We start from the raw sequence: 72,089 nt of genomic DNA, 5'->3' as shown, positions 1-72,089 counted from the left end.
ATGGAAAGGGTGAGCAGCACCAAATTTATGGATGTGCATAACACAGATGACCTTTCCTGGACAAACAAAAATGCATTTATGGTCAAAAAAGACAGTACACACAGTAAACTTCCTCTGCAGATTGAGGAGAGCGAGAGCCCCGGTGCTGATTTTGTGCTCCTTCTACTGAGGCAGAATTGAAAGCATCTTGACTACCTACATCACTGTGTGGTTCAAAAAATATACTTCCTCGAACCGCAGCAGCGCCATTTACTGCAGTGCACAGTAAATAGCGCAGGAAAGCTCACTGCTGTCCCCCTGGTCTTCTTCATGGACCACTTCGTGGGCTCAAACCTTTACTGTACATGCATAATTCATATTCTTCTAACTTTGAATTATTCTTATTTTGTTTGTGGACTGGGTGAAACAATATTTTACTCCTGTGTATGACTGGCAAATATGGCAGAATTGACTTGTATTAGCTATGTATTAGGTTATTGCAGACAAAGGTGTGATGAGTTGATTACCTTGTTTCACTGAGTTATATGGAAATTAGAGCTGATGGAAGATCAGTTAGAATCCAGCAGTGATGGTGGCATCACAGTGGCAGTGGCACCATTAAATGATGTCTGAAATCATACTTCTCTAGATCAAACAGACAATTAACAAAACAACTGAGTTTGAACAGGGAATTTATTTCATATAACATTGCTTGCACAGATGGAAATGACTCAGGCGGCACTTATGTAAATGTATATAAAACTTCTTTAAATACATTTAATCTAATATTAAAGTATTAAAATGAATTTATTGATCTTTTGGTCTACTGTGGCTTTCACTGTGAGCACCATTACATACTTTATCTTACTTATCCCAGTGATTACCAGCCATTTATCTGTCACATGTGCCATTTTCAGTCTGTTTGATGTAGTCAGTTTTTTTTTTTTAAAGTGGTTCTAAAGGTATTAGATCAAAAACAAGTGAGACACATTTGTATTTACTTTTACTTGATTACATTCCTGATGTACAGTTTTTAAAATGTGGGCTAAAACACAGTTTGGATTTTAATAATAATAATAATAATGGATTGCATTTATATAGTGCTTTTCGGGGCCCTCAAAGCGCCTTACAATTCCACTATTCATTCACTCTCACATTCACACACTGGTGGAGGCAGCTACAGTTGTAGCCACAGCTGCCCTGGGGCAGACTGACAGAAGCAAGGCTGCCATATCGCGCCATCGGCCCCTCTGGCCAACACCAGTAGGCGGTAGGTGAAGTGTCTTGCCCAAGGACACAACAAGTTCCCTTTAACCACAGTTAGCAGTTATCAGTTGTGACAATTAGGAGTTATTTAACAAAGATCATCAGTTAAGGAATTGAGATCTCTTCTGTCTCAGTTTGTCGATGAAATTGAAAAGTTGTGTTATATCACCCTGGAGGTCACTTTCATATATGTTTCTGTCTTAACAAGTGCCCAGCCAAGCTGAACTATCCAGTGGGTATTCTGGGCAGCATGAACCCAGAGACTCATGTACAGTAAAACCTTTGGTAATCACAGAGGTTAGACGTGTCTTGTAGATGGCCACTAGTTTTGCAAATGCTCTCCAAGCCGTTAATGTTTCATGGCTGATGTTTGGCAACTCAAACCTTCAGCTCCCTCCACAGATTTTCTGTGGGATTAAGGCCTGGAGACTGACTAGGCCACTCCAAGACCTTAATATGCTTTTTTCTTGAGCTAATATTTTGTTGCTTTGACTGTGTGTTTTGGATCATTGTCATGCTAGAATATCCACACATGATTCATTTTCAATGCCCTGGGTGAGGGAAGGAGATTCTCATCTACATTTTGTCCCCATCCACCCTCCCTGTGATGTGGTGCAGTTGTCCTCTTTTTCTTTGCATAAAAACACCCGAAAGCACAATGTTTCCAGCTCCATGTTTGACGGTGGGCACAATGTTCTTGGAGTCTTTGGTAGCGTTCTTCCTCCTCCAAAAGTTAAGTTGATGCCAAACAGCTCGATTTTGGTCTCATCTGACCACCTAACTTTCCCCCAGTCCTCCTCTGAATCATTGAGATGTTCAATGGCATACTTCTAACGGGCCTATGCATGTCCTTTTCTGAGCAGGGAGACCCGTGAAGCATTTCAGTCCTTCACGGCGTAATATGTTACCAACTGTTTTCTTGGTGACTATGATCCCATGAGATCACTGTGCCATTATGGCACCGGATACCGGTACCCATCCCTACACCCGATGAAGCCAACAGAACCACATCATCAGCAAAAAGCAGAGATGAGATTCTGAGGCCACCGAAGTGAAAGCCCTCCGCCACTTGGCTGCTCCTAGAAATCCTGTCCATAAAAATTATGAACAGAGTCGGTGACAAAGGGCAGCCCTGGCGGAGCCCATCACCCACCGGGAATGACCCCGACTTATTGCCGGCAATGCGAACCAAGCTCTTGCAACGGTTGTATAGGGATCGAATGGCCCGTAGCAATGGGCCAGACACCCCATACTCCCGTAGCACCTCCCACAGGACACCCCGAGGGACACGGTCGAATGCCTTCTCCAAGTCCACAAAACACATGTAGACTGGTTGTCAGTCTATTTAATTTAAAAGTCTGAATATTTAGAAGCTTAATCTTTAGGCCTAATCTTTATTTTCCTGTTATGCTCTGTAAACTTTGTAAGTAGGAGAAACCCAGAAACCAGTTAAATTATTATTCATCCAAGAACTCAAATCTAGCATATATTTGCATCTTTTTAACTAATTAAAGCATCTGCTTTTTAAATGCATCCCATTCACACTAATCATCTCACAGCTGATAAAACTGAATATATATATATTTATAATGTATTTGAGTTCATTTACAGTTCAGCTGTGCTTCACAGCCAGATTAAAAAAATCTAGCTTTTCAGTGCAACAAAATAATAAGTAAGTAAATAAGTTCAAACTGAGCATCAGAATGAGGCAGAACGATGATTTAAGTGACTGATAGGAAGGATAAAAGTAATTCACATGCAACTTGTTACAACCAAGGTATGCAAAACAGCATCTTTGAACAGCAGCAGAAGACCACACCGGGTGCCACTCCTGTCAGCTAGGAAAAGGAAACTAAAAATATCCATCCATCCATTCACTTCTGCTTCTCCTTTTCAGGGGGCGCTGAAGCCTATCCCAACTGTCTTAGGGCGAGAGTTTTGAGCTTGTTAAAAATATTATGAAAATTAAGTTCTATAGTTTTTAAAAACATCAGATTTAAACCGAAGATTTTTAATATAATAGGATATAAGTGTCTTCAAAGTGCAGGTTACTTTTAATTAAACTTCAACCACCTTTTTCTTCACCAATACCAATATTAAGACAGACAGTGCTATTGAGAAGTTGATGAACTTCAGACGGATGTCCAGCTGACAGGATGTGAATGATCACAATCATGTGAAAAATCTGCACTTTTTTTTTAGTTTCATTCAGAAAACAGTGAGCTTTGTTAACATTGCACTAAAACATCAAACCTCCTCACATTGCTTCTGTTGTATGTTGTATGTTTTTTCAAGAACTGCACAGCGAGACTTTACAATGTAAGAAATGATTTAGATATATAGTTTTTTTTTATGTAAATGCAAATACTAACTGCTGTGTGTTTGTCACTCAGGAGACAGCGACTGCGGCATCTTGTTCATACCCTCTATTATAATTTGCTTTCATCACCCTACTGGCTGCTTTTCTGGAAGCAGTATAATTATGTTTTACGCTAGATACACCTGGAGGATGTTGTGCCTGAATGTAGTAAATGGTTGACATGCTTTACTCAGGGATTCTTTTTTCTTTTTTTTAGCATGGATCATTTGCATTACTATGTTGTCCAGTTAGTCCTGTGTTTCATCCTTAATTCATTAAAAAAGAGGTTTGGATGGGCATATGAATTCAAAATTCACATTTTGGTTCTTTTTAAATTATTCAAGCAGTGTTTCACCGAGTGGTGAAACCCTTCACATATTTAATTCTTTAAAATAATCATAAAAAAAATCAAATACTGGATTTAAAAGACTGGCGAATCTTTTTTTTTTCATTGATATTTTATAGACACTTGATTTTGGGAGGAAACAGTGATCTTATTTTGACTTAAAAACGACTTCCTGAGTTTAATTCAATTATGTTTGTGAACAGTTGTTAAAGATTTATATTCTCAGTAGGAGGGAAGGGCTTAGAGCTGAGAGCCACACTAGGGGAGGCTGGAAAGTGGTGAGGAAGCTCTAACAAGCAACTTGTTTTTCTTTTAGTCTTTGAATGGGATTTGCTGAGAACAGCAGCCCAGAAGAAGCGTTGCTTATTATGTCCTGTTTAAAATAGTCTCAACCACCACTTACTGGACATCACGGTGTGGGTTTTAAAGCTGTATCACAGGAACCAGCTGTGCCTTTGTCTTTGTCACAGGTATTAATATTCAATTCAATTCAATTTTATTGATATAGCGCCAAATCACAACAACAGTCGCCTCAAGGCGATTTATATTGCACAGTAGATCGTACAATAATAAATACAGAGAAAAACCCAACAATCATATGACCCCTTGGAGCAAGCACTTCTATTAATACTATACTAATACTAATAATGCTTAAAACTTGGCCCTTTATTGGTGAAAACTGCTGCCATTTATCACATGACGTGATTCAATGACCAGGTCATTGAATAAAACACCACAGACACATTTTCTATTATTTAAAAAAAAATAATGGACTGGTCAGCGTTCCTCACAGTTTATGTTTGGATGTGTTATTTAAACCTTTCACTTTTAGTTTGCCTATTCCCAAAAGCATACGCAGTGATTAAGCAGGTCTATTGATTTTTCAGAGTAAACACTTTTCTCTTGAGCCTTAATTGCTTTTCCGGCTTAAAGCCAGCAGATGCACCTAAATACCTGCCCCTCAGAAATGATTTCAAACTACTTTGGCTCAAATCAGGTAAGGACAAACATGTGGAAATAAATAAATCAATAAATGGGGACTGAATGAAGTTGGAGGGAATGTTCATTAAATCTTGACTTAAAATCCTGTTTACATTTTTCCTTTCATGTCTTTATAAACTTTTTTTCTGGCTCTATGATACTTCATTAAAAATGATGATTGTTGGAGGTGCTTGGTAAGGTTTACATTTAGAACAACATAATAGCATCAATTTAAGTGCATCAATAAATCAAACCGGGAGAGGGAAGAAAACAAAAACGGGAGTTTGAAAGAGGAGGAGGACATATCCACAAGAAGTCTTAAAATACTGTTCGATGTAGCTCAGATTTGTGTCGTCTTTTTATACGCTGCCATATCCTCTGCATAGTTTAATCTGACAACCTGTAATTATCATTGTGGCTGACAATGATAATCAAACTCCCTCTCAGTAGCTATATTTATAAATTAGCCATAATTACTGGATTGCAGGATTTGCATGAACACAGTCGATGCAGTGGTCACCATAAGTTCCACCCAACTATTAAGAATTGGTTGTTAATATAATTAGGCGAAAATAATTATTGGTGGCAGTTTGTGTGTTTTTTTTTTGTGCACACTTTGTGAACACTCTGGGTTTCAGCTTTTTTTTCTTGGCTTTTTTCATTCCCTACATGCACTTTATAATCTTCTTATTGATTATACATTTCACTCAGTGATGCAGCGTGTTATACACATTGTCTGCTTGTATCAGATTTTTATACTTTCCACAGAGTAATTGTGTTTTTATTGCTGTTATTTACTTTGCTGTTTATGAGCAGCTTCGATGCGCCGCTGTTACTGTAGGAGAATATTGGCTGCAGTCACTCATCAAGGTTTCTGGTGAAAATGATTTTTCTTTGAGTTGCTTTATGTTTGGACTTTGAACAATCCTGACCTGCTTTGAAACCAAAAAACACAAACAAACAAAACAAAGACCAGCCACCTTTTTTTCTGCTCTGTATCTACTTCGTTCTCAATTACAGAATAAGTACAGAAATATAACCAAAGCTCATGTCCAACAACAGAGCCGTCTTTCTGACACCTTAAGCTACAGGATGATAATCAGGGTCAATCTTAAAATGTACTAAGCTTATCAGATTGCAAAAGAAAAAAACACACAGTGTACTGTACATATAAATACAGGCAAATATATTTCCAACACGAGTCCTTTCTTTCTAAAACCTCTGATTAATCAGCTAGTGTGAGTCTTAATGGGACTTTGAAGTGTTGTGAAGTGGCTTGCATGTTTCTTTGGTGTTCTTGTTTACTGTCATAGCTCTGTTTCACAGCCTCCACACTCTTTTTGTTTTATATATTAAAATTATGATTCTGTTAATGATTTATTTTATTTTAATACAGTGTTTTCTGAATAAACAATGACACTGCTAGGCTTAAATTGTACTAATGCAACAGAAACTTTGTCAGTTGTGGTTACAAATAAATGAACAGTTAATGCAGTTAATATAATTACATTGCTGTCATTGCATATGATCTTAAAGATAATCTGGTGTAAGGAGTGAAATAAGCATTTTTGCTCTCTCTCTCTCTCTCTCGGCCTTTAATCAGGAGGTGATGGTTAATCAATTTTGCTTTATAATTATGCATTCAAGGTGAAATTGCTTTTCTCTTAAAAACTAGATGAAAGGGATAATTACACAAAACAGCAGGTAACAATTTTAAAACGAGTACATGCTGTGTCCTGTCCTTCTGTATAACTGTGATATTAGTTCATTGTTAGGTGGTTTTGTCAACCAATGTGAAGACCTCAATAATTATAATAATAATACGATATATTAGTTAGCTTTTTTGGGTATGAATTAGATTTTTTTTGTTGTGAAGTAAAAACAATATAATACTTTTATATCATTTTATTATTGCAATAATGCTGAAAATGGGTCATTTTAGCCCACTGGTAATACGGTGACATTAGAGTATGAGTTAAACAGTACCTTTAGTAACCTTCAGGAGCACGACGCTTGATTTAGAATTTTGCAGGAAATCTACGTCCTACCTTATGTAGTAATCATTCCATCCTTACACTGCAGCCTTCCACACCATTCAAGTGGAAGGCCATTCAACCCGGCGTGTAGCTACATATCTCAGGAGGTGCAGCTTCTGTAGAAGGTTTAGGTGAATGTTTACAAAGGGATTCCAGTCTGCGACATAGATCTGACACACATGTACATTTACAGATGTAGCTCAACTGTGTAGGAGTTTGTGGGTGGATGAATAGGCGAACAGATGAAAGCGGTGGCTGTGCCTCAGGAAGTAAATCAGTGGGTATTTTAATTGGAAGGTTGGTGGTTTCATCCATGGCTGCTCCAGTCTGCATGCCAAACTATCTTTGGGTAAGACACTGCATAGAATAGAAAGCTCTTACAGTAGAAAGATAAGGAAAAAAAAGACATAGACATAGAAAAAGTGTTTGGATGAATGTGTGAGGGAATGATGTGACAAATACTATACAAGAACCAATCCATTTATGACTACAGAGGGACACAGATGTACAGTTTATATCAAATAAAAAAAATCATATTATAAGTATATTTATTTAGGGGCGATCGTGGCTCAAGAGTTGGGAGTTCGCCTTGTAATCGGAAGGTTGCTGGTTCGAGCCCCGGCTTGGACAGTCTCGGTCGTTGTGTCCTTGGGCAAGACACTTCACCCGTTGCCTACTGGTGGTGGTCAGAGGGCCCGGTGGCGCCAGTGTCCGGCAGCCTCGCCTCTGTCAGTGCGCCCCAGGGTGGCTGTGGCTACATTGTAGCTTGCCATCACCAGTGTGTGAATGTGTGTGTGAATGGGTGGATGACAGGTTGTGTAAAGCGCTTTGGGGTCCTTAGGGACTAGAAAAGCGCTATACAAATACAGGCCATTTACCATTTAGTAATGAAGAGTTATTGAGGAATCCTCTCCATATTTTGTCTGTTACATTAAAGCCTTCAAAAAAAAAAAAGGGGGGGGGGGAGTTGCTAAAGGGCTTTAGTAGATGCTTGTAACTTAATAGCAGATTAATTATGAGAGATTGTTCCTGGTGATATCAGGAAACACTCAACTCTAAGCTCTGTCTTTAACTTGCAATGGCTGGTGGTGGTTAAATGGTTGGTAGCCCCAGTTGCAATGCAGGTGAATGCAATGTGCATGTAAATTCAATGAAGCTGAGTGCTTTTTTCATTTATTTGCTTACTTTGTCTCCTGATTGACAGACGTTATTACAAAGAACAGCACCAAATTCTCCAAACAAAAGGAAGGTCAGAGCACAACCTTGAAGTGGTTTTGTCAGGCTTCATTTTTCCAATTTTCGATACATACAGGACATCAGTGATGGCCTTTGAATTGAAAGATTAGATGCCAATTTACAAAACATTACATTCCCAGAGGGCAACGTAAGGAGGAAGCATTACCACAGAGAGCAATTTACTCTTTTTTGTTATAGATGGCTGTTTGTAGGGCACAGGGAACAGGTGCATTTTTCCTTCACCTTAGAGTTTATTGAAATATTGTCTGGTTTCTACAGCAACCATGATCTCTACCATTATCTGTTAGCCAGAGACAAGGCTGTGTAAATTGGTAATCTTTGAGTGTGTTAAAGAGAGGTATCTAGGGAAACACTTATGAGGATTAGGAGCTTCTTTACAGAGATGCTTTTGGCACGACTCATAATCATATCAGTCAAGACAAATCCATACACAGTATGAGTATTGTGTAAGTCTTGAGCCATCCCGTCAGCTCTTTAATACTTTAATACACATCCTGAACTTTCTCAGACAAGTTTCCTTTAGGTAGTGTTCAGGAATAGTTCTCCAGCGTTATTGAAGGACATTCAAAGCTCTTCTTGTTTTTCTTTTTTGCGCCTCTCTGCATTCAGTTATTTACATTCTCTTCCAAACCATGTTTTTTGACCTGTCTTCATCCCCTAACCCCAACCGGTCGCAGTAGATGGCCGCCCCTCCCTTAGCATGGATCTGCTGGAGGTTTCTTCCTGTTAAACGGGAGTTTTTCTTTCCCACTGTCGCCACAGCTTTGCTCATATGGGGCCATGTTTTCTTTGCAATATTGTAGAATCTTTACCTTACAATGTAAAGCACCTCAAGGCAACTGTTGTTGTGATTTGGCACTGTATAAATAAAACTGAATTGAATTAAAATATAATTCTTTGGATGTCGACTGCTTTTTGTTCTGTTCTCTCAAGATGATCCCACACTGCTTCAATAATGTTGTAGGCTCTGGGGGAGGATAGTGTTCCAGGTATGATTTTACTGCATTGGCAGTGTGTTTGGGATCATTTTCATACTAAAAAAATAAAGCTGTTGTCAAACAGATGTTGTACTAAAGGTTGGATGAAAATCTGACATTAGTTTTCTGCTTTCATAAATCCATCAATTTTGACAAGATCCCAACACAAAGTGTAACGAAGTGTCTAAAAGTTCAATTTAAAACTTCTTTGCCAAGTTGTCTGTTGTGAACAACACACCAGATGTAACAGCGGTTCATGCCTTGTGTTAGATGCCTTGTGTGGCTTAACAAAGAAACAAAGGAACGAACAAAACTTTATGGTGAAAAGCCGACAAGAAAACTCACCACTGCACTAGTGCCTTGTTTTACTGGTAACCTTGGTAACGAGACATTTAACCTCTTAAGCCCCAAGCCTACCTGATCTCCTGCTTTTAGCCCCCATATTTGTACCATGGTTTGATTTTTATAGCAGCAAGAGTGTTTTTTATGCAATCCTGTTTTGTAGTCTATCTTTATGCGCATCTGCAGAGTCAGTAAAGTGCATCATTGTAATTATGTATAATGTAACTTAATTTTACATGACCAAAATGCAAAATAGTCACTCAAAAACACAGTTGTTAAAAGATAGCAAAGAAGAAACCATGCTTTCTCTTGCTTCGCTGGTTTTAGCAAGACTAATTAGTCTATAGTTTAGCATAAAGGTATTGTAAATGTTTATGTTTCTATTTATTTATTTTTAGCCAGTGTCTGGGTCTGTGTCTGAGCAGGGCTGGTTTCCCTGTCCCTCATGTGGACATTTTGACATCAGTCACAGCCTATAACGAAGGACCCAGCTTGTCTCCTTGATGCCGAAATGTTGAAAGTAGGACAGGAAAATAAGCCCCTTTCATGATTAACCAAATAATCTCCTTTTTTGGTCCAAGATGCACCAGATGTTATTACGGCTTCTTAGTTCTCAGTGTGTTCTTCTCATATCTCTGCCTTTTGTTCCTAACTCTTGTCTTAGATCATAATGACATCTTTAGAGTACACAAGGGGGATGAAATGAGCCCATAATGCACTCTGTGCACCTTGTTTTCTTTTTTGAAATCAAACAAGATCTAAGCTTATGTCAGCTGTGTGAGATTAATGTTGTTCCTATTTGACAGGGCAATTTCAGCCGAGGGTTCATCTTTTGTTTCCACGCTCCCAGATGGGTTTAAGTGGTTGCGTTTAAGGTCGTGCGTTTGCATTTTACATTGTACTGACAGACTCTGTGTTGAGAGTTGTGGCGATGAATTCATCAGGCTTTGTTTTCCTTGTCTTCCCCTCTCCCCCTGGGGATGGCTGTCTATAGCCGTTTTCACACATGCACGGGAGCCATGAGCCTTTCTAGGCATTAGCTGGCAGAGCTGCGTGTGTCGATGAATATCTTTGAGCAGTCTTTGCAGCACTTGCTCCCCTGAACAAAGTCTGTTTAATGTCTGACTGAGCCAATATGGGAGAATAGCAGATAATATATTCAGAAAATTCAAAGCTAGCGGGTGTGATGTCCTGCCTCCTGCATGCTCTATCCAGGTGTCACACCTTGGCTAAATCAAACAGAGGATTTCAAGTGGTGAGAACGTGCCCTATGTCAGTCTACTCCTGTGTGTGATAAGTACTAGAGCCCCCATCTGCCCCAGCATCAAGTCTTCAGCCATTTTTATATGTCAAATGACACGATTTCTGAGTTTTACACCAAGTAAAAAGGCCTAATTAAGCAATCATGACATAAGATATTATTTGAGTTTGTGCACATTTCAGTTACTATGTTGTTAGATATACATTACATTTGCTACACAAATTCACAGATTACTTCATAAGAACATCTGTTTAGCTGCTTTATAATATGTCATTTAGCCAGTCACATGGCAGCAGTTCAGCGCACTCAAGCATGTAGACATGGTGAAGGCAAACTGCTGATAGACTCAGCAGGTTAAAATGAGAATCAGGATGGGGAAGAAAATGTTATTAGTGCCAGACAAACTGTTCTGAGTGTTTCTGAAACTAGTGATCCACTGCGACCTCCACACACAACAATCACTATGGTTTGTTGTGTGTGGTGTATGGTTTATATAGACTGCAAAGAAGAAAATGTCCAGTGAATTGCATTTCTGTGATTGAAAATGACTCGTTGGTGCCAGAGGTCAGAGGGGAGTGGACTAATTGCTTTGAGCTGATTGAAAGGCAACGACAACTCAACTAGCCACTTGTTACTGGAGAACATGCCGAAGCTTGGAGTGGATAAGCTACAGCTCATACTCCTTAAGGAGGCGGCACAGTGGTACAGTGGTTAGAAATGTCAACTCACAGCAGGAAAGTTCTGGGTTCAAACCCTTAGCTGGAGCCTAACTAGGTGCAGTTTCCATTTTTCCCTGTGCAGGACCTTTCTGGGTACTTAGACGCCCTCCCAAAGACATCTGTATGTGTTAGGTTAACCAGTAGTTCTAGTAAATATGAGCATGAATGGGGCATTAATCCTCGTATCCACTGGCACTCTGTACACGGTTCGTCCTGCCTCTCAGCCTTTATGCCATATGGCATCTTAAAGTAGGCTCCAGCCTAGTTTAAAGACATTTTCAATCCCCAGTATGCAAATTTAGAGTCAATGAAAAATGAGCATTAAAGAAAAATGAGCAGCAGGCTTCTTTGGCAGACAGGTAGTGCTTTAATATTGCAAGGGCAATAGAATAATAGAATACAAGTGTTTCCTTTGATCTTCAAGTGGCTCATTCAAGTTGACCTCGTGTCCTGCTGAGATTTCATTTTCAGTGATTTTCAGACATTTTTATTGAGGGGGAAGGTGAAATTCTGACATTGCTAAAATGCACAGTTGGAGGCCTTTACAAGCTTTAAGGGATTTAAGCTACATCCTTCAGAGAAGTGCCATCATTACTCACCTCGCCGGGGGGCAAAAAGATAAAACAGGCAGCATCCAAGATGGAAATTTGTGTCATGGAAATGTCCTGCGTCTATCCAACATTTCTTTTCAGGAGGCACGTGCAATAGTATCAGAATTAAGTATTTAGTAGAAAAATACATGTGCACTACTTAAGACTGAGGGTTTAGCCATGCACTGGGTCTCATGAGCTTCTTGCAAAGACAGATAAATCTTCAGATGTTCATTAGTCAGTAAGTTTATTAGCATCATTGCTCATTCTGCAAATGAGAGAATTTAAACTGATGATATGATTTACGTTTTAATTTCCATTGTAAATCGCGACAGCTTTAATAGTAAACATAAAACTAATAGTATTTTGGTGAATGGCATTGCTTGTTTTTCTATCAACCCTCCAAAGACGTGTAAACACATTCAAGTGAGCAACAAAAAGTGATTACTTCGGTGTGAAGGAGGTCATAGCTGCATGTCCATTATGAAATAATTTCAGGTTCTTCGCTTTGTCATACAATTTAAATGTAAAACCATTACAAAGTGTTTTACAGGTGAGGCAGAATGAAACAAAATGACTAAAAAAAAGTCAAAATCATGGAAAGCTTTTTATAAAAGAATCCTTTCAAACATGACCTAAATAAAGCAACTGACTCTGCCATCCTAATTTCTTAATTTGTAGGTTGATACAGCGCTTCTGAGGTCTGATTGCAAACTCTGTCCCTTTCTTTTCCCCCGGGCCATGGAAAAAGACAAACCATTGCTCGAGGATCTCCAGGTATGACCTGGTGCGGTCAGTAGATCTTCTTATGCTTCTGCAGAACCAGAAAGTGTATTTAGTTAGAAATAAAGGATGTGACTGTGAGACATGAATCATTTTAGCTCTGTTGCTATGAAACAGATGTAACAGATGTAACAGATGTAAGAGCAAAGCAAAGTTAAAGATGCCTCCCTCGTGTAGTTATCTTGTCATCCACTGCACCAGCCTCCTAATAATTTTTGCATGACTGCGTGGACTTAACCATTTCTCTCTGCAATTGTTCATAACTTAAAGTAACTTTATAAAGAAATTACAGTTAGAGGAAGGTAGCACATTCAGAATACTGACGGGGAACAGAAAGACAGAACATGCTCTCATATCTCATATTTCCAAGGATGTAAGACCTCATAATATCTTACAGACTTGTATAATGTCCAGTTATCTCAGTAGGGCAGGATTACATGTGTTTTGGACACTCAACTCCCTGTCTGGCTTCTGGAGACAGGCACTCCCTGTACTTTTAAGATTAGGCTTGAAGGTGTACTTTTGATAAAGTTTATAGTCAGGGCTGGATCTTATTTCCAAATCAATTCAATTTTATTTATATAATGCCAAACTGCTTGACTGCAAATTATGCTGTGGCTATGCTGCTACAGTCTCGTGGCGGTTTTCACAAAGCCATACTTAAGGAAAGGAGAACAGGGGGAAAGGCTGAAGAATGTCAAATTACACAAGAACTGCACTGAAAATCCATGGCAACAGGTCTTACTGGTGCATCTAGAGGCTAGCACTGAACATTATTGAAGCATTGTGGGATCGTCTTGACCGAAAATAGAACAAAAGGCAGAAACATCCAAAGAAGAGCTTCGAAGAAAGCTTGCCAAAGAAGGTTCAAGCAATATAAAAGACTGAAGGGAGGTCACACTAAATACTGACTTTCTCTCTATATGGTATTTTCATATATATTTGACGAGTAAAATGTAAAGAGAAAAGATGTGGATCAAGACTTTTGCATATATTACAACATAGAGAGCGAGAGAAAGAGTGTATATTAAGAGCTCCAGTGAAAGGCAAGTTTTCCTTTGATATGAAGGGTCCTTATGGTCACATGTCCAGGCTTCCTGAATAATTACCTTTCGGCAGGCTCATTTCTGGGATTAAAATCCACTGCAATGTTAAGAAATATTCAACAGTTAGGAGTTCTGTGTATTTTGCCTTTGTGGTGCCATTAAACATGGCAGGACTGCAGCTTTACCGCTGCTGTGGTTAAATTATTACCACTTCAAGTGGGTGGTACAACGATTTGCCCACATCACCCCATCAAGGTAAAATTCATCTTATCTGTGAAATTTAATAGTCTTGCTGCTAAGCCTTGGGATGATGCAGTTAGGCTAAGAACTTCAAACGTTTTGCACCTTTATGTTATCGTATTGCAATTTTATTACTATGTTAGCGCAATGACCACTATTAGACAGAATACTTTAGCTCCTTTATTTTGATCTTGGCAGAAGGTTTGTTCTAAGGCATTTGTTAAGTGTAAAAGATCATATTGAAGCTATAGCTTTTTTATGTATATGTTAGTACTGAAGATTTACCTTTAGAGGTAACCATTCCCTCAATCTCCCACAAGCTACATTAGTTACAATAGTAACTAACGTTACATTAGTTACAATAGTAACTAATGTAGCTGAACCCCTCCAGGAAGAAGGTGCACTTGAAAATTGAAATTGTTCCAGGGTATTTTGCAGCCAACACAGGTAATGATGATGGTGATAATACCTGTGGTCAAACAGAGCATTAGGAAGAGAGGTAATGTGGCTGACTGCTGGTCAGTAGAAATGAAAAGCCAATAAGCTGCAGGAGACAAAACAGCAGAAACATCACATTAACACCAACAGAATCAACTGGACATTGTCCACTTCTCTCATTTATGTTTTTTTCTAAATCATCATGCTGCACTTCCAGTTCCTTTTCATGTGGTATTTGCAAGTCCTATCGCAAAAGATGAAAATGGACACAAATAAAAATGTCTTATTCAAAAAACAGGCTGCAGTTATTAAAAAATATATACTTTTAATTTCTGAGCTGGCTTTCTCTCCCATGATGCTCATCATCAAGTAAAGTGACCAAGTGAATGCACCAACTAACCACAAAGAGTGACACACTTATCAACCAAGTGCAGTTTGTGCTCATACAAACCAGCACATCAATCATGAAACATGTTTGTTTTTCTGTTACATTCTGCCTGAAGACCAGACCAACTCTTTACAGAATTAAATATGACTGTTTTTTTAACAATGTTCAGATAGATAAAATGAAGAAATGTGAGGACAGAGCCAAACCGCCCATCTATCCATTTTCTGAAGCCTATCTTAGCTGTCAAAGGACAAGAGGTGAGGTACAACCAGGACCAACAATCACACACTCACATTCACATTCATAGTCTGTTTAGACCAGTTAACTTCATAAGCACCTCTTTGGACCGTGGGAGGAATGACAGGGAGGGAGAACATGCAAATGAAAGCACCTAGGTGCTGAAACTCCTAAATGGGAAATTCCTTTTCCCATAGTGTCAGTATTAATGTTTAATAAATGCTTCCTCATTGCATGCCTCACAGCTGATCCACACAGTTTTATTCATTTAGCCATCCATCTGTTTTCTTCTGCTTCTACAAGCCAGGGTTGCAGTGGGGCTGGAGTCTATCCCAGCTGTCACAGAGCAAGAGGAAGCATACATGCTGGACAGGCCAGCGTACACACAGCGAGAGCCAGACAGTTATTCACAGGCACAGGAAGAGCACAAAATCTCCACTTAGCAAAGTGCCAGCCAGCCAGTGGATTTGAACCCAGGACCTTTGAACTGAATTGAATTGACTAACACAGCTGATTATTTTTAGCATCATCTGAGTTGCTGATGTAGGACCTCACTCAGTTTCCCAAAACTCTCCATTTTCACACCTCCAACTGATGTTCACCCTGGGGTCCCATATACAGCAAGGACAGGTTACAAGGCTACATGATGTCACTTGATCAGACTCCTGATTACTCTTTGCTTTGCTTCACACTGGCCCAAAGAGAAACCCCAACCAGCAAGTGAGAACAAAGGGACCAAGTTTTTCTTGCCTCATCATAGTCTTTGGTTAGAGCAGGATAAGTTCGTTCAAGTATGTAGATATTTCACTACAGCTGTTAAATTACTGCAGGTCCCAAAGCTAATTAAGAGGAATAAAAGGCAATCAAGTCCCTTTTATTTAACCGTGTCGAGGACTCACTGTCCTGCAGCACACATGGATCTGGACAGAGACCGGCGTGATAAGTCAGAACAAATGGGCTCCATTCACCACTACGTTGTTGGATTACTCTTACATGGCTGGATAAGCACAGTGGGAGCATTGTTTCATGCTGCTGTCTGGATGGGGCAGTCAATTAGACTTAGTCATCATCTTAAATTAGATCAGAAGACCTCCTCAGGTCCTGCACTGATTTAAATATAAACTAATTTTATATATAGTTATTACAATTCAAATATGAAAGGATTGAAAAACCTTGAATTATGAATTGCCATCACTAGTAAATATTTGTTTTGTATGCACTGTATAACTTCTGGCGGGGCATCACGTTGCTGTCGGTACCCGGGAAAGTGTTTTGCCTCGCTCTTTTGAATCGGCTACGACACGCTGTGAACGAACGATTGCGAGAAGAGCAGGCTGGGTTTCGGAGTGGCCGGTCATGCGTCGAGCAAATCTTCACCCTCCGCATGATCATTGAACAAACATTGGAATACCAAAAGAAGATTTCTATTAATTTCATTGACTTCTAGAAGGCTTTTGACAGCGTCCACCGGCCGACTCTATGGGCTATCCTACGCCACTATGGAGTCCCTCAGCAGTTTGTAGATGCCTTTCGTCGTCTCTACTCCAACTCCTGTTGCTGCGTCCGGACGGATGACGGCTGCACAGCCTTCTTCAAGATCAATACTGGCGTCCGACAAGGATGCGTGCTATCCCCTTTCCTCTTCCTGTTGGTAATTGACTTCATCATGCGACGATCAGTTGACCAAGCTGACATCGGTGTGCCCTGGCACGAAGCGCGTAATCTCACTGACTTGGACTTCGCAGATGACATCGCCCTGCTGGGCTCGACTCAGGAAGACCTCCAAAAGTTGACCGCAGCCCTGCAGAGGAAGGCAACGAAAGTTGGATTAAGAATCAGCGCCAAAAAAACCAAGGTACTCCGAGTTAGCTATGCACGTGCCCGCATTCCTGTCATGATCAACCAACAACATGCTGAAGAGGTGGAGAATTTTACATATCTTGGCAGCATCATCTCGAATGACGGGGTCTCTGATCGGGATGTCGACGCCAGAGTAGGGAAGGCAGTTGGTGTCCTGCGACGTCTCCAACCTATTTGGAACTCGACCTCCCTGAATGTAAGGGTCAAGATCAGACTACTGAACTCTATAGTCTTCCCTACTGCACTTTACGCTAGTGAAACCTGGCGCTCAACAAGTGCAATTATTCAACACCTGAACGTGCTTCAACAACGTGGCTTGCGGCGAATCCTGAGAATTTCCTACCGGGACCGAATAACAAATGAGGAGGTCCTACAAAGAGCAGGCACCCGCCCATTAGCCGATGTTGTTGCAGAAAGGCGCTTTCCCTTTGCGGGACATATTTTACGCCTACCCCCTCATCGCCCAGCTAAGATTGCCACGACATGGCGTCCATGCACTGGCAAGCGAAAGCAAGGCCGACCAAAGACCACATGGCGTCGAACATTTATGGACGATCTGAGAACTGTCGACATTGCCTGGGACGAAGCTGAAGCAGTCGCTGCTGACCGACATCGATGGAGATCACTAGCTGCCCGATGCGCCGCTCGGCGTAGGAGGAACTAAGTCTAAGTAAGTAAGTATAACTTCTATGTCTCATGATATGATTTATCCATGAATGTGGAAACGTTCATAAATGTTCTCATATTAAATTTGATCAAACATTATATGTAGGGAAACTGTGCATACTGTATATCTACAATACTTACACGTCTCAGTAATGAATATGCTGCTGTAACATAACATGTTTATCTATGGAGCGAGTTACAGAGTTGTGGGTTAGATATAATATGAAATCTAGTAAGTGGATGAAAGTCTGAGGATAAAACAGTCTGCATTTCTGACATTTGTAAATTTTCCCCTCAAAAAGTCAGATTCAAGTAGCATTATGAGAAGTATCTCACAAAACTACAAGGAAAAAATGCTTCCCACTCTCACCCGTTCTCTCTTTTGCTCTCACTCCTATCGCACAACTTTACTCCAAAAAGTAGCCTGACCTCGCACACAGTGTTACATTTGCAAAAAAGCCGCCTCCACAAATTACATGTGTATTATAAAAGAATTTACCTTTTTCAATTTGTTCAGATATGTCAAGTAGGTACATATGAAAACTGCAGATGTTCCAGAGAATCATGTGGCTGATGGTACCTGTTGGTAATGATTACGCTGATCCAGCAGATTCCTCAGGAGAAACGTTCTGCCTGAAAACCAGATATTGTTTTAACAACAGCTAAAACTACGCTGCCTCCAGCCCTGAGAGATTTGATTATCTTGAAAGGCCTTGAAAATCTATTAGCAATGCCTTTTCAATTTTAAGGAAGAGGCACACATGGTTAATACCTGTAAATACACATGACTTGTGTGAATTTCCTTCAGTGGACTTCTGGCCCTGAGCACAAATAGCTTGCTAAACAAAGCCAGATAGAGATGTTTAAAATTGTTTTGTGGTGTCATACAGTTATTTTAGCGAAATAACAGGCCGGCAGGAATTAAAATGCCAATGTTTTGAGATGTCACAAAAAATCCAGGTTTAAACAGAAGACCATTTGAGAGGTGATGACACATAGTGTGAACAAATCTGCATCCCTTGAGTTTTTAGTGAACAGATTTGAAGTTATTAGATGCTCTCGTTCTGATACACAGTCCTCATTCAATTAAATTCAATTGTATTTACACAGCGCCAAATCACAACAACAGTTGCCTCAAGGCGCTTTATATTGTAAGGTAGACCCTGCAATAATAAATACAGAGAAAAACCCAACAATCATATGACCCCTATGAGCAAGCACTTTGGCTACAGTGTGAAGGAAAAACTCCCTTTTAACAGGAAGAAACCTCCGGCAGAACCAGGCTCAGGGAGGGGTGGGGCAATCAGCTGCGAGAGAGAAGTAAGACAGGAGGACACTCATGTGCAGTGTGTGGTAAAAAGTTTAACTGAAACTTGTATTTTCCATTTTTCTAAATGGTCCTTTTTGAGATAAGAAAGCGCACCCCTTTACACCCCTTGTTCGCACCCCTTTTTATTTCAGGAGACGGACTGTGAAATTTGTTTCCTGCTGTTGTTCGCCCCCACTGGTTTAGTGTTGTCATGAAAAATGTCGAATCCGTTTATTGTAATTTTACCCTTTTGATTTAAAAAACAAAACAACTTTCATTACTTTCCCTGTTGTGCCACAGCAGGTTGTAAACTGGTAAGAAAGACAAACCGCTGTATTGCTCACACCATCTGTGACCATCAGCTGCATTTCTCACTCCTGCTGAGCTTTTGACTTGTCCGAGGTTTCATTCTAAAAATTTGCCTCAATTTAAACTTGTAAAAGCAAAAGCACACGCTGCCAAAATGCCAAAGCACTTACCCTATTATTTTCTACTTGCTACCCCACACTGCCTTCAGCTAGACATGTGGTGTTTTGCAAAGCAGCGCAACACTCAGCATCCCAGGAGCCTGCAGCACTTGCTAAAAGGGTCCTCTGTGGAAAAACAGTGACGTTAACATGCTGAAATCTGCAGCTTTTCTGAGTTATCTTCTAATGTAGACCTTTAGGTGCTTTGTTATGTGATATGTTGTTCTGGCACAGAAACAAAGTACTCAAAACTGTTTTTGGGGGGAGAATAAAATGGTAAGTGGCTGATTAATCGACATGAGGCCAATTTTCACTGAGAGTACCATGAGTACCATGTGACACGTGCCAGGACACGCTGACTTGAAAATCATTTAGAATGTTGACCCCATCATCTGCATGTCTGCAGATAAGATTGTTTTAGCTGTTGTCTACGTAATGATGAGAATATGGATCCTATAACTTGTTATGTGTTTCTTGACCACAACACATAGTCTCTTCTTTTCCTTGTTTCTGTTACACACAGGTGGCTGCCGGAAATAAAGTTAAAGTGAGGCGATTTGTTTTTTGTTTTTTTGTCTTTTTCAGGTGTGGTGAGGCTGAAATAAGGACAATAACGTGAACTGTTGTGACGCATCATCACTCACCTAGTCGCTATTGTTATGAAGTCCCTTTGCTAATAACAGGAACGACAGGAGAGTGTGGAAGTGGGACCTTAGCCGGCTGGTGAGAAAGTTTAGGTGAATTTTCACTACATGCTTGACCAATTAAAATATAAAGTCAAGCTTTGCCATTCCTACATTTCACAGTGGGGCTAATCACTGTGAAAGTAACATTTTATTCCTGATACAAAACTAAACAAACAAATTCTAGACTCAATTTAAAAATGGGTTTGAATGTGTATTTTTAACACATTTACAGCCAAGATTGAATATGTTTTGTTTTCAACACAATACTCCGAAAAAATCCACTCAAAAGGTTTGAGTGTATAAGTTACATCTTTGAGACTTTGAACGGCAACAGTGAGTAAAGAACATTTATATTACAACTCTAAGAAGTACACAAAGCATTAAAACACCAGTATAAGCAGTACACATACACATTTTTCAAATGCACATCAAGGTAGTTTGTGATGATAGAAATAACCAATATTTTGATATACATATTGTGTAGTTTACCTCTTACATCAAAAGACATTAATATTTTACATTCAAAATTATATTCATAGTATTTTAACAAATAACAAATAAGTTCAACACAACTGGTCATTTTATTATTTTGTCTGCAACCTGTATGTCTAGATTACTCCTCAATGATATCATCATTTAAAGCATTTACTGTACACACAAATATGGCTTCTTTCTGACTTTCACATTTATTGGTTCACATAGAAACAAGTCTGACCACTTGGCAGCCATCTTGGTCATGTCTATTGGCAGAAATTTTGGAGTTATGTTTAAGGCCCTGCTTAAATAAACTGTTTTTTCAGTGGCCTCCTGCCGTTATTATATAAAGAAACCTGTAGATTTCAGGACTAGTTGAGTTCCACGCTTCTCTTTTGTAGTGCAAGTTGAGAATGCAGGTTCTCAGAATACACCGATGTCATCATTTAAAAGTATGCTATAACCAGCTATCCTTCATTCTAAAATGCTGCTGTGAGAGTACTAGACAGGGACTAGAATGAGCACATATATATACTTTTTATTTGCTCCCTGTTAAATCCAGAATCTAATTTACAATCCTCCCCCTGACATGCAAGATCTTAAATAGTCAGGCTGATCTTAAAGACCTCACAGGATCATATCATCCAAATCGAGCACTTCACTGACAGACTGCAGGCTTACTTGTGGTTCCTGGGATAAATAGAAGTAGATTGGGAGGTTTATATTGTTAACTGGTAATTATGTAACAATGTGCTTTTTGGAGTAACAACAAAGTAATGTAACCACATGTACTGCAGTGCTTTTTTTTTGCAATGTATAGTAGTGACCTGTATTGAGAACTTTATAAACCGATGGGTGTGTACATTCATGGAACATATTTTATAGCTTGATCAGCATAAGCCTCCCCTCTTAAAAAAGTTTAGTGTTCATGTGGGGTGTGTGGTTTGCTGAGTTATGGGTTAAGTTTTCAAAACAGACAGCGGTCTGACAGCTTCAGCAGAGGAGTGCACTTTTTTTCTGCAACTCTTCCACTTAAGACTATTTTAGATATTTTGCTGATGCATCTGTGCAGACTGGATGTTGATGACAGCTGATGGATGCACTGGCTCAGAACAAGCAAGTCTCTCTTAATGTGTCCCCCATAACATGACATAAAATGTGTTTGTTTGTTTTTAACAAGAAAAACTGGTCTCATATTTCATTCTCACTTCTTCGTCTTCTGCCTCAACAACAGCAGCTCCGTTGCTGAGCGCCGCGTCACTCAGGGTACTGCGGAGCGTCACCCGGGTGACACTGAGCGAATGTTTTCTGGGAGTGATGGGATGTGGCCGATGGCACATGACCTCCTTGAACATTTCTCTAAAGCGTGTTGACATGAGGTTGTACAAGATCGGGTTGACTGCTGAGCTGAGATAGAAAAACACTCCGGAGGTGATGTGCACATACTGGAAGATTTCCAAGTGGGTGTCAGTCCAGTCACTGATGAAACTCCACATTAGCCGGTCAGTGTGAAATGGAGCCCAGCAGATTCCAAAAACCACAACCAAGACAACTGAAAAACAGCACGAGAGAGACAAGAACACAATGAGAGGGGATGTTTCAACATTAGTGTTTTCCTCATGCTTAACCGATGCAATATATGAGTATTTAAACCTTGATTTAGGTACCTGTGTTCATTTTTAGCCCTTTCCCAGCCAAATAACAGTCATCACTTCAAAGAACATCTCATACAAAAGACAACAAGACAACAAGAATTTTTCAAAATGCCAGACCACATTTTCCTCATCTCTAATTGTTGTTTGAACTTTAATTGTGCATTCTAATTAGTTGAGACATTATTCTGTCTGGCAGACTTGTCGACTGGATTATTGTGGCTAAAAATTACAACTAATAAAAAATGAAATGAAAAAAAAGATTTTTTTGTGTTACTTTGAAGCTAATTTCAGTTTTCTTGTGTCTTAACAGACTAACCGGCAGAGTACATGTTTTTTGAGGCATTTACATTTCCAAGGAAATTTATTCACCAAACTTGAGGATTGATTTTTATTTTAACAGAACCTGTCACATCGTTGAATAAAAAGATGTTTAAAAAAAGTGGCAATATTATAGATGCTGAAGAAAAATATGAGACACACTAATGAAAGAGGACGTAAGTTGAAAAGAGAACAGTTACCAGAAAAAAAAATCTTCTGCTTTGTTTTGGCCCAACTTTTCAAAGGTCGGTTAAACTGTATCCAGAACATTCCCAGGGATTTATATCATCTCCTCAAGTGAATTCAGTGAAAATACTTCTTTTAGTGCTGCCATGTTCAGAAAAACACTGTTATTCCAAAGGTGTCTTGTACAGTGTGCACATCTCACCTTTGCACAGACAATGAATGAACATGAACACTTCCTGAATTTGGTTCAGTCTGTGTGACTGTACTCTAAGAGGTAAAACGGTAACTTCACATAGTTATGATCTGTTCTGAATTTTACAAAGCATATAAGATGTACATTGAGAAGAAGCTGTTAATTACAAATAAACTGACAGAACTAGCTTGTTGTATTTGGCTTGAACTATCTAGAATATTGTTTGCTTGAAAAAACAAGAAGCACACTGATGTTCATAATCACACAGTTCGACGGGTTTTTTTGCAGGCTCTGACTGCAAGTCCCCTGCTGGGTATCAAAAGCTGGAGCTGTTTCTGTTGCTTTCATCAAAAGCATTCAGTGACTTTTCTTGACAGTTGGGCACGAACTGCCTACCTTTCTTTGAGCTCCTTTGATCTCTTCCTTTCAGGCATATTGATGAAAATCTTCCAAGAATACTATGACCTGTTCAAAGTCACAACGCTTCGATATTTTGCACTTTGTTGAAGGAATATGACCTGAGAGGAGGATGACAATGACCCTAGAGGTCTTACTATCATGCAACCAAACGCTGCTTTGAAATAGAGGTCAATAAATTATTTCTGTCACATCTGAGAAAGATTGGCAATTTAACTTCACCTTCACCACTGAGTGATGCAAAAGCACACGTGAGCCATGACAAACCCTTTCAAAGCTATGTTTCTGATAGAATATAACAAAGTGACACTTGAGTTAACCCTTTCTTCTTGTTTTCCTTATTAAAAATTTTTTTTAATTGATTTATATCAGACTACAGACTTACTATCCATATGGGATGGGATTATGTGATCACACCAGCAGTGTCCCTAAAGGTAAAGTTAACTAACTCTAACTAAGCACTCAATTCTGCACAAACTACATAACAAGACTGTGAACTAGAAGGTAAAAGTTGGCACATTAGCAGATCCATATACTTACACAACATTTTAGTGACTTGCCGGCGACGTGCCTTCTGCTGCTGTGTGCGGATGTTACAGCAGCTATCTTGTCCGAAACCAGATTTTGGCTCCAGTTCCTGGTGCATCTTTTCACGCTTTAGCTGCAGCCCAATGAGCATGTAAAGAACACTGATTGTGAGCATGGGCAGAATAAAAAACAGCAAGGTGGTCATCTGGATTGTCAGGTTGTACATCCAGCGTGGTTTCACTAATGTGCACATGGCTGAGTCGGGAATCTCCACATTTATGGTTCCAGCAGGGTCTGTGGAACGACTGTGCAAGAAGACAATCCCATGCAGGCTTGTATTGGGCACAGCACACAAAACTGATACACCCCACACAGTGAGAATGACTCTCTTAGCATGAGTACGTGTCACATAATACTTTGCTCGCAGAGGGTGGACCACGGCGATGTAACGCTCTATGCTCAGTGCCGTCACGTTTAGGATGGATGCCAAGCAGACCGTCTCAAATAAGAAGGTCTTAAAGTAGCAACCTGCCGTTCCCAGAAGAAAGGGGTAGTTCTGCCACAGCTCATACAGCTCTAATGGCATGCCAAGTAGTAGCACTAACAGGTCTGACACGGCCAAGCTGAACAAGTAGTAGTTTGTTGGTGTCCACATGACTTTGTTGCGTGCAATGACGGTGCACGTCAGCACATTCCCCACAACGCCTACCAGGAAGATGATCAGATACATCAGGCAGATGGGGAGGAACACAGGTGATCGACGAGGACCCAGATATTTTTCCAGGTACCCCTCCTCTGTCAGATGTGTGAGATTATGAAAGGTCCCATTCACGGCATGAGTAATATTGGTGCACGCTTCTCCTTTAGGACAAAGCCACTCTTCGTTTTCAGTTATTAAATCAAATGAACAGTTGAAAGCTGACATCCTGCCAACTTAGCCGAGCTCACTGGCTGGAAAAAAGTAGAGGAAACCGTTATTAGCATCAATCCAGTTGAACACACAGTAGACAACACTGAATAGTGAGGATAAATAATGAGTTTCAAAATAAGTAAGGAAAGAATGAAGAACTGCGTGATAATTATTAAACTAAGAGTATTTCCTACCTCAACCCTGAACGCAGGACTATATAGCAGATAAAGAAAGTGTTACTTCTGGCACTTACCATATCACTTAATTGTCAGGTAATGTTCATCTATATGTATATGAGAATCATTACAGCACTGTGCAAAAGCTTTGAGCCACCTCCATTTCTTTATATCTAACCACCAAGGAGTTTTCCTTTTCATGTTTGCACCTGTTTCAGGAAGTAACCTCATGTTGCAAAAAAGAAAGAAAGAAAAGAAAATAAGAAAATATAAAGAAATCAGAGGTTGTGCAACAGATTATGAATTGATTACTGGATTCCTCATGTATTTGTATAGCAAGTATTATTTTTGCAAACGATTCCCTTATCAATTCCAGTCGCCCCGAATGATCTCACCACGCTCAAAAGTTTGGTTATACTTTACGAGAACGGATGACAACAGGGCAACTTGCAATACTTGAAAAGTAGATATTTCATTTAAGGGAGGAAACACTACGAATATGCAAAAGCATTTGCTCACAAAACACGTGATAACCTTAAATGAATGTCGTGTTTTTAATTCCGCTCCTTATTACAAAACCTGCCATTACTGTGCATTTAGGTGACCATGATGAGAGAGACAGAGTCTGGCTGGCTCAGATGCTGGGAGTTCTCACTGCAGTCTACCATTAGCGTCTCCTTTCAGACGAAGGTCACCGAGCAGTGACTGAGTTTGTGGTCAAAGGCTTGCACCCATTTGCCACAGCAGATGCTCCGATTTTCGGTAAGTGAATGTGTTTAATTGTAGGCAGGGACATTACTGAATATTCTTGTGTAATTGCTACAGAATAATTTATGTTATACTTTGTTATTGCTACTGAAGAATATTTATTTTATTATTTTACATTTACAATTTTTTTCCTGGGGACCCCGTGACACCCCATTGAAGAGCCGTAAGCTGTGGATCTCTTAATATCTCACTGCTGGGTTTGTAAGGCCATGTTACTCCTAAATTTCTATCTTGTTCAAAGAGAAGATATAAAACAAAGTTCTAAGCTAATCGACCTTAGTGTTCTCCTTTTTTAAAAATAAGAATCAATAAGAGAATCGATAAAGAATCGAATCGTTAAACAGAATCGAAAATAGAATCGGAATCATGAAAATCTTATCAATACCCAGTGGTGTTGGGTGCCATCTCCAACAACGATGAGGCGGCCTACATGGATGAAGTGAAGAATCTGGCATCGTGGTGCCAGGACAACCACCTCCAGCTGAACGTCAGCAAGACCAAGGAGCTGGTGGTGGACTTCAGAAGGGGTCAGCACAGAGACTACAAGCCCATTATCATCAATGGAGCTCCAGTGGAGAGGGTGCAGTCCTTCAAGTATCTTGGTGTCCACATCTCCTCAGACCTGACATGGGCTGCCCACATTCAGGTCCAGACCAAAAAGGCTAGGCAGCGCCTGTATCACCTACGACAACTGAGGAAGTTCAGGCTCTCTCCAAAGATCCTCAGGATTTTCTATACAGGCGCTGTGGAGAGCATCCTCACACAGAACATGACATCGTGGTTCGGGAACAGCTGTGTGAAGGACCAAAAAGCTCTCCAGAGAGTGATCCGTACAGCAGAACGCTGCTGCAGGATTGCTCTCCCCCCGCTTCAGGACACCTACACCAGGAGATGCCGGACTAGAGCAGCGCAGATACTGAAGGACCCGTCCCATCCTGGCAACAAACTGTTCCAACTTCTGCAATCTGGTAGAAGGTTCCGCATCTTCCGGGCAAGGACAGAGAGACTCAAGAGGAGCTTCTATCCCCAAGCCATCCGTGCCCTAAACACACACACCCGCCCTCTCACATCATCTATAATTGACTGAGACAGGACTCTTCCAGACACTAAACCAAGGAACAATGTACATTTAAATTCCTTTAATTTCAAATATTTTTATATTGTCTATCCTGTAAAATAGTCAGATGTCTATTCATATTAATGTACAGAATTCACCTGCTTGCTGCTACTGCACATTCACCCAGTGTATATACTATATGTGTGTGTATATATATATATATATATAATGTTCCTCCTCTACACCCCCCCCCCCCCCCCCCAATTTTTGCACATGTCGAGGAGCGTGTCAGGCTACATTTCACTGTGTGTTATACTTGTATAACTATGCATGTGACAAATAAAGAACCTTGAACCTTGAACCTACCCATCCCTAGCAATTATAACCAAACAGATATTGAGTAATTAGTAGTTCAATTTACTTTAAGCAAATGATTCCTCATCTTAATTAGCTTAAAATTATCAATTAACCATTATTAACCTTTATACCCTAAAGTGTTTATTTTAACCTTTTTGAATCTGTCTCTCTCTTTCCTTCTCTTTCCCCGCCCCGCCCCTCCCTGAGCCTGGTTCTGACGGAGGTTTCTTCCTGTTAAAAGGGAGTTTTTCCTTCTCACTGTGACCAAAGGGCTTGCTCACAGGGGGTCATAATAACAATCTGTATGTATTATTGTGGGTCTTTACCTTACAATTTAAAGCACCTTGAGGCGACTGTTGTTGTGATTTGGTGCTGTGTAAATAAGATTTAATTGAACTGAATTTTAGCGAGATTGGACTGTTGAACTCACCTTCAATGTGGCCAAAGAGACTTTTATCACTGACTGATGTACGTGCAGTTATCTATCTGCACTTTTTATTTCTCCAATTATTATTCAAGACAGGAATATTTAACATCAACCATGAAAGCAGAATGTGCCTTTCCACACAACTCTGTGGTCAAATATTTCAGCTGACATTCACACTGGTTTGTCAACTAAAAACTATAATGATGAAAAAATGAGTGATTTTTCACTGGCTGCTCAGTATGGTGTATCACACTAACAAACGAGGTAGAGTAGATAAATTACTGATGAGTTAATAAGTAATGAGTGAGTCATTATACATCTCTGTCACAACACATTTGTCATGACATCTAAATTAGATCCTTTTTAACAACCTTTTGTTCATCTTTCTACATATTTCCCCACCAGTTCTCTCAATTTTAATTACATCAGTTGTTACTGTTGTTTTTACTTAACTTCTGAGTGGTTGAATAAGCTGAAATTGCTGTTTCCTGCACATATAGATCTTTAAAAGCTTTAAGATGTGTGATGATGTTCTGGAAACTAATATGAAAGGTAACATCCTCAGTCACACTGTTTTGTTGACATCAAACACAGGTCTGTGAAATACAGTCAAGCACAAATTCTTCTGTGAGAGATGTTTGAAAGAGGGACCAACAGACACTAAATCTGTATTTTTGAGGAAGCGACTGTTTCCAGTCTATATTTTGTTGCTATCACATTTTTTTTCCAGTAAAATAACAGATTTTTCAGACACTTGTTCTTATTCCTTTTGTTATTTGTTTTTCAGATCTGTGATGTTGCTGTTTTGGCTTGCTCTAACCACTCTGCCCGCTCAGAGACTTTCTCAGCTGCAGCTCCATCGATAATGCTCTGTTAAGCATCCACTCAGCCAAGAACCAAAAAGGAAAAAAGACAAAATTAGTGGATTTTTTTTTTAAGGAGCTGAATATTTTTCTTTCTTCCAATTTGCTGCTACAGTTATTTGCAAATATTACTTGAACTGGCAAAGGATTCAGGCTGCATTTAGCAACACTTGCAGTATAAAGTAATTGCTAGTTTGTGACTTTTCATGGGATTTATTGACATTCAGAAAAAAACTATTACAAGCACAATTTATTAGTCTATTTATCATTTCTTTAGATTTATTTCACCTGCACAGGCTGACACGTCTACACTTGGAGGCAGGAGGAGCCTGCAATACAAGAAGTGTCCAATCTGGCATTCTTCTGTTTTCCATTCCCTTGGCCATTTGATGTCAGGTGGGTGGAAAAGACGAGGATTAGTGAAAGTGGTGGGATACAGTTCTCTCTTTGAATATCCACATAATGGTAAATGATGAATGACACTAATTTATTTTGTTAGTGAGGAGCTATTTAACATTGACTGTACCGTATGTAATTGGCACACATCAAACGGAACATATCTAATGTTGAGACGGTGACATTTTATTGACTTTTGAAAGCTGTATGCTAATTTATGAATTCGATGCCAGTAACAAATTTCAAAAAAGTTGTGACAGGGGCAAAAAAAGAAAAAAATAGAGTCGACCAAAGCTGGAGTTCACCTCATTCGATCGCCTTCAAACTTCAAACAATATATCAGGCCTTGCAGAATACCTAGGTAGTTTAGTGTTAGCGCCTAAGGTCAAAGTTGACATTGAAAAAAAATTCAGAGAAACCATATTGAGTAATATATCACATAAAAGGGCACGGAGAGAGCTGTACAACACACTTATTTATTAATATGGCATCACAAAGATAGCTTAAAAGACTGAGTTTGTGATGGGTGTATTCACACTGAGTGACAGAAGAGGAAGTAAACTTCTTTTCTAATTTTCAGGGTATTTGTTACTCGCCCTTTGTGGTAATTTGTTATTTTCTGGTGGATAAACAGTTAAATATTTCCAAAGACACTATAATAGCTCTGGTATTAGCTAAAGCACCTGGTGTAGCAGCTGAATTTAAATTTCTGAGAAGTCAGTAAGATCTAATACTCCAAGTCGATGGTGTTAATGAAAGGAAATGGTTTATTTCCCAGATTCATAAAACATTAGTGGAAAACACCACAAGGAGTCTATTCAACAATTACATGTGATGGAGGAGCCCCTATACCTCTAGCAGAGTTTCTGTGCAGTGCATTGCATTAAGTATTATGTACTTTACTTGGTGATTAAAACCTTCTGGGATATGTGGACAGAAAATGTGCTGAGTGATCTGGCATGTTTTCTGCATACTACTGCACTGGGCACATCTAATGCATTACAATGAATTATATACCACAAACTATTCCCCTGCAACTGCAGAGTGTACTAGCTTGCCATAAATTAGATGTAGTGTCATAAGTATTTCCATGTTCTAGTCCCTGATGTCCAAGTTAATTCTATTTTATTGGAAGAAAAATGCAAAAGGATTTGACTATATTTGCATTTTTAGAGAGAAGCTTGGATATAATGACACAGAATATGTTGATTCTCATTCTATTCCAAGAAATAACACAGTGTACGCAGTGCAATGAATAACAAATACATCCTGCATCCATACAAGTTTGGATACAAAACTGAGAATAGATCTGGTGCTTATAGCTGACCTATTGTCTGTCTAGGAATTTTACAAGTCATATATCTGAGCGATTCCGATCGTATTACCATCTTGCCAATTCATTTTTGTGTGATATACTGTTCCATCTCTCCATTTTCTTCCATTAAACCAATTCAAGATCGGGACACGCTGGACCCTATCTCAGTTGTCATAAGGTGGCGGTACACTCTGTATACAGTGTTACAGTTTCAAGTGACCTGCCCAGTGACTATGGATGCAAATCAGCATCTTGTACTTGCATTTTCAGATGTGTTATTATAGGAAGAAAGAAAAAATTACGCTACATAGTTACATAAAAGTCTATTGATTCGGTTATTTGACCAAACATAACGCAGCTGGAGTACAAATTAGTTTAAAAATTGGTTAGAAAGGGTTCACATATGCTTTTGACATCAAGTATTATTACCCTCAGTTGTATATATTCTACTTTCATTGCACACTATGCTTTTTATATCCATGAAACAAGATGAAACAATAAGTTTCACTTCACCAAGCCTTAAAGACAAAAAAGCATGGATGACCTGTAATGTTCTAATTCTAAAATTAGAATAAAGTAAAGTGTTTCAGCCCTAAAAAAGTGAGAGGCAGGATAACAAGGCACTCTGGATGTTGTTACCTTGGCCAACCTTTGATGCATTGGCCTGTATGTCTCACATATAAAATTAGGCCCTATGATTGTTTTCTTTCACATTGTGCAAAATTGTCATCAGTATTTCATCAATTATTGTATCTTGAATATTATAATATTAGAATTTCATATTGTATGTGATATATAGTAACATTACTCCCAGAAATTTCTGCGGGAAAACTATTGGCATAAACTAGCCAAAGACAATTCTAGCACCCTCTTTTGGATCACTTTCTGGACTTCCAGCAACCTCCCGGCACCGTCTCTTGGCCTGTGTGACTGATGGCTCATAGTAACTATGGCTACCACAAGATGCTCTGCACCACGTAAAATCGTCCATTATTAAAATATAGCCATTTTAAACTTGCACTAATTTTAAAATTATTCATTATTAAACTCTGGCTGTCTTCCACAGTCTGCCCCACCTGGGCACGGCCAATGGCCTGAGCCTGGTTCTCTTACTCTTACTTGCTTATAGGGGTCATTTGATTATTTGGGTTTTCTCTGTATTACCGTAGGGTCTTTACCTTACATCATAAAGCACCTTGAGGCAACAATTGAGCCAATCAATAAAAAAATATTTATAATTTCAGACACATTTGTTTTGTCTCTAAGTCTCTATAGACAATTTCTTTTTATTACATTTTTTTTTACACCTTAAAGGTCTACATTTAAAACAACCTACCACTTCAGATAAAAAGGAAATATTTTTACCTTTACTACTCGTCAATAGGAACAGTAGCTTTGCTGGATATAAGAACAGTGATTGTGAGTTTACTGACATCTAAAAGTAAGAATTCATAGACAAGGATGAAAAGGAACAACGTTTGTGGTTTGACTGCAGATGTAGGACCTTGGAGTAACATTAGTTTCTGTCTCTTTGACTGAATATCTGCCTGGCAGCTGCAAAACATGAACCCACTTGACATTGCTATGTATAAAACTTGCAAATGGACTGATTTATTTAGTTTGGTGCCAGAACAGAATACCATATCGTTCTGGCTGACATAACACCTGCGTGTACACTGCCGTGAACAGTAGTTTTTTTTTTTTAACCTGTCCTGTCGGGGAGCTTTAGCAGGCACAATCATGATCTGAATGCCCCGTTGTGCCAGACACATTTGTTTTGTCTCTAAGTCTCTATAGACAATTTCTTTTTATTACATTTTTTTAAATTATTCAGACAAATGTATCTACTGCGTGACAATGCCAGACCTCAAGGCGGGTAGAAGAAACTTTTTAATTCAGTTTAATGGAATTAAGTTTCAATTCAATCTATCACAGCCCTGAAATGTATCAAATTAAACTGATGTGCATTAAACTGAATTAAACAATAGATAATACAATATAGTTAATACAAGCCTGAACTGTTTTAAACAGAGTTGCATTAAAGGAATTCAACTTTACAGAAGATGCTAAATAGGTGTAGAAAGCAATGATGAACTATGGAAGTAACATGTATTGCCCTAAAATGAGTAAGAATCGCTTTCTGAAAGATTGTATATTTGATCACATGTTGGCCACTTATAGAAATCACTGAGGAAAATGGAAAAGCATCCGTTTTTTGAATGTTAATTGATCATTGTTTGAGGCCAGTGAGCAATGCAATCAATTATCTAGTCTGCAGCTGTTAACACAACACCACAATCCATATGTTACCCAGAAGCTTTTTCCAGTTGTCAGAGCTTTTGTCCCTGAAGTAGAGACCATACTTTTCACTTTTCTGCTATGATTTAATAAATAATCAAAATCGTGAGTCCGAATCATGTCAGTGGACAAAAATAACCTGTTTCAGCAAAGTCTCCATGACACCGTCTCTTATGAAAGTCAAAAATGTCATATCTTGATGGGTTGGAGTGTTTTTTCACAAGCTTTAAAACTGCATGAAGTCAGTACAGGATTGCAGGAATTATACAAATGCCAAACAGGGAACTTTAATGTCTGACTGTAAGTCAGACTTTAATAACAGTGCACACTTTTCAATTTATTTGGGGGCACGGAGAACACAGACAAAAAAAGAGAACACAGAACATATCTCCTTTTTCTGTATTTTTTTCTGTATCTTGCAATATTCATGATTTATTTTTATACCTCACTGCTTTTATCATTTTTGACACATCACATTTTCATTCATTCAACACGTTCTTTGTTCTAAACAAGTCAAATCATGTAATAGTCTGTAATGGAGTTAATGCCACAAGAAAAAGACCTGCGAGTGTTTGAACCTCATTCATCTACTTTACAATATGTAAAGACGTAATAACTGATTGATTGGTAAATTAACAGCTGATGCACCAAGATACAAAAAAGCCAGAAATGCATTGTTTTGGATTCAATAAAAACTTGTATGTGACACTTGTAAAAGAACTTATGAGCTGAAAGAAATCGAATCTCTTCCTTTTCAAGTAAATATTGACTTGATCACATGTAGCGTATAATAATTTGGGAGAATTAAGAGAGAGATCTGCAATCCTCAGTAAAGCGCTGTTACTGTGTAAACAAAGGTAATTAAAAAGTAGTAGTTTAATGAACTGGTTGATTACACAATGACACCCGAGATTTATTTTAGTCTGAACGAAGTGCCTCCTATATCAGATAGTGAATAAAAATTACAGTGATTTACTGCAGCTCTGCACTGGAGCATCTCTAGCTTTTTACTGGATATAAATGCTCTTACCTCCAGTGTGTCCCTGTGTTGTTATTCCTTTGCGTAAACTCAGGTTGAAGCCTTAAGTCTGAACAATGTGCGGCTCTTTCACTCCACTCTCCTCCTGGTCTGTCGCACTCTCCTCCAGCCTCACTTGCAGTTACACACATACATACATATTGCGCGCACACACACGCTCTCCCCTTTTCTGTCATCCTTCCTGCACGTCAGACTCTCAGACATGAATGTTCAAACACAGGCAGATATTTAAAACAACATTTATAGTTCTTTCCATTGCAAACACTTAAATTCGAATGACTATGATGATATTAAAGTAGGAATACGAGCTGCGCTCCCTTCACTCAGAACCCCCTTAAGGTTGAGGATAAAAACCCTTGCAGATACTCAGCTTTCAGTTTTAATTCAGTAGACTGTAAAACATACTTTCACACAATTCCATGTGTAGCTGGTAATTTTCCTTAAACCTCGTTGTTAGAGTGGCGTAGCAGTGGTTTTCAAAGAGAAAGTATCAGTCGGAAATTAGTTAGCTTTTGTTCATCTCCTCCACAGCTTGGTGGACATATTAATATGTGACTAAACAGGTTGCCTACACTAAGCTGTTTTTGTATGTTTGAAGTGTATTCCTCATCTTCAGTTTTTGCAAACACAGTTTTATGGATAAATATTTAAGCAAAATTAATGTACAAGGCCCAAACTGACTGTATTACCTGAATTTGGCTTCTAGTCACTTTGTCTTCTAATGCTGCTTAGAACCACGTCTAACGAGCCAAACATAGCTCTCTCAAAGTCCTGTGTTGCCTGGTTACACATTGTATATATTGCAATTTCACTATGGACCTGCAGACCTGCACAGAAAACAAATAACAACTTTTGTTTTAAACAGACACATTTTTCATGTCTCCCAACAACTCAGGCACCAATCAGCGGTCTTCAGATAAAGAGCCCGCAGTATCCCCAAAGACGACACAACAGGAGATGAGCGTGATCAGAAGCATGCTTCTTGTTTTCTTTGACGTTCCCAATGGTGCTGAGTGAAACTGTCTCCCAGGGTCAGACTGTCAATGTAGAGTTATAACATAATCTTGTTGAGGTGTCTGAGGGAGAACATTCCCTCACTGACAACTTGAACTGTGGTTCACCCCAATACATTCTATTTGTTTATTGTTGTTTTTATCTTGAGAAAAAGTCAAACTGAATTTCATTCAATCCATTGAAATCTTTTTGTTTTTTCTTCACACTAAAACAAGCGTAGTTACCATCTGGCATAATTGCCATGTTTCTGCTGCAAAGTGAATATTAATTTAAAAGCTCTCCCTTTGTGTGTGTTCTGCCCTGGTGTATAATCAATACTTAAATGTGCCAATATCTGGGACTGTTTCAGGGCACTGTGCAGCTGGGGGAATTGTTGAAGGTCCAGTACTGTGGGTGGAGGTGAAATGTATGCACACCTAACCTTTCATATGCACCAAGCATATAATCAAAACCATAGTTAGCTCCCACCGTGATCACCCTCTAATTTTGCTGGTTGACTGGTTTTTCTGAATGGGAGATAAAGAGGATGCACATTCACAACAGGTGGTTAACGCTACGTGTGCTGTGCTGGATTCTGGTAGCTGACTGATCCTGGTGAAAACGATTTATCTATATATTCCTAATTTACCATTGTGTGGACAAATTTGCATCCCACTTTTTAAAATATATATATTTTAAACAGGAAATATAGGGAGACATAAATATATGGAGAAAGTTGACACCCTGACCAACAATAGTCCTTCATGTTTGGCATTCATGCCTTATTGAATTAACATAAGTTGAAGAGGTTTGCGTAAAGCTCTTATTTGTGACTATCTAAAGTGACCACACTCACTGGAAATTAAATGCTGGGCCAAGTACGATAAGCACTATGTTCGGACTTACTCAAGCTTGTTTGTGCTTGTTTCTTTAAACAGTCCAAAGATATTTAAAGGTTTCAGATTTTGCACCAAAACTTCTGTAAACTACAAAATACAGGACCTAACATTCCAACAAAGCACCCTAAATCGCCTCTGCAGCCTCAGTAAAGCAACATTTAAGCGACGCATGACGCCGCTCTCAGTTCGCTGCTGGTGGGAGAGTCCCCAGCTGACCGTCCCAAGAGTCCCGTATGTTGGAAAATAGGACACAGGAAGGGAGGGCGCTAACTGGTGAGCGCCAGCTGAACTTTCAAAATAAGAGCGTGTTCTCTCTCTCTCTCTCTACACACACACAAACACGCACACATATACATATGTGCTTATAGCAATTTTCATATTGCTTTCAAATAATGTGCTGATGGCCCATATAGGCACATAAGTGTATTCATACCGTAATCTGTCATATTTTTCAAAATGCATTTCAGCACGTTTCTGTATGGTTGTTCATTGCTCAGCCCTGTGATTATTGAGTCTGGCACTGGCCAAATAAAAAAAAAAATTGACTTATTTAAATCTGAAATTGACATCATGCACATACTAACTACACATAGTAACTTCCTGGAGTTGTCTTACATCAGCTTGAATTTTTACATATATTTTATATACATTATATTCTTGTTATTTCATATTTTAAAAAACAAGCACTTTTTAGATTTTGTTGTATAGCAAAGTTTGTGTGTGTGTGTGTGTGTGTGTGTGTTTTCTTCTTTTTTTTTATGTAACCAAATTATTAAATATGACCTTTTCCAGAACTACTCATGCTGCAGTTACAGTTTATTTTCTTACTTTTGATGCATCCGAGTAAGAACTGGCTACAGTGGCGACATAAAGTCTAACACTTCACTGTTTATTGCAATAATCTGAGACATGACACTTTCAAGTCTAATTAACGATATGTTTGGATTTTTACTCTTACTGTTTGCTTCTTCCAATTTGAAGGTTGTTTTGACCTAAACCAGGATGCACCTGTGGTTTCGTGTAAATGGTGGTGAAATACTGATAGCACTTTCATTATTATTTACCCATGTTAATAGGTTTTGGGTTGGTTTTTTTTTTTTTTTTTTTTGTATATTTTGCACTGATTCAAACGATACCTAAATAAGTGTCAAAGACAAGAGTAGACACTGCTGGAGCAGCTGAAAGAAGGATTGGAGTTTTTTTTTCTTTGTTGAATAGTCATGCATGCGGTCATTTGAGTCATGAGTCATTGGTGACAATGAATAAGGTATTTCCCATGTATGATGATAAAGTGTACCAAGTCTCAGAGGAAGGACACAGGACACATATATAATCTTCAGATAGTGTGAGAAATGTGAAACACAGATATATGACATGTGTGTTGTAAATATACACATGCCATATATCTGTATTTCACATTCCCATGAGACCAATCACATTTCCTTATCTGTCCAATAGTACTTTTTCAATTAGAAATGTTAAATGTTGCACTAAGATCAAACAGTACTATGGTAGTCAGTTTGCCTGAGTCTGGATTCAGGCAAATATCATTTAATATCTTTACAAGAGCAGTTTGTGTGTGGTGATACTGATGAAAACTGAATAGCTAAAAAGCTGAATGACCAGGTTTAAAACAGCAGGTAACTGCATCATGATTGTTAAATTGTTCCATTTTATAAAAGTAAAATAGCAGGAACTTAGCAAACATGGAAAATAAGCTTTTCTCTCTTCTAATAATATCATGTGACTTTACTCGTGTCAGTTTTATTTCATGAGCATCTGAAACCACTAAAACTTGTATGACTTACAGGCTTGAAAACGCTCTTTTGTTTTCATCAGAAGAGCAGCTTTGTCACCTGCTTCACCTTAGAAAACGCTTCAAAGAACGGAGCCAGATTCAAAGTGACAATGAAAAGATGTCACTGAATCCCATGACATACCTCAATTACTTCTGCTCAGTGCATTCATAGAACCTCTGCAGCATCCTGCATGTTTTTAATGCGGTTTTCCACTTTATCCATTTATCTCCTGCTGCTTTGTCTCACATTGTGTATTATAGCTGTGAAGCCCTTAATGTGAATCTCGAACTGCATGCTGATTCTCACCATAATCTTTTGCAGTATAGTATCACGTTTACTAAGCTTTTTTATGCAACATTTTTTCAATTGAATTTGATTATTAGCTCTCATAGGCACTGTTCTAGAGATGGCATGTAAAGGAAAGTTGGGAAAACACACAGTATGCGGGGTTGCATTTAGATGATATCCAGCTGTTTGAAAAAGAGTATGTTCTTTACTTTTTGGAGTTAAGTGGTTAGTTCCTGAAAAGTGTAAGTGTAAGATTAATCTAAAGTGGGGAGTAACTGGGCAGATGAAAACATCTGGATCACTAAAATGACACAATAATATCGTCACTCAACTCAAGATGCTAATGCCAATAAAAACAGCTGTGTGGCAGGCACATTGTAGACCCAAACACAGAACTTGGAAAGCAAGCATAAAAAAACTGTTTTAATGCAGATTGCTCACCAAAGCACAAAGCACACAGCTACAGTAAGTGGGACAACGCAACAAAGGACAGGGGAAGACACAGGTAATAGTGAACAGGTGGGGAACACAGCTGCAGACACAACTGAGTCAACACATAAAGAGACACTATCTTAAACAGGAAGAGGGAAACATGATTAACATGACACAAAAAGGCTATTTTCTAGGCACACTTTAGGCCCTCTAAGACCCCGCTGAGCATTGTTTAGTCACCTCAGACTACTTGAGTAGTGTAGTTAACCATCTCCACCCCTTTATGTATTCTTCTTCTGACACCTGCTTCCAGCAGGATAACCATCATGCCATTAAGCTGCATGATGCTATCATGTCAGTATGAACCAAACTCTTCCAAGTCCCTCTGTATTTATTTGAGAAATGCAGAAATGATTATCTGGAAGACAGTTTTAACTCGTGACCATATAATTAAAGAACTTTTTAGAAGTATTTGTTCAATCACTTGCAAAAACAGTTGGGACCAAAAATATTTAATTTCCAATCCACTGGAAATTAAATATGCTAATTTAGACTGATGAAACATTTCAGCCTCTGATCAATTAAAACACAAGGCTGAGGCAACATAATTTCACGTGAAAGATTCCATTTCACTGAGCGATAAATCAGATAGGGCTCTTTGAATCTATTCCAGCAATCACGGCGAATCACACAGCTTGACAGAGCCTGATTCAGTGAACATTTGGACTTTGGAAAGTAATTTCATTACCGGCATTTTAATGAACTCATATTCCTCATTTCAGAAGAATAATTGAATGATTTAGTAGCAAGCAGGCGTCTCATGGCATTTTAGTTTTTCATGAATGACAAAACCTTATTGAGCAGCTGTTTGCCTGCACCTGACAGGACAGATCCATATTAAATGATCACCCTGACCTTTTGCTTGTTCTTACTATGATCTGGGGGGCAAAAAACACAATGATGAACAAGAAGGAAAGATGAAGAATATCTTTGTCTGTCTTTTTTGATAATGGTTAAAAAACAATTACCAGATGATAGAAAGAATAGCAGTGTGTGATGTGGATATTACACATGTCCACAGATGTTCCTTAAACATTACAATCAGGGGTGTTTTATGTATGCCTGCAGCTGTGCTCAGTAGGGCAAAAACATTTAAATAAAAACGAGTTCTTGTTTTCAGCTCTTGGAGCCAATGTTTTATCCTGTTAATTCTGCGTGCTTTCTGTGCAAGTCCCTCCAGTGACACTGAAAAGAAAGACACGCTGAGCTGGATTGTCAGAGTTTGTTTTAGGCACTGTGGTGTCAGTATGGATTGTGTTATAGCTATGACAGTATGATAGCTTGTCCTTTCAGTGAAATCCAGCAGTTGTTGACATTGTTAGACATGTAGCTGGCTGAGATGCCTAGAGGTTATACACCAGCCTAAACAGCTGATGACAAGTGGCTTTTCATTACAAAACACAAACTGCAAATTTATTAGAAAATCTAGATGTCCAATTTTAGAAATGAACAAAAAAGGCTGAGGAAAAATTTGATTTCTCTTAACTTCTGGTTGTTGTTAGAAAAAGAGAATATTCTGCCTTTCGCATGATTTTAGTCAGAGGATATGCTGCAAGTTGTTGATGTAGTGTGAGCATATTATTGCTAATTTATGGAGCCAGACTTCTTTGTCAGTGTGCTAGGCATATCTAAAGAACTGGACTTCAGTTTAGCCTTTTAGTTCCCATTCAGAACAGCTTTACATCTTGGACTTAAACTAACCAGCTCCTTGAGGATGTTATATCCATGGATGTTGTCACAAGAAAGTTTGATGCTCTGATATCAGCTTATAGGCCATTACGTGAAATGAGCTGGAAAGGGATCAACATATTGTCAGGCTATTTGTGTCAGGAGGAAGGAGGGGGAATAATGTCAGAGCCATAAAAATTGTCCACCAGCAGCTTACTTACAAGAATCTGAAATGTTACAATATGCCTAGCAAAGTCGAACCTTTAATAACAAGGGTTCATGAGCTAGCATCAGTGTGAGAGTGAGAACACTCTGAAAAAATACAAAGTAGACATTTTTACAAAAAGGATGGCACAGCTGGGGGATTAGGACAGCACATTTTGTCCCACAGGCATCAGCTTGTCAGCTTTCTTCAGGCACACAGGTTGAGTTTATTCACGATGAGTCAGTCTTTACCGCCTAATGCATTTAGCCACAGGATTGATCACTAAATAAGCCAGAAAGGCATCATGTGCACATGCACATCCACAGATTTAGCAGATCTAAGTGGGACTTTTTTACTTGCACATTTCCTTCCCTTTTTTTCTGCTTAAATACAAAGTCAAATGGGTTCATTTAGGTGTTTTTCCCTCTGTATTCAGTGACCCTTCTATATACTAAATTGAACCTAAATTCATATGCAGGTAACCACTGCTGTGTATCAAAGGTGCCAATTTCATGTGTTATTCAGGACAAGCCAAAGGCCAAATCATGAATATACACAGAATGACAGCCGGAGTCATGATGTATTTTAATTTGTACTTCTTTCTTTTTTCACTGTTAGTGAGAAAGACAGAGAGAATATGAAGCAGTTTTTGTGAGAAAAGACAGCTGCTTTGTTATGCACGGCTCAAAAAAATCAAAAGGACACTTTTTTATAAGAGTAAAGCATCAAACCATTTTAACTTCTGGGATATTCATCTGGTCAGTTAAGTAGCCGAGGGGGTTGTTAATCAGTTTCAGCAGGTTGGTGTTAATGAAATTAGTAACAGGTGCACTGGAGGAAGCAACAGTGAGACAGTAGTCTGACTGATTTGGCAAGGCTAAGTGTCACTGCTGGGAGCATGAGGTAATACATGGACCATACATAGGTTGCACAGGTAGCCCAGGTCCTCCAGGATGGCACATTATACGTGCCATTGCCAGGTCTGCAGTCTTTCCCAGCACAGTGTCAAGATCATGGAAGTGATTCCAGGAGATAGACAGTTACTCTGGGAGAGCTGGACAAAGTCTTAGAAGGTCCTTAATCAATCAGAAGGACTGCAGCATCTGCTCTTTTGTGCAAGGAGGAACAGGATGAGCACTGCCAGAGCTCTACAAAAGGACCTCCAGCAGGCCACTGGTGTAAATATCTTTGACCAAGCAATCAGTAAAAGACTTCACGAGGGTGACCTAAAGAACTGGCGTGCTCTTGTAGGCACTGTGCTAACTGCCCGACTCTGTGGAGTCTCACTGGCACTTCCCATAGAATATCAGGCTTAGCAGGTTCACCACTGCTGCCCTGTACTTCACACTGAGCACATGTGACATTTGTGAATGGATCTGGAGAAGCTATAACATCGTTCAGCATAACTGCTTTGGTGGTGTATCAATGATGGTCTGGAGAGGCATATCCATCTAAGTTCTATAGGCAAGGTAATGGTATGCTGACTGCCATTAGTTCTCAGGATGAAATCCTGATCCTATGCAGGTGTAATGGGTTCTGGGGTCCTCCTGGTGCACAACATTGCCTGGCCTCATGTGGTAAAAATATGGAAGTAGGGACTTGAGGATCAAGGAGGTGATACCATTGACTGGCCCCCACACTAGCCAGGAGCTCAGTGACGCCCTGGATCAGATCTGGGAGGAAAACACATGCATGATTATGTTCTGATTTGTTGTCAAGGTGATCCTTTACGTTTTTTTTTGAGCATCATATGTTTGAAACTCTGTATTGCTCATAGTATAAAAAATAGCAGGTGGCTTGACAATACATTGTTAATCATCAGGAAAATGGCACAGGTGTGCTCCAAATCATAAATTGGGAAGTAAATGTCCAAGATCAGTGTGTTAGTGGATGCTTTGCTACTGCCAGAGGGAGGCGATCAACAGAATGTGAAGACCACAACATTAACATCACAAATAAACGAACCTCGTCTAACACAATTTACAGACTGCCCACATCACAGCTACTCCAGAAACGTGTGGAAAACCACACGGGCTTATATAACAGGTGAGGTCTGGTATTGGCCCAATGACAAACCAAAAATTATTTTACTCATTATCCCTGCATGTGTCAAAAGTCATGGTGGTACAACAGCAACACTAGTTTACAAAGAGTTTCCAAATTTATTCTCAAAATTTTTTGCAATTCTTGTTTTATGCAACTAACAATCCTGGGACAGGTATTCAGACTAGAGGCACACCAGGATAGGCCTTTTGATCAACTACAAATAATAATAATAATAATAATAATAATAATAATAATAATAATAATAATAATAATAATAATAATGACTATTTATTTAATAAACAGGGTTAGAAAGTGCTTCACAGTTCAAATAAAAACCACATATTGAGGATAAGTGTGCATGTTAAATCAAACACACATAATCAGCCATAACGACAGACATTCACACAAACATGCACGTGTGCTTTCAAACTATGGCAGCAAATGAAGGGGGATGGATTAAGGAAATGATAACTTATAAAAATGAGTTTTCAGCATTCACTTAAAACAAATAACAGAGTCAGCCAACCTGACTGGCTGAGCAAGGCTGTTTCACAGTTTGAGTGTCACACCCTCAAAGGCACTATCACCTCTGGTTTTAAATGGGCTTCAGTGAGCTTGTACAATGTGAAGGTATAAGATATTATTGTATTTTATAATATTGCATGGTGTTTGTTGATATGATCTCAAAATGGGTGGAGGTTTTTCTTTTAGAAATCAGGATGCAGGTGGAGTGGCCAGTGCCTTCTTGAGAGAAATTTCTGGAGAAACAGCAATGGCTAGCATGAATCCAAGTCGTTCATGCCAGCCATTGCAAGGGGATGCAGATGTTACATATCTATAAAAGACTACTACATGCGAACAGGGCTGTCTCTTTCTAAAAAGAAAAAAAAAAGCTCCCTGGGCTCTTTAAAGCCCCTTTCTTGAATTAAAACTGGAAGATAGCGCTATCAAATATAAAGAATATGAAGACTCAGGTGCGTAATGATGAGGGATGCAGGGTAAACTAACAAACTCTGACAGACTGATGCCAGACATGCAGCAACAAAATAGCTCCAAGACTGGTCGACCAGCTGATGTTTTTCCTTTGTTGTCTACCCACTGGCTTTTGGGGAGGCAGTTGTACGCAGGTGTAATTAAATGTGTAAGAATAAAAAGGAAGAGTGAAATAAAAATTCCTAAATGAATACATTTACTTTAATACATCTATCTAGCTATATTACAAATTTAGTATTGAAAACCTAGGTCTGCTGCTATATCCTTACTGTATGTATTTCATATATGCATATTATTTAGATTTAGCAAATTTAACAATTTTATAAAAGTCAATAGAATTTTAATGTCAAAGGATGGTTTTGCTGGCCCTAAATATCCCTTTGACAGCTTTAACCAATCATTATTTATTTAAAAACAGAAACACGGTTATTTTACAACTGTTAAAATAACAGGAAATACTATATCTATAAAAAACAAAACAAAACTTGAAATAAATTGCTTCACTATAAAGCTGCTTTGGAACTTGTTTTCTTTGAGCTTTTACTTTGAAAGAACAGGAAGCAGACGCTTTTCCGCTTTTCCGTTCTCGATTTCACAAAGTTGGCATACAGAAAGCAGAGGTAGGTCTACCAGAATTTTTCCCTTTTGTTTTGCATTTGTTATTAATTACTTGGCACACGAGCAAGTTATGAACTTTTCCTAAAGCGTGCACAAGGCTGTGTGTAAGTGTGCAAAACAGACGGAGAGTGAGCTAAACATTAGGAAATGAGGATGATGAAGACTTAAAATTTATTTAAGTTAGATTCCTGAACAAATGCATGAAAAACACAATGTAGGGAGTTCATAAACACAAAGACTGCTAACATGAAACAAGCATGCAGCATGAACATATTTTTTTACTGTTAGAAGAAGTCAAAGAAGTGGAATCAGTGAGTGAAATCCTGAATATTTCTGGTAGACTCTGATGACTTTATTAGTACTAGCTAAGGTTTCTAGCTTATGCTAAATTGATTTATTTCAGCTATTTCAAAGGCTTATCTTAGGAATTTTCTTTTATAAAGACTGAGTCAATTTAGCAAATATAAAACATATTCTAATTGCTATTTGAGTGTGTTTTAATGGCTTAAAATTAAACACAGTCTGAATACAGCTACTAGCCTGTATTCAGCCTGTATGTAGCATATATAGCATCTATGGCTTTTTTTTGTCAAAGATGTTTTGCTGATGTTGTTTTAAGGGGACTGACAAAATATACTTGAGTAAAATATATTTTATTAAGCTAATTTAAGTTAGTGCAATTTCAAGATAAAACAGAGAAACCCCCAGCAATCAGATGACTCCCTATGAGCAAGCATTTTGGTGACAGTGGGAAGGAAAAAACTTTTTAACAGAAAGAAACATCAAACAGAATCAGGCTCAGGCAGGGCTGTGACCGCTTGGGGGTGAGGGGAGGAAGACACAACATAGACATGTTGGCAGAAATTAACATTAACTACTGATTAAATGCAGAGTGGTGTATAAACACATATGAAGTAGGAAAAAAAAGGTGAGTGAAAAAGTAACACTGATGGGTAGCCTCCAGCAGCTTAGACCTATTGAAGTGTAACTGCATAGGGAGAATTTAGGATCACCTGCTCCATCCCTAACTATGTGCTTTATCAGAAAGGAAAGTTTTGAGCCTAATCTTAAAAGTACAGAGAGTGTCTGTCGGGCTGGACAGACAGACAGAGGGTGGAGATAAAGAGTCTAGATAAATATGAGTGGCATTAAAGTAGCTGTACATAATGTTATTTCTGTGAGATGGTTATGAGTACTTTTTTCTCTAATAGTTGAAATTCGTGAAGTCATTACTAGTTAAGGATTAATGGAATGCTTGCTTAACTCAGCAGAACTCTGATCTTGCAGCCTGTCTACAGTCGTGAGAGAAACCTAGGCTTGTTCTTATTGTCTTCTTGGCTGCTGTTGGTTCTGTGGTCTCTAAAGACGATCCTACGCTGCTTCAGTAATATGTAGGTCAATCTATGACTGATAATGTTTGATATCAAGGTATGCTTTTACTGTATTGGCAGTATGTTTGGGATCATTGTCGTGTTCAAAAATGAAGACATTGCCAATCAGACGCTTTCCAGACTGTATCGAAAAAAATCAGACTGATTTTCTACATTTGCACCACTGGCTGAAATGCAGCCACGAACCATGAGAAAGCCGCCACTGCATTTTACAAATAACGATAAACTTACTATACCTCTCTTCTGTACATACTAATGACAAGAACTCTAACTACTGATTATTTTAGTAATCAAGTATTCTTTATTATAATTATTCCAACAATTAAATGCATGATTGGACAAAAAATACTTTTTGAACAAAAGATTGCATACAATTGTTTGGAAGTAACACATTTCTTTTAGCATAATCCATTCATTTCAGGAGCTCAAAAGTAATTGGACGAATAAATAACTGAACATAAAACATTTATGTCTGATACTTGGTTGAAAACCCTTTGCTGCCAATCACGCTCTGAAGTCTTGGACTCATGGACGTCACCAGATGCTGGATTTCCTCCTTTTTAATGCTCTTTCAGGCCGTTACTGTAGCTGCTTTCAGTTCCTGTTTTTTGTTGGCCTTTCTGTCCAGAGTTTAGTCTTCAACAAGTGAAATGATTGCTCAACTGGGTTAAGTTAAGGTGGCTGACTTGGCCGTTCAAGAATATTCCACTTCTTTGCTTTTAATGAATTTTTGGGTTTCTTTGGCTGTATGTTCTTGAATCGTTGAACTTGGACTTTCGACTCCCTCCACAGATTCTCTATTGGATTGAGGTTTGGAGACTGGCTAGGCCACTCCAGAACCTTGAAATGCTTTTTACGTAGCCGCTCCTTCGTTGCCTGGGTGGTGTGTTTGGGATCATTGTCATGGTGGAAGATTCAGCCACGTTTCATCTTCAGTGCTTTCACTGATGGAAGGAGGTTTTCGCCCAAAATCTCACGATAAATGGCCCCATCCATCCTTTCCGTAATACAAATAAGTCGTCCTTTCCCCTTTGTAGAAAAGCAGCCCAAAGCATAATGTTTCCACTCACATGCTTCACAGTGGGTATGGTGTTCATGGGATGCAATTTAGCATAGGGCTGCTCAATTAATCGAATTTTAATCACGATTACGATCTGGGCTTTCAACGATCATTAAAAATGACTGAGCCGATTATTAGCCCCTCCCTCGTGCTTTACTCTCGCGCTGCTCCGTGTGGCAAATCGAGCGCACCTCTCTGCATTTCGAACACGCATCACAACAATTAAGAGGACCCGAGGGAAGCTCGGAAAGCTAAGCAGAAGTTATTTGGAGAGGAGAGTGACTGCCGTTGGTTGAAAAGAGAGGTAAAAAAAAACTTCAGTGGTGTGGAAACATTATGGGTTCGCGGAGTCAGACTTGGATCAAGTAGACATAGTGTGTAAACTTTTCTACGGTGTCATAGCTGCACCACAGAGCAACACTGCAAAGTTCACTAAACATAGATGTTTACATTTTTCATTTATTTTTTATATTGCAAACATTTGCACTGTTATCAGTATTTGCACGCTATTTTATATTATTTTTTAAAGTCATTGTTCAACACATTGCTATTGTTAACCCTTTAAATCCCCGTAGAACCGGAACCGCGTAAGCTAGCGCAATAATTTGTTTTGCATATGAAACCGGAGGAGTTGTACTTACATCTTATGCCATCAGCTTGTCCTCGGTCACGGTTTCCTTCCACATTTAGCTTTGCAAAAATTGCATAAAAAGCGCTTGCAGGAACAAAAACATAATATTCCAGAAACACGCTTTGCCGATCCGATCAGCTGTTCGTAACACTTCCCACAGTGAAAAAGAGTCAACGCGAACTATCGCATGTCCGCCATTTCCTGTCCGAAACCGGAAGTGACGTCATTTTGGCGGAAAATGTAGGTTTTTACTTGTAGGCCTTAAAAGCCTATACTGGTGTTTTTATAAGTCATGTTTGACTCTATACTTTTCTGAATAGTTGCTGGGATGCTTAGAACTCGAATTGCACTGCTGGAAATAGTTTATTTTGATGCACATGCTGTTTTCTTTGCAAATTTGCATCATAGGATTGTTTTTTGTTTTTGCTGCAGTATATAAAAATTGCTGTATCTCCAAAATAAAACTATGAAGACACTCAAAATAAATTTCCTGTGGTGGAAAACTATTTTTTGCAACTTTTTTGTATTTAAAGTTTTGAGGGATAAGCCTCTTAAATTTCCCCAAGTAGAAATATATGTAAAAAAACAAAACAAAAACGATTTTCAATTTTTTTGTTTATTGCACTTCTTTGCAATTAATGTAATTACTATGGACTTAATGCATACATATTATTAAAATATGGGCTATAACAGTTGCATTGATGTATAGCAACTTGAAATGCTCCCAAAAATGGCACTACAGCATGTAAAAAAAAAAAAGAAAAAAAAAAAGTTCTGGCGGACTTGGTTCTATGGTAGGTCTTAAAGGGTTAAATAAATATCGTCAAATATCTCAATCTCAGTTTCAGTGAAAATAATCGTGATTATCATTTTTGCCATAATCGAGCAGCCCTAATTTAGCATTCTTCCCCCTCCAAACACGGCGAGTGATATTTATATCAAAGACTTCTATTTGGGTCTCATTTGACCACATGGCATTTTAATCCATGACGACGTAGTGTGTTACTAATAGTGAACTTTGTTACTGTGGTCCCAGCTCTCTTCAGGTCATTGACCAGTTCCCCTCGTGTAGTTTTGGCCAGGACAGCTGCCTCCTGCAAAGTGGCAACTTTTTGTTCATTCAGGTACAGCACTGTACGGTCAGGAACACAGTTTTTGAATTCCTCCAACAATACCAGTTCACGCAATGCGTTAAACTCTGAAACTTTGCTTGCTTGACACCACCTATCAAATAGTATCCCTTTTTCCCTTGCAAACTCAAGGAATGTTTGAGCAGTGGGGCGATCGTGGCTCAAGAGTTGGGAGTTCGCCTTGTAATCGGAAGGCTGCCGGTTCGAGCCCCGGCTTGGATAGTCTCGGTCGTTGTGTCCTTGGGCAAGACACTTCACCCGTTGCCTACTGATGGTGGTCAGAGGGCCCGGTGGCGCCAGTGTCCGGCAGCCTCGCCTCTGTCAGTGCGCCCCAGGGTGGCTGTGGCTACAATGTAGCTTGCCATCACCAGTGTGTGAATGTGTGTGTGAATGGGTGGATGACTGGATATGTAAAGCGCTTTGGGGTCCTTAGGGACTAGTAAGGCGCTATATAAATACAGGCCATTTACCATTTACCATTCCTCAGGGTCCTGAAACGCTGCCTGTAGGCTTCAGGCACCAACTCATAGGCTCTGAGTATAGCGCTTTTGACATTGTCATACACAAGACTGTCCTCGATAGTGAGAGCTGTGCATACTTCCTGTGCCTTACCAATTAATTTGCACTGAAGCAAAAGGGACCAAACCTCCTTGGGCCAATGTAAAGCCATAGCAATGCGCTCAAACGCATTAAAATAGGCCTCCACCTCAGTCTCCCTGAATGGTGGAACTAGGGTAATGTTTTTGCCTACATCGAATGTCGGCGGTGCACGAGCAGGGGGAGAATTATCTGAAGGATTACTATTGTTATCTTCATCCTTCACTGAAGATGGAGCAGAAGGCTCAGGAGACAATTTGTTAGCTTGCAACTCCAGCTGACGCAACCTAATAGATGTCTCAGCTTCTAGCTGCCGACACTTTAGCTTGAACTCAAGCTCATCCTTACGTTCCCTTTCTTTGGCCTCAAGTTCAAGACGAGCTAAACGTACCTTTAAGCGTGCACTAACACTGGGATTACTGGATTCGACAGAGAAGGGCTCAAACCGTGGAAGAGAGGCTGGTGGCTTTCCCTCACCTGGTTTGACCACTGTAGGTGTCCCCGCCCCCTCCTCAGCACAAACCTCAGGCTGATCAGAGGTTTCGAGGTCTGACGCGTCATCCCCCGAGTCCACGTCTAAAGGGAACACACCTTTCCCAACCAACCCACTGACAACAAGAGACTTTAACTCGCTCTTCTTCATAGACTTAGCCACAGGGATTTCATAATGCGCGGCAACGGCAAATAAATCTTCCTTCCTACATGCATCAAGCTGGTCTAATGCAGGCTTAGCTATAAAATCACCCAGGCTAAACTGTGCCATATCCAAAATTAATCCCGGACGAGCCCCAACTTATGTTGCGCCCCCCCTTGAAAACGAAGTGTTGACTGGAGTGAGGGGTAACACAAAGTGAAAGAGAACACATGAACTACTGGAGAATAGATGTCATTTAAACGTGATTTATTGCCCAAAACTACTACAGTAAAAATAAACACAGGGAAGCTCTTTTCTTCAGGGTCTCCAAGGCCAAAACAACAAACAAAACACCCCCTTTAGCTAAAAATCAAACCAAGTACTCACTAACCAAAACAAAATACAATGGCTGAGCTCCCTGTCTAACCAAAAACAGGAGAAAACAGTTGAAACCAAAATGGCAGAGAACCCCTACCTGCTTCCACAATGATGAACTAATTAACACAATAAGGGCACACCTTTGCTTACAATAAAAGAAAGAAAACCAAAGTTCCACAGAGTTTAAGTTCTCACACACATACACACTAAGGCCCGCTGCCCTAAACACTACAGCTCACAGCTCTGGCAAAAATGGGGAAAGTGGCAGGGGTGTGGCAGTTTAGGATGGCAGACTATATGCCGTGGCTGACGAGCTGGAACACACCTCAGCTGTGGCTCATGAGGCAGACCTGCAACACAAGAAAAGGAGAAAAAAAACCTCTTCTACAGAGGGAGAGCCACTAGAGGTCAGCGACCGTAACAACGATATAGATTTGAAAATTTGCGATAACGATATAACTGACGATATAATTGACGCAAAACAAAATACAACTCTACAACTTTATTAGTGGGGAAAAAACCCCATCAATTTCTTTTTGTTTAAACAAGCAGCTGTTTATTTTAACGTGCATTACAGCCTCACAAAATTCAACAGTGGTTATACTATGAATGAATGCGTATTCATAATGATACGTATGAAGCGCCTTGAGGCGACTTTTGTTGTGATTTGGCGCTATATAAATAAAATTGAATTGAATTGAATACTGTTATATACATGGTTATCCATAATCATGTATATCCACAAAACTTAAGAGGTGCTTTGCAACAAAAGTGCAGTGTGCAAAATCAATAAGTCAAATAATAATATTGCACAAACTCTTGAGTAAAAACAAAACAAACAAAAACATAGATAAATTATGCTACTGCTCCCGGAAGTTTTTCTACATTTCAACTTTTAAGATTATTTGCCAGAAACACTAACATGTTCACAGATGCGGGCTTAAGGGAGGACCTTTGACAAGTTACATTTCCACCTGTGCTGAACAACCTTTCAGATGCAGAGCTAGTTGCTGGAATGCAGAGGTATTTCCTAGCTAATCTGCTGATGTGGGGAAAATTTACTGTGTGAACTTTCCACCACGAAAGAGGATCACACTCACTGTCTGCTGGTGGACTATTCACATAACTGCTCAGTTCAGATGATAACCTCTCTGCAGTTACCTCTTTCTTGCCACTAACTGGTCCCTTCAAAAAACTCCCGAGATTCTTCTTTAGCTTTTTAACAGCTCGCTGACTTGTTTGGTCACCAGTAGATGTATGAGGTGTTTCTGAAAAACCTGTGGCTGTGCTACCCTGGTGTGGGTCAAGATGCTCTAGTTCACTCATGACTTGAACTTTGATGGCTTCGCTTTCACTCTCACTGAAATATTCTGTATGAAACCGTGGATCAAGGAAAGAAGCCATGTCAACCAGCCTCTCTGTGACACTGTCTTTGTAGCTTTTGTTCATGTAGTCAAGTATTGCTGTTTTGATGTCTTTGGTCAGCTCAGTGTCACCTTCTTTTACTTTTAACATGTCATTGTTAAACATCTGAAGAACAGGCAGAACACATGGAATGGTTACATACTCTTCAGCAGAGAGAGCATCTGTAAACTCTAGGAGTGGACTCAATGCAGTGGTGACCGAGTCAAGCACTTCAATGTCTTGCCATGTCAACATGAGATGCCTTGTGGTTTTATCAGCAGCTAAAACTTGTGTTATAGCTTTTTCTTGTTTCAGCAGCCATTGGATCATTCTCTGCTTTGAACCCCAACGAGTGCAACATTCAGTTATGAGTTTGTGTTCTCGTAGGCCCAGTTCCTTTTGGGTAGCCTGCAGAGCTCGCTGGCGCTTCCAGCTGTGGCCAAAAGCAGCAACAATCTTCTTTCCCACTCCAACTGCTCGTTCAATCCTTGGGTCCTTCACACTTCTTTCTAAAAGACATACATTTAAAAGGAAACACAGTTCATTACTCAACAGCAATATTAATGCGGTGTGGAATGTGTGACATTTACGTTTTATGTATAACACACAATTATTTACACACACACACACACACACACACACACACACACACACACACACACACACACACACACACACACACACACACACACACACACACACACACACACACATCCATCTATCTATCTATCTATCTATCTATCTATCTATCTATCTATCTATCTATCTATCTATCTATCTATCTATCTATCTATCTATCTATCTATCTATCTATCTATCTATCTATCTATCTATCTATCTATCTATCTATCTATCTATCTATCTATCCATACATACATACATACATACATACATACATACATACATACATACATACATATATAAAAAAACAAACAAACACCCAGCACGCCCCTGGGGGCGGTTTATCCTTCAAGCTCGGGTCCTCTACCAGAGGCCTGGGAGCTTGAGGGTCCTGCGCAGTATCTTAGCTGTTCCCAGTTATGTGTATATATATATATACACATACATATATATATACATACATATATATATATATATTAGGGGTGCAACGATATTCGTATCGATATTGAACCGTTCGATACAGTGCTTTCGGTTCGGTACGCATATGTATCGAACAATACAACATTTGTAATTTATTTTATCAATTTTCCTTCTGACGATGCTGTCTGTGTTGAGCGCTCAGTGAATCTGTGTTCGACTACTCCGCCTAGGCTGCACTGTCGAGCGCAGATCCACTGAGTGCTCAACACAGACAGCATAGTCAGGAGGAAGAGCGCAGGGCAAGCTAGCGAGACAGAAGTTAAGCTCTCCTTGCAACAGGCAAATTGAACCTCATTCAGATCTGGCGTTTGGAATTATTTTGGTTTTCATGTGACGTATGACCCTGAAGGTAAGCGAGTCATGGACTAAAGTAAAACAGTATGTTGGATGTGCCATGCAATGCTCAATTACATTGGTGTTGTAAAATTATGATATTATTTTATGCCATGTTATACCCCTGATTAAAGATTGTGAATTATTATGTAGTTTTAGTTTGCATTATTCTCCTGAATTAGAAGAAGCTGATAACTATTGCATTAGTTAAACTGATTTGCATTACATTAAATTGCTGACTTGTTGTGAATGAATGATATTGTTTTATGATGCATTATATTGCTGAGTTATAAGAAATACTGTTCGCAGAAGGTTATTGTCTAATTTGTCTGAGTAGAAGAGAACAGAGTGTGCTGGAGTTTTCTGCCCCATTTCAGCAGGAGCAGATAAACAGGGAGCCAAGGTCGTAGCTCAGGCGCTGTGTGAGAGAGAGCATGTGAATGTTTAGGCTTTTTATGATAAGGTGGAGGCACCAGAGGCTATAAAAGTTTGAGCAATGCTCCACCATTTTGAGATTTTGAGGCTGTCTGCATCAGTGTCCATCTCCCACGTGTGTGATCATTAAATCATCGTTTGACTCAACCCGGCCGGACCAGTGTTGTTATTGTGGTTTTTTCTCTTGTCTCCATCCCCAATATTTTGAACCTTAACAGTGTGAACTAGTGTGTTAGCGCAGTTAGCTCGTTAACGTGTTGGCCGTCTAGCCCCATGCACGGAGCGATCGGCGGTAGCTCGTTAACGGAGATTTGCCGTGTTGTGGCGTTAAGGTCATTTCAACGACATTAACCTGAAAGCACTAGTGGGAACACGACGAATATGACTGCACATTTACGCCGACATCATCCTAGTGCAAAGACAAGTGGAAGCAGACAAAAAAAAGCAAGCATGCTACTAACTTTAGCCGAGTCATTTAGACAGCTGTTAGCACATGATTCTCCTTATGCTGCTGAGAATATAGCCCAGAAGAAGCGGATAGTATAGCTTTTATTTTGGAAAGAGACATTTCTCTGTAATAAACTCTCTTTTCCAAAGATGAGTGATTCCTCAATCAGATACAGGGCTTGCAATATCGCTAGCCCGACGTCCCGGAGCTAGCGATTTTTTCAGTCGGGCTACCAAAATCTATCTCTTCCCTGCCCGTCGGGCTATTGTAGGAAAAATATATGTCAATGCTTTTGCATTCTTTCGGAAATGTAGCTGGGTAATTATTAGGGCTGGGTATCGTCACTGATTTCTAGAATCGATTCAATTCCGATTCACAAGGTCCCGAATCGATTCGATCCACGATTCGATTTAATTTGATTTAATTCGATTCGATTCGATTTAAATCTGGGAAATTTTGACAGTCAGAAATATTATAATTCAGATCAGTACATTTACATATTTTTGTATCAATAAAAAGGAAGCTGACACACGCAAGACTTTATCACAGGTGTGAGCGTCACAGCAGATGCCTTTGTGTCAAAGTAGCTGAAGATAAAACACAGAAAAACATGAAGGTGATTTTCCTGGCCTGGGATTTTATAAAATATTCTGCAGTACATCAAAAACGAAAGAAAACCATTAATCAACATATGAACATTACCTCTGAAGTTACAGCGGTTTTATTAGAGACACAGCGTTTTGCATTTTGAATAATTTTAAAAAGTTTAAATTTGTTCAGTATTGAACAGCAGAAATGAGGTTTTCTTTTCGGAAGAATGTAAAAGGGAAAAAAACAGCGGCCGACAGCCTGTAAACAACAGTAGACTTGTGCGTAACAAGCAAGCGAATAATGAAGAAAGGGAAACTGTTCTTGAAGTACAGAGAGAGAGAGAGAGAGGGCGAGAGAGAGAGGGAGGGAGAGAGAGAGAGAGAGAGAGAGAGAGAGAGAGCTGTGCATCGCGGTGGAAGCAAAACAGCAAAAGTCAGAGTGAATACATGACGATGTTTATGTGAAGCGTTTGGATCTTCTTTTGCTGCTGGTTCGGTCAATATTGTTTGGAGAGAGATCAAACTAACAGCTTTAGAATCGGCTCATAAAGGGCGTGAACACAAAGCGTGGACCCGCCGACAGATCAGAATCAGCGAGCTGTCGGCTTTCAGCCCCGACCGTGAGAAAGGCGACATCTAACTGATTCTGATCCGCAGGTCGCGCTGTGTGTTTAAGTCTATGTGCAGAATCCGTGTACCTGCTCTCATTTACTGTCTTAACTGTTTGGTGGTTCTTGAAATTTTGTGAGATGTCACCAGAGATTCTGGCATTTCGGGCAAAATAAATTTATATTAAAAAAATCGATTCAGGATTTTAATGAATCGATTTTACGTTATCCAAGCCAGAATCGATTTTAATCGATGAATCGATTATAAAAACCCACCCCAAGTAATTATGTCATTGGCATCGGTGAGCCACTGTCAATATGTGACATATTGAAGTCGCGTTTGAATTTGCGCTTGTTTTTTTGCTTTCACTTTGCAATCGTGCGAACTGTGTATAGAGAGCGACAGCACTGATCTGTGAGTGATGATAATTTGTACACCAATTCCTCTGACATCGTCTTATTAATCGTTAGCTTACTATGCAAACATGACAAGTGAAATCTCCCGCAGCAAGCTTAAACATGTGAGAGGTTGATCGCGCAGAGAATCGCTGAGCTTATGTGAGTGCGTGTGTAAAAACATTTCAGTTCTGCTGAGCCAAATAAGACAGGTCAGGGTGAAGAAGTGACAGCCAAAGAAAAGCTTACCACAAAACGGAGAAGTTATGACAAATCAGACTATAAGGCAAAAAGAAAGTGCAGCTTTATGGTTTCATGGACAAAATAATTTCTGTGGCTGCAATATGACGAGCTAAATAACCAGGGCTGCACATAAGTGGTCCGCAGGTGCGCATTCGCTGTCAAAATAAAAAACACGCACAAGGGTTAGGGTTAAATTTAAAAACTGTACTTTTGAGTTAAAATATATATTTATAATTTTAATAAATGACAAATTAAAAATGCATGAACATTTTTTTGTATCGAAAAAATATCGAACCGTGACACCAAAGTATCGAACCGAACCGAACCGTGAATTTTGTGTATCGTTGCACCCCTAATATATATATATATATATATATATATATGTGTATATATATATGTGTATATATATATATATATATATATATATATATATATATATATATATGTGTATATACATACATACATATATGCTTAATCTGACTTTATAATTAACTTACCTATTGCAAAAAAAAAAAAACGTACCTATTGCAATGTGCAGGCGATGTCCAAAGCATGAAAGTCTGGTCCAGTTGTTGAGTGCGTCGGCTTTCACAATGTTGGCCCCGTTGCCTGTCGTCACACACACTTGTTTTTCCTCCTAAAGATTCCACGAGCTGAGGAACTCTTTTAACCCTTTAAGACCTACCATAGAACCAAGTCCGCCAGAGCTTATATTATATTTTTACATGCTGTGGAGCCATTTTTGGGAGCATTTCAAGTTGCTATACATCAATACAACCATTATAGCCCAGATTTTAATAATATGTATTCATTAAGTGCATAGTAATTACATAAATTGCAAAAAAGTGCAATAAACTACAAAAAAATTGAAAATAGTTTTTGCTTTTTTAACATATATTTCTAGTTAGAGAAATTTAAGAGGCTTATCCCTCAAAACTGTAAATACAAAAAAGTTGCACAAAATAGTTTCCCACCACAGGAAATTTATTTTGAGTGTCTTCATAGTTTTATTTTTGAAATACACCAATTTTTATACACTGCAGGAAAAACGAAAATAAATATTATACTGCAAATTTGCAAAAAAGCAGCATATGCATCAAAATAAACTATTTCCAGCAGTGCAATATGAGTCCTAAGCATCCCAGAAACGACACAGAAAGTCATAAAGTCAAAGATAACTTTTAAAAAGACCAGTATAGGCCCTGAGGCCCTGATGGTAAAAAAGACTACATTTCCGCGAAAATGACGTCACTTCCGGTTTCGGGCAGGTAATGGCGGAAATGCAAAAGTTCGCGCTGACATCTATTCCAACGTAGGAAGTGTTATGAACAGCTGATCGGATCGGAAAAGCGTGTTTCTGGAATATTATGTTTTTGTTCCTGCAAGCGCTTTTTATGCAGTTTTTGCAAAGCTTTATGTGGAAGGAAACCGTGACCTAGGACAAGCTGATGGCATAAGATGTAAGTACAACTCCTCCGGTTTCATATACAAAAAAATTTTTTGCGCTAGCTTACGTGGTTGCAGTGCTACCGGGATTTAAAAATAGTTACGCAAAATGGAGCGTGTCCGCTCCGATCGGCTCTAAAGGGTTAACACTCTGGCTATATTTTCCCCAGTATGGTCCTCGGGGAAAATACTTGTTTCGAGGCACGTGTTTTGTAGCTTCCAGTCTTTGTCCACGTAATGTATTGTGAGGCTCATGTAGGGGTCTGATGTTCGGCTTGACCACATGTCCGTGGTGGACGCAAAAAACTCCACCGAAGATAATGCATTTGACACCTCAGTACGGATCTCTTCATATTAGGGCTGCCACGATTAGTCGACTAATCACGATTACGTCGACTATCAAAATCGTCGACGACTGATTTAATAGTTGACACGTCGTTTGAAGCTTTGTAAGATCCCAAAAGACGCAGGAATAAGTAGTAGGATTTAAGAGTGTAATAATGGACTGAAACAGAAGATGGCATGTACAAGGATGCCAGCTGCCGTTAAACCCCGAAGAAGAAGAAGCTGTGTCCCAGAATTCATAGCGCAGCCCAGCTCAGTTTCCAACAATGGCGGCAGCTAGTTAGTTTTAATATTACTCTTATTATTCTTTCTGGGTCACAAAATAAACGTTTAGCATATTTTCAGGCGAGAATGTAACTGTGTAAACCTCAAATATCTGCTCAGTTTATCAAGACACCACATATTTTCAAAAGCTCTCCAACGTTTTCGGAGGCGTCTGTTACCCACTAGCTCGATAGCGAGCCGGGGCAAGGCTCACTAGAGCCGCTGAGAACACCGGACTCCCGGCAAATCGTTTTCAAACCCACCACCATCTTTCACTACTCAGGTTAAACATATATAAGTCACTTAGATAACTTAAAAATGTTATCGTTTGGCTTTTTTTTAGTATTTTATTTGTGCCTGAGTAAATCGGTTTGGCTGAGATTAAAGTTACAGTTTTTACACAGCTGAATAAACGTCAAGCAGACAACTGATTATCAGAAGTGTGAGATGCTCGAGAATATACTCCGGTGTCCTGTTATATTTTAGATAGCAAGGAGTTTATTAAACTTCACCGAAACGATCTGCAAATTTCATTAAAATGTAATAAACTATCATCTTGTCTTTATTTTTAGTTAGCACATACCTTAAACACTTAAAGCTGTAAGCTAATGATAGTTATATAAGAGCAGATGCATGCTGGTGCAATAAGCTATACGCTGTACGTCGAATGGATGCATGATCTGATTAGTCGACTAATCGCAAAAATAATTGGTGACTAGTCGACTATCAAAATAGTCGTTTGTGGCAGCCCTACTTCATATAAAGCAGGCAAGGCGACTTTAGAGAAGTATTTCTTTGTGGGTAGCTTGTAGCGTGGATGGAACGTTTTAAGCATCTTTTAGAAGCCTTCTCTTTCCACACTCTGAATAGGCATCATATCCCTGGCTAAACAATGTGTCACTGCATTAGTTAGTTCCCCCCAGCATTTGTTACTTTTGTCATAAGGCGTGCAGCTATTTAAAGCTACGTCGATTGTTTGTTGAGTCATCTTCTTTGGTCTCACCACCTAGTTGAAGCGGACAACTCTTCACGTGCTTTAACGGCTTTTTTGTACTCCAAGAAGTGCTTCTGCTTCAAATGATAAAATAGGTTTGTAGTGTTTCCTCCTTTTGCCACGGCCCGCTTGCACGTTCTACAAAAAATTGTGCTTTGATGGGTATCCAATGGACGAAAACCAAATCACTTCCACACCACCGAAGTTGCACTGTTTTTACTGACCAATTCTGGTTCACCCGCTTCATTCAAAGATGCGCTTTCGTCCGTGTCATCCTCCATTGCCGCCATACTTTTTCTGCCATGTGCGTATGAGCGTATGAAAACAAAGGCACTGCGCATGCGCATTTTGCCCACATTCTATCGCAATATTTCATTTTCCTATCGTTGCCGACCGTTATACTGGTATTACCGTGAACGGTATAATATGGCCCAGCCCTAGTTCTCAAGATGATTTTGACCCCATCAGGTGACATCTTGCATGGAGCCCCAGGTCGACTGAGATTCTCAGTGGTCTTGTTTTTATTCCATTTTCTAGTAAGGAAACTCTGGGTCGGGGATGAGTTCCTGCCCCAAGTGGAGGAGTTCAAGTATCTCGGGGTCTTGTTCGCGAGTGATGGGAGAAGGGAGCCAGAGATCGACAGACGGATTGGGGCTGCAGCTGCAGTAATGCGGACGCTGCACCGGTCCGTCGTGGTGAAGAGGGAGCTGAGTGTAAAAGCGAAGCTCTCAATTTACCAGTCGATCTACGTCCCTACCCTCACCTATGGCCACAAGCTGTGGGTAGCGACCGAAAGAACGAGATCGCGGATACAAGCGGCAGAAATGAGCTTCCTCCGAAGGGTGGCTGGCCTCTCCCTTAGAGATAGGGTGAGAAGTTCGGCCATCCGGGAGGGGCTCAGAGTAGAGCCGCTGCTGCTCCACATCGAAAGGAGCCAGCTGAGGTGGTTCGGGCATCTGACAAGGATGCCCCCTGGGTGCCTTCTGGGTGAGGTGTTCCAGGCATGTCCCACCGGGAGGAGGCCCCGGGGCAGACCCAGGACACGCTGGAGAGATTATATCTCTCGGCTGGCCTGCGAACGCCTTGGCGTTCCCCCGGATAAGCTGGAGGAGGTGGCTGGGGAGAGGGAGGTCTGGGCCTTTTTGCTTAGGCTGCTGCCACCGTGACCCGGCCTCGGATAAAGCGGATGAAGATGGATGGATGGATGGATGCTTTTTTACATTCTGTCTCTCACAGTTGAAGTGAACCTATCCTGAAAATTACAGACCTGTCTCATCTTTTTAAGTGGGGCAACTTGCACAATCGGTGGCTGCTAAATACTTTTTTGCCCCACTGTAACTATAATTGGAACATGTTTCAGTAAACAGGTAAATAAATAAAACTTGTGTCAGTGTGAAATATACATGGACCTAACTGTATATGGTGTGTGTTCATGCATGTGTGTATTTTGTGTGTGCTGTGTGTCTACGTGTAAGTGTGCTAGTAAGTGTGTGTCTGTAAGTCGTAAAAGGAGCATGTGATGTCTGCTATGAAGAAAAGCGAGCAGATCAGCATTCTCAGAACTGAGGTTTGCCCTGTGATTTAATGCAACGTTTACTGTTGCAGAGAGCAGACTTTTGGATGGTGTAGGTGTTATTAATTAATAATTAATAATTAATTTGAACCATTCAGTATCTAACCTACCAGCCCCAGGCCAGTGCCTCAGAGTTTTACTGTGCCAGTACATTTTCATAGGTCAGCTTTGCTTGTTGCAGGTGACTCTGTCTAGTTGAAACATTGTAACAGACTAAGGTAGCAGTTCATCTGCAAATTTTAATGTAACTTCTGTATCTTTACTGTAGATTTTCACTGTGTAAAACAATCTGCTATAAAGTTAACTTTACATTATAGTAATAGGTGCTAGAAAAAAAAACTCACTTAACCTGAACTTACCAACTGAAGGACTCTGTGTGTGTAGAGGCAGACTCTGGCTACATGTTCAAATAGAACTGCATGATCTTCTCAGCTGCTGTTGTTTTAGCAGTATTTCTGTTAAAAAAACCTGCCGCCTGCATGGGCTTAATGTTATAATATTTTTTACTCACACACGTGCTCATAGATACTATTTTTAGTTGCAAATGTGAGAGAAACCCTCATGTTTGCATAGTGATATTAGAATTGTGGATTAAACTAAAATGATTTTATTCAATTAACCATTACTGCTGTAGTTATGTTGATTTTTTTCTGTCGTTCAGTCTGCGTAGAGATTTGTGTGTGCGTATCAAAATCTGTATGTTTGTGTGTATGTGTTTGCACTTTTATTATTATTATTTTTTTACACATTTACAGATCTGTAAAACTGTGTCAAACTTATACATGTGTACAGGAATCTGTAGATGTTTATTCAGAATGCCTATAATGACATTTGTAAACATGTCTTAAAGTTCTTAAAGTTCTATCTTATCTTATGTAAATACATTTACAATGTTCTGCAAGAAGCACTGAATATACAGACAAATCGTCAGTTACAAGTCACCTTTCAGTAGGCTATCGTGACAGATTTGGAAATGTGTTTGGAAAGTAGTCTGTTAGACTCGTGTTTGCCCATCTCTGGTATGTCAGTATGTGGTGTACCAGAGATAGACAGACCAGAGTTAATTTACTACTAGATCTAACCTTCATTAATCTAAAGCCAGATTAATGAACCTGATAACCTTAACACAGGATACTGAAGAGTATCTTACTTTGCAGTAAAAAACCCCACAAAAACAGCCTTACCCAGTAGCAGTAACTTCATAAGCAATGTTGCATTATCATTTCATTCATTGAAATGAAAATAAAAATTTAAATTCCGTTTCAGAGTACAACAATTTACATCTTTTGAAAAAAAAAATACACTTACCAGAACTTTAGTCCAGCAGAGTTTGTGCTGACAGCAGCTCTGGGATCTAGATTTGCACGACCTTAAAAGAACAGATTTGCTTAGATGTTTGAAGATTAAAAAAGCAGTACTGTGCAAAGTCAAATCTTGCTCTACAGGTAGTAATAGCACTGATTAAACTGGGCTAACTTAAGTTGTGTAATGGCAAAGCAGCTTGATAATTTCAAGAGTACGTATCTCTGGCAGGAAGAAATTGGAACAAATGATGTGTTTTGTAATAGGCTGCCAGCAGTAAAGTATCTAAAGATAGAAAAGAACCAATCTTAAATTGTGAGTTTGCTAAATTCTGAAAACAAGTGAAAAGCAGCCATTTTCCCAAATTGCAAGAGAGTGTGGCTACCTGGAAGTAAAATATTATGATATGAGGTGTAGCTAAAAAAATCAAACACAGCTGGATTCATCACAGCTGTGTTTGTCCTTCGGGGATCAAGCAAAACTGTCACATTATGTTTGCATTATGAAGTCTCCCTTCAGCTTAGCTTTACTTTGCAGTTCTTTTCATTTATGGTGTGAATACAATATTTGTTGATTTAACAAGTTTTTACAATAAAATATTTGTAGGGCTTGAGCAGGACCATTGACTCACACCCAGGTTCTGCAACACTGTTGGGTAATATAGATGGTCTCATGGATGCATTTAGGTCTCCTCCTCTTCACACTGAAAGTTTGACATGGTGCAGGTAGAAAATAACCCATCTCAAATTGTATCTTTAGATACTTTACTGCTAGCAGCTTATTACAAAACACACCATTTGTTTCAATGTTTTGTGCCAGAGATACACACTCTTGAAATACTTTTAAATTATCAAGCTGCTTTGCCATTACACAACTTAAGTTAGCCCAGTTTAGTCCGTTCTATTACTACCTGTAGTGCAAGATTTGACTTTGCACAGTACTGCTTAAGATAATCTTCAAACATCTTAGCAAATATGTTCTTTTAAGCCTGCAGGTGATAGAAGGACAGGTTCAATGGGTTATTCATTACTGCTGTTCACAATAACAGATTAATGAAGGCAGAGATTCTCAGAGATTCTGTGGATCTGTTTGAGTCGTCAGAAACAACTCAAACAGATCAGGAATCTACTTTCTGTTCTAACCTCAGAGACTTTTGGCTGCCTCAGAATCAGAACAGCCAGGGTTTTGAGTTCTTGAGAGTTTGGTGGGATGTGCTGAAAGAATTGAGAAAAAGTGAACAGTGACTTGGAGGTAGAAAAATAAGGGATGGGGTGAGGGTTGCTGAGAAGAGACAGCAGATGTTGGAGCTAAATGACTGAGTGGGGGAGACAGCTAAAGGGTCCTTTATCAGTGCCAGCAGGAGAATAAATCCAAATGTGAAGGATAGATGTGAGGAGGTGGTGAAGTTCTGCTCTGAGCTGTTTAAGGAGAACTATGTGACTGTGAACGCTGACTTTACCTGCCAGACCTTCCTCAGCTCTCTGATTTGGGAAAAACTCTCCTGTGCTTCCTGATGAACGGTCTAAGGCAGGCCTGGGTATCGTATGGTTCCTGTCAGTTCTCAATTGGAAATTAGGATTTAAATGTAAAGAAGCATACATTATGCAGTTTGTCAGTGGCTGAAATTGAGTTTTTTTGTTTTTTTTTGGGGGGGGGGGGGGGGGAATCCCAATCAAATGCCATTCCCACTAGATACTGCTGTGAATGCAGCTTCACGGTAATTAATTTGGGACAGATATTTATGACAGATGTGATTTTGCTAGCACTGAAACAAGTCAACTCACATTAATAATAGAGTTTTTAACAAGGATTACATGGACTTCTAAGAATTTGTTCAAAGTATTTATTTGCATTTGCACTTTGCTGCATTAATATGTCCTGAGAAAGAAGAAGCATTTGGGTCCATTCCATGGAAACTGACTAAATTTAAGACCATTACTGAGTTCCCAGTGATGATGAGCCAGCAATTCCAGTAATAACACATTTATTAATAGGAAATCTACATAGTAATTGAAAATGTTTTAGCTTTCTACTGTTATTAGTTTGTTCATACAAGTCAGGGGCATGATCAAGCATTTTCTGAACTGTTTTCTGTGGAGCCATTTTCAAAGAGGCATCTTCAGAGAAGAACTTAAGCTGTCTTTCAGTTTTTTAGGCCAAATATCTGCTACAGCACTGCTGCAATAAAATGTCTTACTCTTCTCATTGTATTTGCATATTTGCTAGATTTACATGTTTTACATCTTTATATCATTTTCACGTTAGCTAAAGAGTAAATACAAAATGCAGTTCTTAAATGATGATTTTATTTATTAATGAAAAGGCATTACTGTATTTAGTTTTCTTGCTTCTTTGCGAGGTTCAGGTCTGTTAAAGTGAGTACTGTGTGGTTGTATGTGTCTAAAAAAGATGTAAAGGCTTTTGTGCTTTTTCCTCATGTTGTGTGGACTGATCTCTGTGTTGTGTATTGCAATTTTCTGCTCTTTTTTTAACACCTTTATTATTATTGAGGACTAGAAATGTGTGCGGCTCAACTGTAAACATTAATAATGAAGACTGAAGTTCACATCATTGTTACAAAACACATAAAAGATCTGATTCACCAGTTCTAGCATGGCAATGATTGAATTGTGCCTGATTAATACTGTAACACTGTAAAAGGCAGATGAAAACAGGTAGTCAGGTAGAGGAAATGTTTCTCTCACTCTAACTTTTTTTGCAGTTGCATTTGTTGTAATTTGTGAAGATGTTATAATATTTGTTGATTTTATAAATTAGTGCAACTCTTCTCTAATGGCTTGTTGTTTTCCTTCAGCAATAATGCCACCAAAAAATGCCAAGCCCAACTTAAGCCATTCCCAGGTATCTGAGATTGTGAAGAGGCTCTACCGGCTGACTGCATCAGTGATTCAGTCTCTGCCCAGTTATGATGACCAGAACTTCTATGTGGCGCCCAGTGAGGGTGGCGAGTATATCCTAAAGATAATGAACTCAGAGGACAGCAAGAATACCTTGCTGATTGAGGTGCAGACATACACCATGTCCTTCCTACAACAGAATGGAATTCCTGCTCAAACCGCGCTGCCCAACACCTCAGGAGAGCGAATGAGTCTGGAGGAAATTGGTATGTGACCAGCCACGTTGTTCAGATCTGAAAAAATATCGTTACCTGACATGACATAAAATTTCATCCATGCACGATGAAGCTTGTGTGACCGCAGCCTGGCACTCGGTGTTCAGTCAGTCAGGCTCAAATTGATCCTGACTGATGTCAAAATGCTTCGTAGCAATTTCCCTGTAAACATTCACTGTTGAATCACAAGTGATTATAATTAGAAATTGTTTGTTTTTCAGTAACATCTAAAGATAACATGTCAGAGTGTTATTTAAACCTAGGACTACGAAGCCCCCAAAAGACTTTGTGTGCTTACTGGAGACTTCTTTATGTCACAGTGCTGTGAACATCTTTGTCTCCTTCCAGATTTCTTATCATTTTTTTATATTTAAATGTTCCAGATCACCAAATACATTTTTTATTGGATAAAGATAACCAAAGAAACACAAAATGCAGCCAATAACGGCTGATCAGATATTGTGGGTCCTAGACCCTAAACAAAATCCTGAAATTGACAGAAAATGAGTGAACCAGTGTCCAAAGACTTTCCATCATTACTTAAGTATGTTGGCACACTGCACATGCTTATAAGTACTGTGTTTCTGTGACATAGTATAAATGTGCTGCGTAGTTGAACTCGACCTTTGGACGGTTGCTTTTGCAGATAATCTGTAAAGATAAGGCACAGGCAAACTTGGCATCTGCAGGAGTAGAATAACACATCCTGGCTTAGGGCTAAAGGGCAATCTTACACAAGGAAGTTTGCATAATTAGCAATATTGTTACGCCTGTGCCCTTGAACAGGGCTCTGCCATATATGTTCAAGTTTATTGAAGCCTATAATTATTCATATCCTTACTTTTGGCAGATTGTGGTTTTGGCAGTCAGAAGTACCTGGTGAGACTGTTGACCTATTTGCCTGGGACAACCATCTCCAAGGTTCCTTTAACTCCACAGCTGCTGTATGAAATGGGGAAAACTGCAGCTAAAATGGACACAGTCATTAAAAAGGTATCATAGTAACAGTCCTGTGAAATCTCTTCTAAAGGCGTCCACTCTGTGTTAGAATTTCAGTGAATCTTCGGGAGAGAATTTCGTGAAACTGCCCAGAATACATGTGTCTATCAGCTATTTTTCATTTACACATATCTTGCATTTTTGGTGTAATTTAAGATGAAACACCCTCATCTTCACGTGCTGGAGAGAGAGGGGTTCAAATGGAGTCTGTCAAATGTTGCTCTCCTGGAAGATTACCTCTACGTGTTAGACGGAGAGCCTCTGCTGGAGGTTGTGAAGTCTGTAATCCAAGGGTACAAGAGCTCTGTGGATCCCAAACGCTCTAGTTTTCGCAAATGTGAGTATACAATATTATCTTGTTACATGTATCAGTTACATGCTTATGACTTAACATAAAATATATTTATTGTCATAAAAGCATAGCTGTGAAGGTTAAAGACCAGTAACTGTTTATCAGAGAGCTGCTCATACAGTTTGCACTGTACTTCTTGATTACCTTGTCTTGGCTTCTCATTGGCTGATTGTATGTAGTAGTTTGATTTTACAAATACACTTTTCAAATGTCTTTTTTAAAGGCGTTAACCATGGCGACTTCAATGACCTCAATGTCCTGGTACAGCCTAATGATAAAGAAGGCTATAGGATCACCGGTATTCTGGACTTTGGCGACATGAATAGTGGCTACTACATCCATGAGCTTGCAATCACCGTCATGTACATGATGATTGAGCACCCTAAACCCATCGAGGTGGGTGGACCCGTCCTTGCTGGCTGGGAAAGCGTCCTTCCTCTCAATGAGGTGGAGAAAGATTGTCTATATTTGCTGGTGCTGTCCCGCTTTTGCCAGTCCTTAGTTTTAGGTCGTTACTCTCTGACCTTGCAGCCAGAAAATGAAGAGTATCTGATGATTTCATCCAGAAAGGGTGTTAACATTCTCCAGCAGCTCTGGGAGTTAGGAAAGGAGCAGGTGGAGAAGCTGTGGTTTGAGACTGCTGCTCAGCTCAGTGACAAAAGTGAAAGACAGGAACAAACTCGTTCATGAAGGCAGTGACTCCACCGAGCGACAATTTGTCCACAAAAACGAAGATTGTGTTTCCACAGTTAAAACAGTTTATATCTTTTAAACTTGTTTTATTTCAGACAGAACAACAAGGAACGTCAAAGTGTTTCAATAAAGCTAGAGGAGTATATAATGTGTCTGAGAAGAAATTTAGATACTGTTGTGGAATAAGGGAAATATTTTACTGCTACTCATACTCATCATTATTACCATTGCATTAATCAAATCAATCATCATTTCAGTAAAACATTTATTGAAGCTGTTGCCATTACATTAACCTTTTTACTACAGGTACAGCTAAGACCATTTTATACACATTGCATCTTGTGCTTATTAAGAAGTGTATTCTGCTCAGTCAATCGAAGGTCTCAAGCTTTGTTTGGTGCAATGTCCAGACAATCTATTGTAAAAGTGACTTGGAGCAACAGAAGGTTAAAACTGCGTACACGCTCACAAAACACATATAATACATATAATCTAGAAACAGGCTTGAGTGAAGGCCTGAATGTATCCGGCTTCTTGTTGCATCTGAGTTTGCTTAGTAACAGGTGACAAAAGATGGGCCAAAAAGGAGGACATCAACATCAGAGCCTGAATCCATCGCCATATTTGGAGAAGATGCTAGAGAGGGGAACTTCAGTGTCTGCATTTATCTCTTAAGATTGCTCATTGTCTATAAAACATGCAAATGATGTTCTTAAAATACAAAGTATGTTCTTGTACAACGCGAGAAGGGGCGTTAACCAACCCTGACGTTATAAAAGCAATCTGAAGTATATTTTTGGGCGGAGATCTACATCTGATGTTTTGCAGTGTTCATCTTCCCACGCGTGTGTTCAATAATCATCTGTTTGATTGCATCCTCCTGGGCCTCTATTTTGTTTTGGTTCTCAATTGGGACACTGTATAAAAACTATTAATGAAGTACTGTAAAAGAAGAGGTAGTTATTAGCAAATTCATGGATGAGAAACTGAAAAAGTGATTACTAACTCCCACAGTTAAGTGCCTCAGATCTACTTAAAAAGGAAAAAGTAACTGAATTGTCATCTTATTTTACAGATTACGGTAAATGACAGAGTGATTTAATCAGATTGTTTAGAGATGCTTAAATACGTCTGAATTAAACACATCCACGTTCCTCTACACTTTTAAGAAATCGATGTTAACAGATTTGTTAACACATTTCCAAATCTCATCACAGACACACAGATCCAAGTGCAGACACATGGATGTGAAGACATGGATTTGAAATCACGCAGATTACACAGTTCATTTAAAAGACAAAACATGTCAATTTAAAAATAAATTAAAGAATTTCATGTTGTGTTTTTATTTCTGTTATTGAAGGGGCTTTGGAGCCAAAATGGTTTTTGGCACAGACTTTCTACCACATTCAAATTGCAAAAGTGAAAGGATGATATTTGCTGTACATCACACAAGTTTAATTCAGATAGATCAGCAGCAGAAACATCACGTATTAGGAACATAATGTTTAAAAAAAAGACTCGATGACTTTGTGTTCTTTTCAAGTTAGGGCTCTTTACATGAGTTACACTCATTTCTCTTGCAGCAGTTTTAACTCATAATTCATAGCATCGGATCTAACAGATGCTATCATGCGTCATGTATCATTTTATTATGAAAGTTATACCTTTAGTAGCTTTAAAAATGTCCATCATGTATTTTGGTGTTGTGATTTTCTCCTGACAGTATTTTTGATTAAATCTAGTGTAATACTGCCCCCATGTGGTTGTCATTAGTGAAGCAAGGACTTTATGGTAAATACTAAAACACTGACTGTTAATCACTGACATCACCGACAGTCTGATATGATAATATATCATATCATCAATTTTTTATTTTATTTTATTGTAATTTTTGTTTCAAAAAGTATGTTTTTCCTTTGTAGAGTAATGTTACACTGACATACACATACCGGCCACTTTATTAGGTACACTGTAACAAGTAGGACTTCTTTTGCCTTCAGTGCTGCTGTAATTCATCGCTCCAATCCATCAAAGTGCTTGAAGAGTTGGGTAAATATTGACATGCTAGCTGCAGATTTGATGGCAGCACACCCATGATAAAAGTCTCCTGTTCCACCTGCTTTCAAAGGTACTCTGTTGGACTGAGATCTGGTGACTGTGGAGGCCCTTTGAGTACAATGAACTCATTGTCATGTTGAAGAAATCAGATGTGAAGTGATGCTCAGAGAGTTCTAAGGGGCTCAGAGTGTGGCAAGAAAATACGCCACATAGTTACACCACCACAGCCTGTCTGAACTATTGATACAAGGCAGGATGGATCTGTGCTTTCATGTTGTTTATGCTCAGTTGTGACTCTACGATCTGATTATTGAACCTGAAATTTCTGTTCAGAAATCTTCCTGTCCATTTTTTTCATCTTTTTCAATTTCCGTTCTACAACCATTTGTGAGAGAACGGGTCTCTCTCAGGACCTCTGTGATAGGATGCCACCTGTGCCTAGTTGTGAAATTTCCACAGTCAACTGTTAGTGGCATTATAACAAACTGGAAGCGATTGGGAACAACAGCATTGTAACTACGATGTGGTAGGCCATCTGCTGACCCTCACAGAGCAGGATGATTGCAGAGATTGCCAGGAGAACAGTGCTTGTCTGACTTCATTGTGCCAAGTTGAAGTGTGGTAGAGGGGTGAATTCGTTGTGGAGTTGTTTCTTAGGAGCTGGACTCGGGCATTCATTTCCAGTGGATGAAACTCTTAGTTCTTCAGCATACCAAGACATTTTGAACAATTTCAGCTCCCAACTTTGTGGAGACGGTTTTTGGTATGGCCCTTTCCTGTTCCAACATGACTGCACACCAGTGCACAAAGCAAGGTCCATAGAGAGATGAGGGAGTTTGTGTGGGCCGGTCTTCAACAACAGTGCTGACCTCATCCCGACAGCACACCTTCGGGATAAATTAGAGGGGAGACTGCAAGCCAAGCCTTTTCATCCAACATCAATGTCTGATCTCACAAATGTACTTTTGGAAGAATGGTCAGAAATTCCCATAAACACTCCCAAACCTTGTGGAAAGCCTTCCCAGAAGAGCTGAAGCGGTTATAGCTTCAAAAGGTGGGCTGATGTTTTATTGCACCCCATAGATTACGAATAGGATATCGCTCAAGTTCATAAGTGTAAAGACAGACAAGGGAATACTTTTGGCAACATAGTGAACATTTTTTACTTGGATCCCATTGAGGATGCCCATTTTTGTTGAATTAATTAAAGAAAGAGTAATTCATAACTCTGCACTTTTTAAAGCACAAATGGATTATGCAGTGAGCACAGAGAACATCTTGTGTAGATAAAGATGACTCAAAGACTTTAGATTTAGATATTTTTAACACCACTCCCTCCATAAACAAAGCTGTGTTGATACATTACACGTTTCAAGCAATCTGACCCCTGATCTGAACAGTGATTGCATTTATAGCCACATGTCATCCCTCAACTGCTTAAAACAGTGCAAACTTTATACTTCTCCAGTCTTTCTGGAGATGGTATTCATCCAATTTTAGGTGGTCAAGCAAATCTAATTCAATAGAGAGAAATCATTAGAAGGAATTGAAAATGATTTATTGATCTACAGAATTAAATGATGCTATTTGCCGATTAGACTCTGATGGCCCACAGCAGAATGAAATCTCAACGGTGACAAAAATTAGGGCAGGACTCTCCAGAGTCTAGATGCTGGAGGCTTCGATGAAGTGACTTGCGGGCAGGAAGAAGCAATGATGTCACCATTGAGTTTTACAGCATGGGAATGTGTTAGTCATGTAATGAATAGACTAGCAGCTAAACACCTGGGAAAGCAGACAGATTAGTGAATACAGAATCAGAATCGTGTTTATTGGCCAAGTATATGTGCAGACACATACAAGGAATTTGGTTCTGGTAGATGGTGGCTCTCAAGCACAGCAATGTAAAACACACACACACACACACACACACACACACACACACACACACACACACACACACACACACACACACACACACACACGTGTCTATATATGCATACACATACATACACAAAGCTGTGTAAACCAACTATAAATAACTAATCTAAACTTATATACATAAAATACAGAAATGAATAAGGTGGCTGCAGGCTTCTGTACTGTCTGCCAGAGGGCAGCAGATCAAAAAGTCTGTGTCCAGTGTGTGAGGGGTCTGTGATGATTTTCCCTCCCCGTTTCCTGGTTCTTGAGAGGTACAGATCGTGGATGGAGGGCAGGGGGGCGCCGATGATCCTTTCTGCTGCCCGTACAGTCCGCTGCAGTCTACCATACCAGACTGTGATGGAGGAGCACAGGACAGACTCAATGACTGCAGTGTAGAACTGGATTAGCAGCTCCTGTGGAAGACTGTACTTCCTCAGTTGTCTCAGGAAGCACATCCTCTGCTGGGTCTTTTTGAGGATGGAGGAGATGTTGGTCTCCCACTTCAGGTCCTGGGAGATGGTGATACCCAGGAACTTGAAGATCTTCACAGTCGACACAGGGCTGTCTGATATGGTGAGGGGGGGACTTCTCCTGAAGTCCACTGTCATCTCTACAGTTTTAAGAGTGTTCCTTATTGAACTTGTGCCAGTGTTTCATAAATATGGCTTGATTAAACCTCTATAAACATGACTATCTGGCGCTGAGATGCAGTCTTACACGTCTCTCTGCAGTTTTCTCCTCCTCTTGTCACACCAAAACCTTTACCCCATAAAACCTGTGTCTGCTTCCAGGCCACCTTACATAAAGATCTAAACAAAAGGAGTAAACCATAAAAAATTCACGAAGAAAAGCTGTAACACCTTTTCAGAACAATTAACTTACTAAACTACATGACAAAACTTTAGTTAATGAGTGATTAAATAGCTGATCAACATGTTGGTTTATTTTGTCTTACAGAAACTTAGTTGCAGATGGAAGAATATATTCATGTAAATAAATCAGCACCCATGTGCTGTACTGACTGCCAGAACCCTCAAAGCACAGACTGAGGCATGATTTCATCTGTGCAATACTGCTAAAAGTAAAAACATCCTGTATCAGAGTGATGCTGGAAAACAGTGTCAGGCTGTTCTCAAAGCTCCCCAGAAGGGCTTCAGTTGATCCAAAATGCTGCAGTGAAAATACTGACAGGGACTAGAAAGCAACACCATATTTCGCAGATATTACCTTCTCTTTACTTTTTCCCTGTTAAATCCAGATCTGATTTGAAAATCTTACCCCTCACAAAGTTTTGAATGATCAAGGGCTGTGTTAAAACGTGTATTACACTACCCTAAGAGGCTTATTCGCAGTTCTTAGAATCCAAAAGAAGAATGGGAGGCAGAGCCTTCACCTCTCAGAGCCCTTTTTCTGTGGACCCAGATCCCAGTTTGATTGCTAGAGACACGCATTTCTATTTTCAAAGATTAGACTTAAAACTTTCCGTTTTGATAAAACTGGATTCGATGACTCTGACTCATTCTTCAGATTTGCTGCTATAGACTCACACTGTAGGGGGCTTTCACAGTTAGAATCATAATTAATGGACAAAGACACAACAGTGGACTTTAACTCTATGAATACGCGATTGAAGTGCAGACTTTCTGTTTTAATTGAAATGATTTTTGTTTTTGTTTTTGTTTTGTTTTTCTTTTTTGGGGGGGGGGGTTGCCAAAGCGCAGACTGACTTTCATAGACTGAATAAGGGGCCACAAAGGATAGTTGGAGCCTATGCCAGATGCCATAGCTTAAGAGGTGGGGTTCCCTGGACAGGTTGCCAGACAGGCAACTATTCATACACCTAATTTAGAATCACCAGTTAACCTAAGTGCGTGACTTTTGGACTGTAAGACGAAGGTGGAGCGCACGTAGAGAATGTGCAAACTCCATGCAGAAAGGCCCTGGCCAGAGGGTGAATTCAAACACAGGACCTTTTTGCTGTAAGGAAACCACTCAACCACCCCACTGACAA

The 72,089-nt window shown here is 39.4% G+C and overlaps 2 protein-coding genes across 3 annotated transcripts; one reads left to right on the top strand and one right to left on the bottom strand.

Moving 5' to 3' along the window:
- Positions 1-20,330: 20,330 nt before the first annotated feature.
- On the bottom strand, positions 20,331-33,703 carry nmur1a (neuromedin U receptor 1a). The gene is made up of 3 exons (XM_026142642.2): positions 33,602-33,703; positions 24,017-24,955; positions 20,331-22,259 (listed from the first exon to the last, which is right to left on the bottom strand). Exons 2-3 carry the CDS (start codon positions 24,927-24,929, stop codon positions 21,880-21,882), a joined length of 1,293 nt encoding a protein of 430 aa, XP_025998427.1. The 5' UTR covers positions 24,930-24,955; positions 33,602-33,703; the 3' UTR covers positions 20,331-21,879.
- Positions 33,704-43,542: 9,839 nt separating this feature from the next.
- hykk.2 (hydroxylysine kinase, tandem duplicate 2) lies at positions 43,543-67,426 on the top strand. Of its 2 annotated transcripts, none has more exons than XM_026143117.2 (5): positions 43,543-43,613; positions 63,730-64,038; positions 64,898-65,040; positions 65,203-65,383; positions 65,622-67,426. In XM_026143117.2, exons 2-5 carry the CDS (start codon positions 63,735-63,737, stop codon positions 66,086-66,088), a joined length of 1,095 nt encoding a protein of 364 aa, XP_025998902.1. In that variant the 5' UTR covers positions 43,543-43,613; positions 63,730-63,734; the 3' UTR covers positions 66,089-67,426. The 2 variants fall into 2 exon arrangements, with proteins under 2 accessions (XP_025998902.1, XP_080145478.1); XM_080289352.1 differs by lacking the exon at positions 43,543-43,613 and adding an exon at positions 52,266-52,286.
- The last annotated feature ends 4,663 nt before the right edge of the window (positions 67,427-72,089 follow it).

This window comes from Astatotilapia calliptera, chromosome 15 (genome assembly GCF_964374335.1).
Source record: "Astatotilapia calliptera chromosome 15, fAstCal68.1, whole genome shotgun sequence".
In the NCBI taxonomy this organism is placed as follows: Eukaryota; Metazoa; Chordata; class Actinopteri; order Cichliformes; family Cichlidae; genus Astatotilapia; species Astatotilapia calliptera.
Note: the sequence above shows the minus strand (reverse complement) of the source record. Positions and strands in the feature narration are given on the sequence as shown.

What these genes read in the sequence shown, in the direction of transcription:
- hykk.2 (XM_026143117.2), top strand. Translation starts at nt 63,735, where the DNA reads ATGCCACCAAAAAATGCCAAGCCCAACTTAAGCCATTCCCAGGTATCT. An exon ending in AATGAGTCTGGAGGAAATTG is followed by an intron (nt 64,039 to 64,897) that starts GTATGTGACCAG and finishes TACTTTTGGCAG; the next exon opens with ATTGTGGTTTTGGCAGTCAG. An exon ending in TGGACACAGTCATTAAAAAG is followed by an intron (nt 65,041 to 65,202) that starts GTATCATAGTAA and finishes GTGTAATTTAAG; the next exon opens with ATGAAACACCCTCATCTTCA.
- nmur1a (XM_026142642.2), bottom strand. Translation starts at nt 24,929, where the DNA reads ATGTCAGCTTTCAACTGTTCATTTGATTTAATAACTGAAAACGAAGAG. An exon ending in GCAAGTCACTAAAATGTTGT is followed by an intron (nt 22,260 to 24,016) that starts GTAAGTATATGG and finishes GCTGTTTTTCAG; the next exon opens with TTGTCTTGGTTGTGGTTTTT.